The sequence below is a fragment of the Nelumbo lutea genome, chromosome 1 (assembly GCF_056320005.1).
Source record: "Nelumbo lutea isolate HS-2025 chromosome 1, American lotus-T2T, whole genome shotgun sequence".
Lineage (NCBI taxonomy): Eukaryota > Viridiplantae > Streptophyta > Magnoliopsida > Proteales > Nelumbonaceae > Nelumbo > Nelumbo lutea.
In genome coordinates, this window is record NC_142684.1 from 137583445 (window position 1) to 137655533 (window position 72089).

General features: G+C 36.9%; 1 protein-coding gene, 2 long non-coding RNA genes and 1 pseudogene across 6 annotated transcripts; 2 read left to right on the forward strand and 2 right to left on the reverse strand.

Annotated features, from left to right (window-relative positions):
* The first annotated feature begins 8823 nt into the window (after positions 1 to 8823).
* Positions 8824 to 22528, forward strand: LOC148877844 (ELMO/CED-12 family protein). 4 transcript variants are annotated; one of them, XM_088945098.1, is made up of 10 exons: positions 8824 to 9634; positions 10468 to 10570; positions 11874 to 11980; positions 13046 to 13114; positions 14592 to 14707; positions 16811 to 16865; positions 18802 to 18922; positions 21899 to 21946; positions 22057 to 22151; positions 22236 to 22528. In XM_088945098.1, the coding sequence occupies exons 1-10, from the start codon at positions 9584 to 9586 to the stop codon at positions 22335 to 22337; spliced, it is 867 nt and encodes a 288-aa protein (XP_088801224.1). In that variant the 5' UTR covers positions 8824 to 9583; the 3' UTR covers positions 22338 to 22528. The 4 variants fall into 4 exon arrangements, with proteins under 4 accessions (XP_088801224.1, XP_088801239.1, XP_088801248.1 ...); XM_088945113.1 differs by having other exon boundaries at positions 8824 to 9115; XM_088945122.1 differs by having other exon boundaries at positions 8830 to 9115; positions 10468 to 10574.
* An 8370-nt stretch (positions 22529 to 30898) lies between these two features.
* Positions 30899 to 31962, forward strand: LOC148877845 (putative 2' cyclic ADP-D-ribose synthase BdTIR pseudogene; annotated as a pseudogene).
* Positions 31963 to 35690: 3728 nt separating this feature from the next.
* On the reverse strand, positions 35691 to 37340 carry LOC148877846 (uncharacterized). The gene is made up of 2 exons (XR_016105267.1): positions 36615 to 37340; positions 35691 to 36418 (listed from the first exon to the last, which is right to left on the reverse strand). It is a non-coding gene; the product is annotated as an uncharacterized LOC148877846 (long non-coding RNA).
* A 23767-nt stretch (positions 37341 to 61107) lies between these two features.
* LOC148877847 (uncharacterized) lies at positions 61108 to 63926 on the reverse strand. The gene is made up of 2 exons (XR_016099318.1): positions 63613 to 63926; positions 61108 to 61853 (listed from the first exon to the last, which is right to left on the reverse strand). It is a non-coding gene; the product is annotated as an uncharacterized LOC148877847 (long non-coding RNA).
* Between the last annotated feature and the right edge of the window lie 8163 nt (positions 63927 to 72089).

Here is a 72089-nt window from a genome sequence, read left to right on the forward strand (position 1 = left end):
ATATATTTTACTGTATATATTTCTATTTGTACTCCTTTCAAACTGAGCCTATACAAATGCAAAAGTTAGAGTGCAAAACCTTGCTTTTTCGTATTACTTTGTATGTATTTGTATTTATACTCTTTCCAAACTGAACCTAATTAACATTATCATGCACTTCACTGGGCCAAAGAGCTATTACCCAGCCTGGACCTCATGCTTTGAGTTCAATCTAGGGCCCAAAAGGAAGCCCTTACACTGGACCCAAAATCCAGCCCAACTACATAGTATGGATTTCGGTAAAGCTTGGGGAAGCCCAAACAAAACATAATTGCTACGAAAATCCTTTTATTGACTCATTCTTTTGGCACAAGCGTCAGCCCACTTTATATACCATTGAACATAAAATGACACTTCCCAGTCATTCTCTCTTTATCTCATAAGTTGTCGTGTGATTTTCTAACAGCATGGAGAGAAAAGCAAACAAAAACACACTGCACATCTTCAGAGGCTGAAAACATGGACAATGGTGTATTCAACCCCATGGGCCCTTGGCCCAACTCAACCCATCACGTTTTATTTGATCCGATTAATGGGTGCATTTACCCATATTCAATCTGCAATACGAATGGATAGATTTGGAGTTTTTGGATGGGCACAGGTGAATTGGGTCAAGTAGTTTGGCTCAGAAATTGCCACCCGACACATTCTTAGTTTTATCTAATATTGGTGGGCTTATGTTGAGTGGTATTATAGTAAATATCATCAGTATGATTTTTAGGAGAAGTGATGTTTCCTATTAGTGGACCTCCAAAAGCTTAACGTATTCTTTGAGAAGGGGTGGCCAACTTCCTTGGGTGCCTAACCTTGGCACTCCTAGACCAACATCGCTTGCAAGGCGGCCCAGGTTAATGGTTAGCATAGCTACCAAGGTTCCCCATGGGCACACACGCTCATGGGGACAATGCACGGATCGGCACTGTGCCACACACATTGAAGGGAGGCTTGTAATATGAGTCAGGCCCAATGGTTGCCTTACATCATCAACACAACATGTGTCTCACATCATCAGTGCCATAGTCATCTTACATCATGGCCTTCCCCCCTTTGGCACATAAGCGACACCTCCCATAAACCGGAAAGAGCCACCCTAGCCATGTACAATGAGGTCATGATCTAGTGCCACTGACATTGGTGGAGCCATTCATTGGGCCGCACATGGCCCTTACACATCAAATTTGTCCTGGCCTTCCATGGCTCGAACGCCGCACAGGTTTCTTTTGTTGCAGGTCTCCCCCTGTGATAGTTGGTATTAGAGTGAGATCAGCCAACTACTGTTGTAGTTGATATCAGAGCCAATCAGCCAACTACTATCATAGTTGGTATCAAAGCCCAGAACCAATTGAAGCAACAATCTCGACAAGCAACTACATTGTGGGGTGCGGTCCCTCACCATGCCCACTCAAGAGAGTTGAGTAAGCATCAAGAGCATCAAGTCTAGAAAGAGGCCACTCCTCGTGTTCCCATTCCAATGACCCCGAAGCAGTGCTCATATGGGGGAAAACACATTGGCTATCCCTTGGAAGGCATATTGTGGTGATTTGAGTGGGGGAGTGCCATGCTTCCTCATTGACATCAATCTTATTCATTTTGGTGAGGTGTAAGTGGTGTGCCTAAATCTTGGTTTTGTAACGAATGAGCATTGTTCCATAGCTTGTCAAACGCACTACTAAGGTGAGAACGATAGTCCAAAATTTCTTGTGTCAATGGTTAATCAAGGAATACCATTGAAATGGCGGCATTAGCACAAAAAGGGTCCTTGGTTGAAGCCACAATATTGGAATGATAGGAATGCGAGTACATTAGCCATTGGAGCATGGTGGCCCAGCACCAACACGGAGGACATGCTTAGCTCAACAAGGCGAAACATTTGTAGCAACAACAACACATCATAAAGGCAAGTACATATTTGGCAACATCATGGGAAAAAGTTGCCATTATTCGCACAAAACACAGTCGGATCCTTGAGGCAGAACACATTGGGGCACCCTTGGAGTGAAGAGGTAGCCCAAACCGGTGAGGTGAAGTGTAGTTTTGAGGGACAAAAGAGCATAAACCATGGTTAGGTTTAAGTAACCCGAACACAACGAGGTGAAGTGCACAAGCCAGCATGGTGAAAGGGTTTCCCAGGACACTATGCCAATAGCAAGAGAAAACCTATCACATTGTGTTCGGTAGCATCACCAAAAAGCTACCAAGAAGATGGTCAAGCCTTAAGGTAAAGAGAACGTGGGGTGGACCTCCGCGAAACACACACACACATAACATCTTTGAAGTCCATACACACATATACAAAGGGTATAGCCATTGTGCGGTTTGAGTAACCCCAACACAATGGGTGAAGTCTAAGCAAGTTGTTATGGTGAAATGGTTTTGTCCCTACAAATGGACACTAACATAGGCGAGACTTGGGTTGAGCAGGCGACCCTAAACTGGAGCTCACGTAGATGGTGCGAGATACAGACACCCATTCACTAAGGAGTCGTTGTTGAGGACAACAACAGATTGAGTGGGGGAGCTTGTCATGGTTTGACATAGGCTTAGCCTTACCTACGCTTGGTGGGCTTATGTTGAGTGGCATTATCTTCAATATTGCCAGTATAATTTTTGGGAGAAGTGATGTTTCTTATTGGTGGACCTCCAAAAGTTTAACGTATTCTTTGAGGAGGGGTGGTAAACCTCCTTGGGTGCCTAACCTTGGCACTCTAAGACCAACATCCATTGTGGGGCAGCCCTTGTTATGGCTAGCATGGCTATCAGGCAAGGTTCAAAGTATTGACACAGAGTATCAACCTGTATTGGTGCTTTTTTTTATGTTTTATTTATTTTTTTAAACCAATTCAGAGGGGTCGGCTTAAGTCCCGGCTACCCTCTGAACCATGGTATGACCCGATACAACCCTTGGAGGGGTGTATTGGGAAGCCATCGGCATGGTACGTATCAGTTGATATAGGCCGATACGTGTTAATACTTTGAACCTTGCTACTAGCATTACTCATGGGCACACACACATTCATGGAGACAATGCATGGACCGGCACTACACCATGCACATTGAAGGGAGGCTTGGCATGTAGGTCTGGCCCAAGCATGACCCTTCACCACGCCAGCCTCGTGTTTAAGCTAATTGAGCTACCTATTGCCCACAATGCATAGGTGTGTTCACAGGCCCAACAGTTTCCTTACATCATTGGCACAACATGTGCCTCGCATCATTGGCATCACAGTCGCCTCACATCATGGCCTTCCCTCTTTGGCACATAAGCGACGCCTCACCACCCGTGGACCGGCAAGAGCCACAAATAGGTCCGGTCATGCGCAATGAGGTCATAATCTAGTCCCACTCACCTTGGTGGAGTCATTCATCAGGCTACACATGGCCCTTATACACACATCAGACTTGTTTTCGCCGCCCATGGCCTAGATGCTGCACGGGTTTCTTTCTTTGCAGATCTACCCCGTAACACTGTGCTGTGTCAAGAATCAAGACCGTTACTAACTGAATAGACCCTGTTTAGCATAATTGATCAAAAGTTAAAACTCAATCAATATATAATTATTCTTAAAAGTAGTAAATTTCTTGTATTTCCGTTGGATCTGTGATAGACATCCAGCTACACGTATTTAAGCACTTGTCACAAAGACACAAACTGAATGAAAAATATAGGAGATTGGCTTCTCCCTATGAAATAAAGCAGTAAATAGGGAGATATTCTCATGGCAAGTTTGTAAAGGCAAAGATCAAAGTATTGATATCGGGTATTGTATCGGATAAATCGGATACGGATAAAGATACGCTTTGGAAACACATGAATACGAATGAAAGATATTGAAACACTTAGATACGTTAGTGAAATGCATACAAATCACATAAATACATTAATCATACTAAACCAAAAGCTGAATTATCTATGAATAAGATATAAACACATGAGAAATGCATACTTCAATGGGTTATATGATGAGAAATATTACAATAAACAATACCGAGACTCTAAAACATTCAAACATTGTACAATTAATTATCACTCTTTCAATTTTATAATTATTATTTTCAAATTTTATTAATTTTTGGGAATATTTATTAATTTAGTATTTCATTTAAATAAAAACTATTTTTTAAATAATAAATATGTTTTCATTTTTAACATATAATGTTTTTATTTTACACATAATTGTAAAATAAAACAAATAATTCATTTAAGGTAGATAAAAAAATTATATTTAATTTTCAGTTTTTATTAAAATTTTGGGAAAATTTATTTATTTAGTATTTTTATACAATAACTCTATTTTTTCAAATAATAACTATGTTTTCATTTTTGACATATAATTATGTGTAAAATAAAATATATAAATCATCTAAGGTAGATGAAATATATTATTTGTATAATTTTTAGTTTTTATTAATTTTTTTGGAAAAATTAAATCTTAAATTATTTATTTCAGTTTTCATAATACTATTTTTTAACTTGTATTAAAGATGAAAAACAATTCAAAAGTACTCGATGTACAATTTTGTCAAACTAGACATGAATACATCTCCATATTAGTGTGTATTGAACTGTATTCATCGATACAGTGTAATACGACCCGATACGAAGGCGTATCATACTAATACACACAACTCGTAGGATATATATCCAATTGTAACGTCTGTATCCATAATCATGAATACAAATACAATATGTCTTATATTGAAAATATTGTATCGATACCTTAATCCTTGTATAAAAGCTGCTCGAACGAACTTTATAATTACCAAAGCCGAACTCAAAATATAGCACAATGGGATTTGAGAGAATTTACAAACCCGTTCGAATAGTGTTTACAGCCTTGAATTCACCCTATGTGTTTTATTTAACGGGGAGATATTTTTTTAATGCAAGGTTAGAAAAGGTGGTTGGAACTGTGTGGGCACGGACTTGCCCTGACGGAAGCCGATCTCCTCTATTTCTTTCTATCATTAGTATTTGAATTCTTTTTCTTTATTTTATGTTTTAAGGGATATAATAAGGATTCAACGTTATGTCCCATCTTGCGTAACAGCGTTTCCTGGCATCCTGCCACGTTCAAGCACACCTCTCTCCACATGGAAAATTGTCCCCTTTTAATGTCGTTTCAGAGACCATTCCTCTATCAGATTTTAGAATCCAGACTCCCAAGAGATGGGCCCTGACGAACCAATTGAGCAATCCCCATCACCGTCTATCATTTTGATATAATTTGATTAGCTATTTGTATGGTGGTGGTTCGGCTGGGCATACCCACACCTAATCCACGCATGCAGTGCAGAAGAACAGAAAAGCATTAATGGTGGTCACATAAGCTTCTCTGAGTCTGAGGGTAATTTAATGCGGGCTTCGAAGATCTCTTTAAAGCAAAAGCACCAAACTTGGAAATATTTATGGCCTTGCTTGCTCAATCCAAGTCAGTCAGAAAATTCACGTAAAAGAAACACTGGAATTGCATCCTCACCCCCTCTCTGTAAATCATCAAATGCGTGCATTTGCGTGAAGACAGAACTCGTCACCGAGCCCGCGCCCAAGCCTGTGAGAACTCTCCCTTCTCCCTCCTCTTCATGTGATCTCCTCCACTTCGTTGCATACAACGCCTGTGATTTGCTTCAATACCTTCCTTCTACCCTCTGCTTTTAAATACACCCTTCTACTTTCAACTCTCCAAACTTAAACTTTTTTGTAAGCCTACTCTACTCAGAACTCAGAAGGATGAGAGCCATGAGGAAGACCCCGCTTCTCGTCGCAGCATTTCTAGCCATTCTCCTCCTTGCTCCGACAGTCATCGTCTCTGCTAGGCAAATTGGCCGGACTCGCTCAAGTATGTCTTCATCCTTTGCATATTCATCAACTGTAGTTCAAACTAGGGATCAGAGACTGATCATTGGTTTCGAGAAACAAGCCTAACTGTGATTATGAGTGAGACCCAGTTGCACATCATTCACCAAGTAGAAATCTGTAGCAGAATTAGCTCATTACTGAGCTGGTTCCGTACTTCCATCTCATGCATGTAGACCCACCCACCTGCAATAATATTATATTTCAAACATATATATTAAGGCAATTACTTCGGTGTGGGGCTTTAGGTGATAATTTAGATGTCAGAACAGACAACTTCATGAGTCTCCTGCGTTAGCATTAGGTCCGACTTGTCACCAAGCCCTAAGCTCAACTTCTCAATAGCAGTAGGTCCATCGATTTCCTGTTAAATTTAATTAAGCTAGCGTTTACTTGATCTGATCATTAACTCAAATTAAGTAAGGTTGATTTTCTCTGTTTTATTCTCTTCTAACGCTATGGTTATTATATATGGTGTTTCACAGATCATCATGGCCATCATCATCGTCACACCCCACAACCCAGAAAAGGAGGTGGTGAAACGGTTAAACCCAACTTGTATGTAGAAAGAAGGCCATTGAAAGCAAGAGGGCCTGAGACAGTTCAAGTAGCAGGGTCAAGCTTACCAGATTGCTCGCATGCTTGTGGATCATGTACACCATGTAGATTAGTCATGGTGAGCTTTGTGTGTGCGTCCCTTGCAGAGGCAGAGACATGCCCCATGGCATATAAATGCATGTGTAATAGGAAATCTTATCCTGTTCCGTGATGATCAGAACTCAGTTAGCTAGTCCTAGCTATCTATCATCTCAGTGTACCATATATGTTTAGTCTATCTGGTTTCTTTGAGGCAGTTTTGTCTTAATTTGCCGCTGTAATTTCTTTAATTTGATTTTTATATATATAGTCAATCTTAATTTTTGGAGGAATGCATTTGTGTTTGCTTTTTACCTATTATTTAGGAATACGTTTTTTTTTTTATACAAATTGAATGGAAAATTGCAAAGAGAGAGAGAGAGATGAACTACACTACCTAATCAAATGGCTTGGAGTCATCTAATTAATCAAGCTAATTTTTGACATTGGATTGGTGCAAGTTATGTGGACCCCAGACCTATCTAGAGGTCCTGTGTCCCCAAAACCAATTATCAAAAATGAATAATGCCCAAATCAGTAACCCTTAGCATATTTTGATAAAATGGCTAGACCATCGATCAAAGAGATGAACTAATTCTTTTTTAAGCCATAGTTTTTAATTATTTTTATTAGGTAATTTTTTTTTTTCTGGGGCAATGATATAATGATGGTTATAATTTTTTTTTAATCCCTCCTGCCATCAATAATATTCCCATGCACATGGGGCGCCCCGCTAGTTTATATTCATTGTTTAGGATTTTTTTTTTGATAGATGCTACTTAGGATTGATAGCTAAAACATTTTCACAAATTTTTATTTGTCACTTGAAACAGTGTTTCTATGAAAAAATATGTTTTTTTTTTTCTTTCTCATATAAAGTATAAAAAATAAGCTTTGAATATTTTGGCATCAAAATGTAAGGATAGTCGAAATCGGAGTTTTACTAACAATGGCAATGATCTAATAGTACTTAACCTATCCATTGCTATTGGTTGTTGTATGCAAAACAGCCGAGTCATCATGATTAGTTCAAACTGACTAAACAACAACTGAACAGGCGGCCCAACTACAATAACTTACTATCCAATAAGCTGAGTTGGTTTCTTTTTTATTCCGATATGATTTTTTTTGTTAAGTTGCAGAAACTTGGATCCAACATCTGGTTTGAGAAAGGATTATTGAAATAAGCATTTCTTGTATTCAAAATTGGAAGTTAGAAGAAAAAAGAATTGAATTTATAAGCATTTTTTTGCTACTAAAAACACACTTTTCTTTCAGTGGTTTGATATTGTATTTTAATGAAATCATTCAAAGGAACCTATGAATGAAAGAGTTGATTAAGATGGTGTTGCCACCTGCATGTATAAGAGTCCATCAACAACATCCATAAGAAAAAATTGATACCTTGCAAGTTAAAGGGGCTAAAATGGTTAGGAATAAATCCAAATAAAAACATGGATAGAAATTGTAAGAAATGATTTAAGTGCCATTAATTTAACACAATAGAATAGAATAGAAAAAAAGATTCATGAAGCCGACCCTATATAATTAGGACAAGGCTTGAATGATGACTAAGGTTTGATATTATGTATATTATTTTAAACATATGGGGTTTGTTTATTTTATATATATATATATATATATTGATTTGAGAGGGGAGAACGTTTGTCAATAGGATTTTGATACCCATCGACATGTTCTTTTTTCAGATTTATATGGGGTCAAGTGATACCCATCTAGATGGATAAATAACTTTCTCACATTGGAAAAAATTACTAAGTAATAATCTTATTTAAATATTCGGATAGTCTTATAAATTTTTATGGATAAAATAGTAATAATCTTATTTAAAAGAATATAAATAATGCATTTATCCAAATAAATATTTTCTAAAAATACTTATCTAAATAAATACATTTAACCGGATAATTAACTTAATAAAAAGGGGCCATACTACTCTTATTTTTATTTCCAAAACTAATAAAAGCAAAAAAGCTATAGTTGAATTTCTGGTTTTGATATTATGTTTCATAAAACATACATCATTCAGATCGAGATATATGGTTAAATAGATATTAAGTCAAAAAAGTTCATTTACAAATGTAGTGATAACCAAATTATCGAGATATGGTCGCTTGAAAATTGAAATTAATACAAATTTGTATTCCGATTATGGTACCATCCTGAAAAACTGATACCGATCAATCGGTATCAAAGTTTGGCCGGAAAAAACAGCCTTGGGTACCTTGAAGCTACGCGTGGTTCATAAAAGAATACTATGTACGGTGGTGCTTGCCTTTGGCTCCCGACAGCTACGGCGTAGGGTGTAGCGTTTGGCTGGTTGTCTTAGCGCTCGAGAGCGAGACATTCTCTCTTCCTTCCCCTTCCTCTGCACGCAGCCTCCTCCCTGTTCCCCCCATTGTAGAGAAGTCGAGCTCAGATGTTCGTCCTCTCCCTCCTCCTCCCCCGCCTCCTTCCCCTCCGCTTTCAGGTTCGGTCCTACCGCCTTACCAATCAGAGCCGTCGCAAAGATGGTCATCCCTGTATCTTATCAACCACAAGCTCTCCTCTTGAATCCATTCCAAGGTGTTTCTCTCTTCCCTTCTCTGTATTTCCGTATGTATTTGTTTGTAGCGCTACCCTCAATCATTCTGTGCATGCCCTTTTCTCTCGTATTATGTTTGTTCCTGCTGCAAGCAATCAATTAAATTATGCACATTTGCGCCACAAAAGAAAGGAAATCATGGAGGGACCCGTTGATTGCGCTCTTTGTTTTCTCATCTTTTTACTCACTCTTTGCTCCTTTTCATTCCTGTCGGGGATTTCGGTGCTGGAGATTTATCTCTCTATTTATGCATCTAGCTGTAATGCCATTTCTCGACTCTTTCTATATACGTAATTAGTGCTGCATAGACAACTGAAATTATGAGTGATTGAATACGAAGCGGAGCATGGATTGCTGCAATTATTTTCTTCTCTTTTTTCCTTTCTTTTCCATTTCCTTCTTTCCTGGTTCGAAATGGAGAAGGAATCTTATCGTAGACATCTCCTGATATGAGATTAAGGCGTCGCCAATGTATTCCTTCCTGCTCTTCCCTTCAAAGGGTAAGACACAGTAGAACCTTACAAAAGAAGGCAATGAGGAAATAACAAAAACCTCGCCCTCCTTCTGATTATACCCTCTTCGCTTCGGCACCCTGACCTTACCGATAGGCGTTATGTTAACAGAAATGGAAGGAGAGACCCGCTTCTCTTGTGCTCAAAGTTCTATATTATAATGTCAGACCAAAATGTAGCATTGTAATATCTAGTCCTATGAAGCATCTAATCGTGCGCTCTGTTCTTCCTCCTTTTGATGCAACTCCAAACCGATTCCAATTGGTGGTGCAAGAAAGCCTAAAAAAGCGGGGTACTAGGGATCCACCCTGGAGTACAAAATCGAAGAATCAAAATTGGACATACTGACATAGCCCAACAGATTGAAAATGTAGAGAAGAAGGGTAGATATAGCGAACTTCATTGGGAGGATATTCCATGGAAACTTCTTATATTTTATTTTTTGATCTCTGTAGAGTCTGTAGACAGGCCTCATGTATCTTTCTGGTTTGGAAACTACTCCGACAATTTTTCCTCTAATTTATTTAATGCTGAAATTAATCAGAAAAAGGAAATAAAAGTCCTTCCACTGTTGACTGTTTTTTAGTTCTTTGAATTTCACTGAGTCAAGTCTGTGGAGGAGCAACTTAATTTTACACACAAGGTTTAGACAAGTTACTTGCCTACTAAAGACTTTTAATTTTAAGACACCAAATAAAACGGGAAAAACATATGATGCCTGCACTTGATACTGGCGGTTGCCAAATCATGCCAATTGGTTTGATTTATGAATTAGCAAGATTTTATAGTTACTGTGTGCTAATACTTGCTTCTAAATACAGGTTGATGAGGATGAGGGATATTGGAGGAAAAAGAGCAAGCATGAAGAGGTGGCATGGTCGCATAATTTTGCTCACGTAATATCACAGTCTGTTCAATGTTTTAGTGAGTATGAATATTCTTGTTACTCCCTTATAAGACCTAATCTGACTTTGTTATCCTTCTTTTTCTTTCTCTGTTTTGATTTAGTCAATTTTGTCCTATTATTGGGAGGATTGGTATATATTTGGTTATAGATGAGATTAATACAACTAGATTATAGAACCCCAACACAGGTGCTACCTTGTAACCCCTTGTTTAGCAAGGGAATCGGCTATCCCATTTGCACTTCTTCTTACCCACTTGAATTCAGCATTTATGTCCTTTGTAATCCTTTCCACTTCCCTAAAAGCATGTTAACATAGTTCTTTTTGCAGCCTATGTATTTCTTTCATAAATTCTTGTTACATCTCTTTTCCTTCTTTTTTCTTCTTTTATTTCCAGTAAATTCCATTCTCTGGATTTCTAGTTTCATTTCTTCATTCTTTTCTTTTCTTTTCCCTTTGTCCAATTTAAACTGGGGTCAATGTTTTCTATTAAGGCAACAGGTTCAGACCTGCTTCTACAAGATCAAATCACATAGAAACTGAATTGGCAGCCTAAAATAGGTAAATGTGTTCTCATAATACCTTTTTTCCATTTGGCAAACTTCATCCTGATACAGTTCTGCCAAGTGACAAAACAGGCTTATTTAATCTTTTTTATATTAAAAATTCAAGAAAATTTGGGGCTATTATTTATAGGAGAGTGCAATACATAGTGAGGAATAAGGAGGACATGGACATTTCTAGTATACATTTTGCTGATCCAGAGAGTCCCTCAGCAGATGGATGGTGTTTACCTGCCTGTCATCCACATGTTCAGACAACTATCCACTGCAGGTCTCTTAAGTCATAGCCACATAACAAACTATTTTTCCGTCTTGTTATTATATTGGTATTTTGTTGCTTCTTCTGTAAAGAAGTTTGGCTTTAGCTTCATCGTGGTGGGACCTTGTCCTTTTGAGGTTTAACTTCTAGAGGTTCTGCACTTTCTGATTTTTGTAATTCAGTTCTTTTACTTATTTCATATTTGAGGCATGATTTTCATGGTCAGTTACATCAAAATTGGATATGTGTTGCTGACTGATACAAAGCCTACAAGGTCAACTTATGGTGTTGGTTTGGTTACCATAACCTATAGGATCATTTCCCTAATTCTGCCAACACATGTAAAATGCATTTTCTTTATAACCTTTACTAGAACAATTTTTGCAACAATATTAATAAACCTTTGAACTCAAATTTATGGCCTAGCTTCTAACGCAGCTAATATCTGCATTTTTACTTTCCATCAAGGAGTTTCTTTTAACGACATGTGGTTGTTGTAGGTAATGCTATGGTTGGATCACGATCATGGATAGGAGCACTCCTGAGTCGCACAGGCAATAGGCGTCATGTAGACAAGATTCCTGACTATACTATGAGCCCTCTTCAGGTAGATTTGAGATCTTAATTCAGGGCCTGTTTGGCAAGTCTTTTTGAGAAGATCTTCTTGTAGCTCTGACAGTCAAAAGACGCATTGAGCTTTTGACATAAGATCTGGGCAGCCCAAAGACTGTTTGGCAGATGCGCATCTTTCTGTGCGTTGTTTCGGGTCTTTCTGTGCAAGATTAAAACGCAATAGATGCGGGAAGCTTCATTTGGAGCTTCCCGAAATCAGCCCAAAATGGGCTTTGCGCGTCTTTTCAGCGTCCCGTCTTTTGGTGGCTAGATCTTCCGCGAGCCAAACGGAAATAGACCGATTTTCAGTCTTCCCGGCTTGTAAACAGCCGAAAGACCACGTGGAAAGACGCGCCAAACAGGCCCTCAATAAGCTTTCTGCTTGCATTCATTGACATATGATTCATTGCATCTGCTTACAGTTTGTTGCAATCAAAAGACAGTTATAAATTTGGCTTTTTTTTTATATAAATCTGAATGTAATCTTTGAAATACATTAATAAAATTTCTTCTAATGATAAAAAAAATCAAAAGACAGTTATGATTATGTGAACATATGAATTTTTTTTTCCAATAACCCTTATATTACTTCTTTTAGTACATCCTAGCTGGAATTTGTATACATGCACTCTGGAGATTGGTTTCTTGTTTGGAACAATCTGAGGGAGAGCAAAGCTCTAAAATGGGAGCCGATCATAAATGTAAATTGGGTTCACAGATTGGCCAACAGGTTTGTAAATGCAATGGTTAAAAACAAGGAGTAAACAGAGAAAACTTTTTATGCGGTGTCTTGAACACTATTTTATGTAAGAAAAGTACAAAATCTATTAGAAAGGGTAGGATGGCTGAGCCATGGCCAGAAAGCTGGGATTGCTTGGCACTTGTTAATACATTATTCTTTTACACAATCAATGAAATTCATTGATCTGCAACTAATAAAAAAAGTAAAAAAGATTGGTTTCTTGTATATCTTGCAACTGTTGTTTTGATTTTGTAGCCATAGATTATTTACCATTTATCTGTCACATAGAAGTTATAGCTGTCTTTTACTGCTTAGCAGGAAGAGAGATTGCAAAGGCTTCAAGAAAGACTGCAAATACCTTTTGACGAGACTCGCCCAGATCATCAAGTATTAACTTCTTCCCCTTGGGCTTGTGAGAGTAAGCTAGAAAAAACTTGTGATAGTTACCTTAACATCTGGTGTGGTTACTTATATTTAATTTGTTTTGTTAGGAAAGACCTACCCTAGCTTTGAGTGGCTGTCCTATTCTTCTGTTCATTACACTGACACGCATTTGTACATGCATATATATCTTCTTGTTTTATCATGATTCCCCATTGGAAGTCATAAAAGAAAACTACTTACTTTTTTGTGCTCTGGCTTTCTTCTCCTTGTATGAAAAAAAAGAATAATGACTTACAATCTCATTTGAAGGAGCCTAGGAGTAGCTCTAATAGGTGATAAAATGAAGGGAAGTAGACTAAGATGGTTTGGTCATGTGCAGAGAAGACCATCTACAGCACCCTGTAAGAAGAAGCCATCTATTTCAAGTTGAAGAGGATAGAAGAGCTAGGGGCAGACCAAAAAAGACATGAATTGAGATTGTAAGAAATGACTAAAGGGCTTATCATTTAACAATGGATATGGCACTGAAGAGAACGGAATGGTAAAAAACAGGATTCATGTAGCTGACCCCATATAGTTGGAACAAGGCTTAGATGATGATGATGATGATGATGATGATGAACTGGCAAAACTGTAAACAGATGGGGTATTTGTCAATAAGGTTTTATTAATCATTTTGATGTTTGAGTGACAAATTTTTATCCTTAATGAATACTTGTTCTTGGTGACACATTGTCTCTTTATCATGTTTGTGTGTAAATTGCGTATATAATGTTGATCAATTGCATTATGCAAAGCTGATATTGCTTTTTATGTTTAAAGAAAATTTAGTAGAACTCTTTTGTAGATTAATTGATGATTAGAGCCTTCAGGTTGAAAATTTCACTTTGTGAAATTCAGGTAGGAGTCCAGATTTTGACATTTCTGGTAAACTTGTTGGTACAAAAAAAAAAAAAAGAAAATTCAAGTGATTTGTGGTCATGCATCATTGCTAGAATTCACTATTTTTGCATGCACATTGTTTCATAGATTTTCTTTCTTCAGAATGAGATTTCTTCAATGGAACTACATGATTGTAACCAATGTTCTGAAAACTGGAGCAGATGTTGAAAAAGAAGGCCTTGTTTAACTGTTTCGCTGGTCCGCCTGAGGTTCAAGCAGTTTGACTGCTAACATCATAAATATGTTCATTTAAAACATAAATGCTAAAATGAGAAAATCCTGATTCAATTCTGTTTCAATTTGGGTCCAACCTCAGCTGAACCATGGTTTAATCATGTTTTGATTAGCCAATAGTTTCTTACCATGTTCCAAGCAGTTCACTTTTGGGAATCAGAGGACAGTCTGGTTCCAGTTGAACCAGGTTCAACCAGTTGTCCCACTGTCTGGTTTTCAAGACATTGGTTGTAATTTTCTACATGTTTTCTCCTTCAAGTTCTTATTGTTGGGTTCTACATTAACATCTTTATCTCATTGGCAGGAGGCTCTTAGAGCATTGTGGCATGCTGCTTTTCCAGATGTTGATCTTAAAGGCATGATCTCTGAGCAATGGAAAGATATGGGTTGGCAAGGTACTAATCCATCCACTGACTTCAGGTAAATTTCATAATTTGCAATACTTGTTTGTGTCTAGATTCCTACTATTTGATTTTTGACCTATAACCAGTATCCAGTTTTGCATGTACCAAATGAATGAAATGTCCATGTCAAAAATGCATTGGATTCTAAGAAGCTACTGTAAATGACATATGCCATTCTTTTTAATCATTGTATGCATTTTTTATATGTGATGTTACAAGGATATACTTTTGCACCTTTTCTATATATACAAGATTAAAGGGTAAAAGCAAACAAACTTATATGTATGTATGTGTCCATGCAACACTGCCTATAATTATGACAGAAATTAAAACAAAAGTAACCATTGCAACTTTTTTATCAATTTCATTAAGATGAAACAGTGAGGAGACACAAGGGAGAATGAAAGAAGACAGATTAGGGCTTTGGGTTTTAAAATGAAAAGAAAACATGTGACAGATTAGGGCCGGTCACCGTTTAGGTTTGAAAATATGTGGTTGGAAGATCCTACCTTTGTAGACATGGTTAAATGTTGGTGGCAAGAGGTAGTGAGCAGAGGCTTGAAGAAAGGGGTAGTTTCTTGAGGAAGTAAGGGTTTAAAAGAGAAATTAAAGGCGTGGAACAAGGATACTTATGGTAAAGTGGAGGAGATCAAAGAAAATATTATTTCAAGGATTGGGGAGCTAGATAAAAAAGAAGCTCTTAGAACCATAGTTTTCAAGGCGCCAAGGCAAGGCTAGGCGACCACAGGGCGCCCAGGCATCTTCTAGGCGTTGGAATTTTAAAATATTAATTTTCTTGAGTTTTTTACTTTATCTATTTTTTGTAAGCTATTTTATTGGTTTTGTGTGCTAACTAGCAAGCATGTACACTAACTATTAACTCTATGAATCATTCAAATTAGTATAAAACTATAAATTTCATATAACTAGCAAGCATGTACACAGTACACCAACTATACACTAACTAGCAAGCATGTGCACTAACTATTAACTGAAAAAAAATAAATAAGTGCAGGAACTAGGAAGGGAGGAGAGGAGTATAGGGGTGGAAGAAGAAGAAGTAAGGAGGATTAAGGGCAGGGAGGAGTATAGACCCCTGTTTTTTCAAAAAAAAAGGGACTGAGACTAGGACTAGCGACTGAGAACAATCAGGGGCGGAAGAAGAAGAAGAAGAAGAAGAAGAAGAAGAAGAAGAATGACAGAAATTATGTAATAGTGTGGGAGCTTTAATCCCATACACAAAGTTGTAAAACTTTTTTAACTCTATTTTCAAATAAAATTCTCCTTTGCTGATAAAAAAAATTACACTAAGTCAAAACTTCTTGATCAAATAATGACAGAAATTATTCCAGATTATAAAAAGTGGTGGGTTTCTGTTGGAAAAGGTCAAAGTGGTTTTTTGAAACACTCATTAGAACACACATCAATACAGAAAAGATTGAAAGTTTTGATTTGATGGATCTAATTTTCTTGGCAGCATATTTTCATTATTCAGTTTAATCACTATTTTGTTGTCTGTAGTAACCTACTTGCAGCATCTAAACCTATATTTCTTTTTTGTATTTGTATGGAAGAAGAAAAACCTGCAAGAATATTTTTCTACCTGAATGAGAATCTATCTGGTTTATATAATTTATTTGTTATACATTTGTTATGGCTAGAATATCATTCTGTTTAGCAGTGTAATTAGTATTTCGTTTAGTATGAGAACTGAAAGGCATGAGTTTTGTCTTATTACATCTATCCTAGTTGTTCTGTAACTGAAGTCTTGACTCCTGACCTGGTTTTAACTTATCCCAACCCCATATTTGAATTGGAAAAGTTGTCTGAGTTTGGTTCAGAATAATTGTCTCAGTTTTATTCTTGGATTGGGTCAGGTAATGATTTGACTGTTAAGTTCTTCAGGCTGGGCTTGTATTAACCCTATAAGCTGATATCATTGGGTTGAATTGCAGTCCCTAATGATAGGTCATCTAATTATGATATGTAAAAATAGAAGTAAATGAATAATTAATAGAGTTTCTTATCATGTTTGTATGCTTGAACCTGTTGTATTACCTTTAACAGTTCAAAACAAATGTTTTTGTGTGACATTATTTAGTTTTTTTCTTTCTTGTAGGGGTTGTGGATTCATTTCACTTGAGAACTTATTGTTTTTTGCCAGGACATATCCGGTATGCTTTCAGTTTTGTTATTCACTTTCCTAAACTTAAACAGCAGTGTAGTCATCAAGGCATTTAGGCAATATGTAGGTGTTTCTGTCTGTGAGGCATTGTGTCAACAAGTTGTCATGGAAGCAACTACACACACAGAGAGACACTTAAATTTAAGTAGTAAGATATTGAGTTGCTGACCATATTGGTCAGAATTGAGATGTAGGTGGTGTTTGGAGGCAGTGGTTTGGTGGGGCTGTGGCAAAACATGTTACTCAGCCAGATGTGGGTCCCGGCATTCTTTTAGCATGCTTTTAAACTATATTTCATGTAATCAAAGTACAATGATAATGAGAAGTGCTTCTATTTCACAATGAATTTAATAACCATCACTATCAGTGGAGATCAACTTTTCATCTAGAGCATCCTCAATAACATTTGTGTTGGTGGGAGGAGGCTGGGGTAGAAGACAAGCCATAATGTGGCCATGATAAGCAGTGAGATCCACCACATTAAAGATGGGATTGATTCCATTGTAATCCAGAAGTTCTTGAACATATACAATACACCTAATATTCATAATGATCTTGTTGTGTACAGTTTCTGGACTTCTTTTGAGGTCCTTCTGTTTTGTTGTGTACAGTTTCTTATTGTACAAAGGACCTTTTCATCAATACATTGATACTTTACTTTTGCTCAAAAAAATAATGATCTTGAAAGGAACCTACACTTATGGAACAGCAAGTGTCCTTAGTAAAACATTCTGGCCTAATTTGCACCATAATGATGTCATCTGAGCAACTAAATGGCAATGTAAATCAGCTTTAGCTTTATAGGTATCATTGCTTAAAGAAATCCTTATATGCTCATTTTCATGTATTTCATGGATATATCAAACAAAAACCCTCTACTTTGATGCTGCTTCATGCATTTGTTATAGAGGTTAATGGGTTTTTCCTGGACTGCAGTCCTGTAACCAACTTGATATGAATTCTATCGGTAGGTATATTGGCTTAACTATTATTGAAGGGCTTTAGAATTGGGAGTTATGGATTAAAGGTGCTACTTTATGATTTATAGCCTAGGAATTTGGTTAGGGACTGAAAAGTGCTGAAAATTCTATGGTGAAAATTTGCAAGAGGTTAAGAAAATAAAGGGAATATAATCAAATGGAAGAAAAGCAGTTGAGGTTAGGATATGTACTTGGGGGCAGCTAGGGTAGAATGTATTCGGGTTTTGGGGGTTAATTAGAAAGTGTGACTTCTATTTCCCAAGGGCAAGAAAGAAAGTAGGTTTTGGGGAAAAATTGAACAATTACCAAAACATGCTTGTCTGGTGAATATTATTATTCCAAACTGAACTTTTTTTTATCACTTTTCATGCACCAATTTGATTCAAATAAAGTAGGAACAAGAAATTGAAGAGAAGGAAGCAAAGACTCAAAGAAACCCTAAAAGCACTCTAGGAATTCTGGGGATATAACTGTAGCTAAACCGATCAATCTTCATTCATCAGAAATATGGTATTATTGGTGGACACCCAACCTTAATGAGCAAAATTACAGTGGTGCCCCTGCACATAAAAGTAAAAGAAAATTGTTAACTACTCTAACTGCTAACCCAGTCAATAGCTATGAAACTTCAGACGAACTAAATAAAACCCATAGTAAATAGCAAATCATAATGGGTGAATTCCTACAAGGAATATTAGAAATAAGAAAATATCCCTAAGGATCCCCATGGAGCATACAACCTTTTCCATTCTAAAATAGTTCTTCAATCATTGCCTTGGATCCCCATCGATGGGTCAATTTTCATAGCACCTCCTGTAATGCTTTAACTACACTACTAAGCTGGACGTTAATATTTTTTAACCTCTCATTTTCCATTTTTCTTTATTATTTACGTTTATTTGATGTCATAAATTTATACTAATTTTACTCAAAATCAAAATGAAGGCTGCTTTTCATAGGTTATTGTTCAAGCAAGATGGTGAGAGATCCACTTGGGAATATCCATTTGCTGTTGCAGGCATTAATGTGTCATTTATGTTGATTCAAATGTTGGATCTGTATTCAGGTCAGTAAGATAGCAAGTAAAGTCTTTTCGACAGTTCTGCATATTTTGTTAATTAGCAATCTGTATTATTATTCTTACTTGTGAATTTAGGTGCCAAAGGGCTTTTCCTTTTTCCTTTTTCTGTTGGCTCTATACATTTTGAGACAAAAGAAAAAGAAATACATTAAGACATTTAGTAGCCTGTCCATGCATAATTGCATATGCAGTTTTGCCAAAATGCCTAGGTCAAAGGCCTAGCTAGTAAATTGGGCTGCTTAGGAATCTCAGGCTACATTACACTAGGTGATGTTCTGACTGTTGTTAGCTATTAGGAGTATGAAAAAAATATATTGTGGAATAAGTTAGTGAATGGTGGTGGCTAATTTTCAAGAGAAGTAGCCTTAAGTTCAGTAAAATAAAACACAGTGAGATAAGAGATTGGCTGGATATAAAGTGGCCATAGTTTCTATCAGCATAGGGAATTCCCTGAGGGGATGAATGAAATAATATGATTTATGAAATAGATTAAATGTTTGTGATCAGTGATACCCAGAAATCCTCATATTTTCTGTCAACCTGTTAACCATTCATTATTATATTAAGCTTGCTACTGATAAAATATCAGATAAAGATTATGAAGATATATGAATGGGGATAGGATCATAGGATTATGATTCGCTGACTCCCTGTGTCCAAGGAAGTTGTTCCATAGTCAAAACACCAAGGCAAAACTAGGCAACAGGGGATGACCTTGTCACCTACGCATTTAAGCAGCTGTCTAGGTGTCACCTAGATGCTATGGCACCTGGATACCTGTACATGCCTAGCGTTCTGATTTTGTATATGATACTTATTGGATACAATATCAAAAACTTCACGAATACTTCTATATGTATTTTATAGCACTAAAACTTTTAAAGTATACAAGTTGGTATTTTTTTATCAGTAACAGAATTTATTAATAAAAAAGAGAGGATTACAGCTTTTAGGTAGCCTCAGCGACCCACGCAAACTCAACCAAAGGACATCAGTTACTAGAAATCTTATACTTCTCACTTTACATATTAACCCAAAAGCACTGTTCCCTGTTTACCCCCTGCTTTCCTAACTGATCTACTAAACCATTGGCTGATCTTGGGGGGTGGGGTCCATTGAAGAACCAGCTGCATATCCTTTGAAATTCTCCTGAACTTCTGATTTCATTTTTGAAGCACCAGGGAGTCTGCTCCATTCGTTTCAGCCAGTTTAGGTCAACTTTAGACTCTCCTTCAATTATCAGTTTCCTTACCCCCAACTCCATAGCTTTTCCAATCCCAAATATCACTGCCTTCAACTCAGCTTTTGTTGAATCCCCTACTCCAAGTGGTCCGGAGAACAAACCCAGGATTACTCCATTTTTATCCCTTAATACCCCTCCAATTCCTGAAGGGCCCAGGTTGCCAAAGCTACTACTGTTTAAATTCAGTTTGAGGAATCCATTTTCAGGTGGGACCCAACCTCTTAGGATTTTTTTTTTCGAGGATAACAAAGCTGCTACTCTTCCCCATGATCTGATTATTCAACAATAGTAAAGTCTGAGAATAAACTCAATGATTTCACCCAATGTGCAACCTTTACCATGATGCTTTCAATCAGTGACTCTTTGCTTCATTTCTTCCCCTAAAAAATTCTTAAATTTCTTTCCTCTCAAACTGTCCATAGGATAGCAGCCCTCGTACATTTCTACATTATTCTCCCCCTTCGTTTTGACACCCTAAAAGTAGTAAAATCAAACAATTTGTCCAGACTATTTGGAGAGTACCACCTGCAACCCAAAAGAGGAAGAACCAATCCCAAATATAACAAGAAAAAGGGCAGGAAATTAAAAGATGATATGCAGTTTCACCATTAGATTTGCACAAAATACACCAATTTGGGGATAGACACCAGCCAGGTCTCTTTCTTTGCAACAAGTCGCAAGTATTAATAGCACCATGAAAGACCTCCCAGCAAAAGGCACCCACTTTGGGAGGGACAGGATGGCACCAAACTTCTTTGACTGAAATGCAAAGGGTTAGAAATTTTTTAACAAATTATATTTCAAAAAGGTTGCACAAGTTAGAAATTTAATTAAATTTGGCAAAACATAAGTATTGGGAAATGATATTTAGCATAAAAAACGATATATAAATGCTTGACATAAGCATATTACATTGGATTGGATATTCATATCCATGCTGAGAATATTAGGGAATGGAGTCATATATCCCCATTTCCCATATCCATATCCATATCTGGGCGTCATTGCCTAGATGGTGATTTTTTGAAAAAAAAAGAGTTAAATATTTATTTCCTGCAGAAGTAAATCAGTCCTCTACAACTCATATAAACTTGATTAAAGTAGAGAAAAAAGTAGAAGGTAGAAGACAGCAGAACAAAAGAAGAAGATGGAGAAAAGAAGAGGAAGGAGTATTCGATAATCTCTTCTCTCCCCTCACTAATCCTTTTGTTAATCTTCATTTTCTAAATTAATTACAAGCATGCCCTTAAGTGGGTGGCCAGCTAAGCAAGAACTTGAAATAAACTTATAAAAAGAAGTAACAGGCCCATTGACTAACAAATAAATAACACACTACATAAATAAAAGAATAGATACTAGGGCCCATTTGGCCCAGTCTCTCTACACCTGCATTAATATATTAATGAAAGGAGTGGAAATAAACACATATTCCCATGTATGGTTTCAGATGCCAAAGGAAACAAGCTCATGACTTTCTCCTGAATTGTATATAGAAATTCAAAAAGAAGCATATAGTTTGCTCAATGTTGTGATGCAAATAATTTTACGAGTGTTACAATTTTGGGTGTTTTACTCTTTTATTGCATCCAGTTGAAGCCGTAAGCCTGTGAATCTGCCATCTGCTAAATTAATTTTCTTATGTTCTGTGCTACATGCATTGAGGATCTTCTACCTGCCATTTATTATACTTGTCTGATTCTCTCTCCATTCATTTGCAGCAAAGCCAAAATGCATCCCAGGAGCAAACTTCATAAAAATTTTATCAGGTAGTGTTACCAGTTTTCATACTACGACAGATAAAAGGTCCTTTAGTATTCTAAGGTCCCACTTTATCATGTTGCTTTTTTAATAGCACATTTTTTTTTTCTAATTGCAGAAGATGAAGAGGCATTTGATGTATTGTATTGTATAGCATTTGAAATGATGGATGCTCAGTGGCTTGCTATGCATGCTTCATACATGGAATTTAACGTGATCTCTCTCTCTCTCTCTCTCTCGTGCATGTCATGCTTTTTGGTGCACCATATTGTTTTAATATTTATTTTGTTCATTCAGGAGGTCTTGAAAGCGACACGGACCCAACTGGAGAGAGAACTTTCTTTAGATGATGTTCGTCGGATTCAAGATTTACCAGCTTATAATCTCTTGTATCAGTAGCTTCAAATTTTGGCTAACCCATCAAAATCCTCACCATTTTTACTCCCAAGGCTTCATATCCCCTGATGAATATGCCTGCTAAATAATTTAACATGTATTATGCCGTTTGGATAGGCCTTTGGCCAGTGGAATTTCTGTGTAACCAAAATAGATTCTTTAATATACTACTTTAGATAATGCTTCATGAGTCATGACTCTTCCGATCACCTGCTCCACTGTTCCTTTATCACCTGATCAAGCAAACCAGGGGTCTTCATATTGGTAGCAAGCTTTTTCTGCTACAGCCCATCGAGTAGATTCCTTGTCAATTCACTCGTAGGAGCATCGGTTAAACACCACCTCACCCAAAACAATTGAAAAAAAAGAGCCTGCTCTTATCCATTGCATTACCATTAATTAAGCTAAAAACGATCAAAATGTTGTATATTATACGAGCTAAACATGACTGTTCTTGTTGGATCGAATTGATTGGGTTAACGATTATGTATATTCATTTCAATTATAAATTGGATGATTTGAGATCACCTTAATCACAATGGATACCGTCTGTAGTTCTATCTTCATATATCTAACATCTGGGTTCGACTAATTTGGCATCATTTGTCTGGGCCAAGGTACAAAATTTTGATACGTATTGGGCTGTATTGGCCAATACGTATTGTATTGGGGGTTTCCCAATATTCTTCTACAAGGGGTGTTTCGGGGTTTAATTTGATTTGGGGGTAGACAGGCCTTAAACTGATCCCATCTGAACTAGGCTTAAAAAAATAACTAAAAAAAAAAATAGGGGAACGAGCCTCAATACAGTTTGATACGCCCGGGCTGTATTGATATTTTGAAACTTGGTATAGGTCTAAGCCCTAAGGCACTGTTATTTAACGTGGATGCTACTTTTGTACTCTTCATAATGTAGTATATTTTTAGGGTAAATTAAAGATAGGTACCCTGTACTTTGGGGTAATGACAGATAGGTATGAACTTTCAATTCAACACTTAAATACCCTGAACTTTCAAAAATAGACACTTGGGTCTATCTGTTAGTATTCCATCAGTTAAACATTATATAATGTAAAAAATACCCTTCTCATGTATTTCTGAGATCATTCTCAAGTAACCGACGATGTCAATCTCACATAGACAGCAAATAACAGGTTCAAATTTTTCGACAATAACATTCTGTAGTGATGATTTTACTCCGTAGAATGATCTCAAAATCACACGAGAAGGGTATTTTTGAGATTATGTAATATTTAACTGATGGAACACTAATGGATGGACCTAAGTGTCTATTTTTGAGAGTTCAGGGTATTCAAGTGTTGCAATTGAAAATTCAATCCCAAGTATCTATAATTTACCCTTTTTATACTGAAGATATAACTGAAATAATCTCAAAAGTGTATCAGCATAGTATTAGTACAATTAGGTCCTGTGTGGTGATGCTAAAGCATTAAATAAACTTGGACATTGACATCGTTCTTTTGAGTCAAAGGCTAATGGAACCGAGCACAAAGTTATTTTAATTTCACCATTCATCGAACACCCTACATACGTGATACGCGTTCAACTGTTAACATGAATCCTGGACTAGGTCTATCTGGAGAAGAGTCGACTACGGGATTAGACTCTTCAAGTCACAATTCCCCCACTGTTTTTTACACCAAGTCGGATGTCTAACTGAAGATCTGCCCATGTCTCGAGTTGAACTGTTCAACCAGGTGAATCGTGTCAAAATAACCCGGCACCCAATAACCTGTTTCGATGACCGATTCTTGGGAAACGCTGTAGTGGTGGTAGCTGGTAAATTGAATTGTCTCTACAGTCCGGAGGGGTGCTTACGGTTGGATTAACCGAACCGTAGGCATATTGGATAGTGCTGCATCAGTTTTCACGGTCCGACCAATATATCGGAATCGATTCAGACTCGATTCTTGTCATATATTAAATGTATAATATTTTCAGCAGATTTATTATAATCGATTACATTGGGTCAGACCTGATTGTACTGTCTAAAATTACAGACCTTATTGGGTCTGGTTGGGTTCCAGTTTCTTAATATTTCTTGTCAGATCAGTTCTGATTCTACCCAAACCCAATCTGTTGATAGTCCTATCGTCAGTTAACTTTTTGGCCAGTTTTGATTTTAAACTAATTTGGTTCTTTGATTTTTATATCTATAATATATATTATACATTATAAATAAATAATCCATTCAATTATATTTATAATATATATTGGTCGATTTGATTAATCACATTTTTGGTTCGATTCAGTTTTATGGTTTTTCGGTTTTTATGAGCACCCCAGATAGTGGAACCAATGCCTCTTGCTTAATTTTTTTTGTATGAAAATTAAAACAAAGTTAGATAACTCTTAAGGTTGGCTCTTTTTCTTAAATCGCAACTTTAGCAAGACCCACCTGAACAAATTGTTTAGACTTCAAGTTAAGCACCATTGATGGCAGAAGCAAGCAAGAAGCCTGCAGGTTGGCCTCATGTCCAAGAAGAATTGAATGTTATTCTCAGCCATGATTTTCTGTGTCATTTGGTTCTTTTTTCTCTGTACAATTTAAACTTTATTCTGTACTAGTAATTTGGCACGTGAGAAAGTTTTCTTCATATTAATTATTTGAATTTTAGATATATCATAATTAAGATAGAAATTAAAAATTAATAAAAGTAACAATATGATTAAAAATAAACTTAAGTGCTTGTAATAAATGTGTACATATATTGCTGTAAAAATTTTAAATTACAATAACAATTATTATTATTATTATTAAAATTTATTTTTCATTGCTATCATAATTAAAAATAATTTTATTTTAACAAGTGTTTTTATTTAATATGATGGATATATAACATTAGAAATGTTCCAAAATGTTTTATTTCAATTATGATATCTTCAGTTTCTTTGAAAAGTTGGATCGTTGACCCACCATGTAGATAAGAAAATAGATTAATTTGCTTTGGGATTAGTTTTAAATTATATATTTCATCTACATTATATAAATAATTTTTATTTATTACACTTAATTTTTGTTTGACATAATTAATTATTTTTCTGTATCATATATTTTATTTATTTTAAATTTTTATTATTTAATTATGCCATTATTTATTAACTATTTTGACCCTAAATGGTTAAATTGCTTACCCACCACCAGGAGAGAAGAAAATATTTTTATTTTCAAACTAATTTTCAAAATATTTATATTTATACTATTAAAATTAATGTTGTGGATTTAATTAATAGAATTTAATGATGAGAAAAATATATCTTAAATATAGGATTTAATGAGAGAATACTTAGATATGAGATTTAATGAGAGAATAGGAAAATACTTTTATTTCCAATTGGTCTTAAATTTTACATTTCATTTTTATCATTAATAAAAATATTTCTTATTTATCACACTTATTATTGTTTAATATGTCGAATATATGATGTTAAAAATGTTATCTTTTTTTTTAATTTCTATATTTTTTTATTTTATCTATTTTTGAATTTTATTATTTAATTGCGGCAACATGGATTGACCCATTTGACCCAAAATGGTTTAATTTCTTACCACCGCCTAGATGAAAACACTATTTTTTCTAGGTAGATTTTAAAAGTATAAGTTTTATGTTATTGGAATTATTAATTTATTATGTATGGATTTAATTAATAGAATTTAATGATGAAAAGAAACAAAAATGTCTTAAATATATGATTCAATGAAGATGAATGCAAGTTAATACCTTAAATGTTGAGATTTGATGAGAGAGAATTGAATACATTGATTATATTCAAATTACTTATTTTCAACTCATTTAATATCAATAACTGATTACCCAATTTGCCCTCATTTTTGTCAATAAATTTAAATATAGAGGATAAATTTTGTCCTTCGAAAATTCCAGAAATATTTTTGAGACTATTCGTGCTTTTTAAAGTAGTATAGATTATTATCATTAAACAATTATAGTTTTGTGTAGTTAATTAAAAAACTACTAATTAAGGGAGATAAATTGGCAAATCCTTTTTTGATAATTCAAGCAATCTGTTAGGTTTCTTGAGTTGTTCTTTCCTAGTGCTCATGGTTATATATCCCTTATTTCTCAGCAAGATTGGTCTATTTGTTGACATTGTATTTTTTTTTTTGCTTGTCTTAATACTATTTGTACTTCATGTGTTGTGATCTAAGCATTTAGGCTCAGTTTAGGAATACAAATACATAGTGTAAAACCTTGTATTTTGTTTTGTTTTGTATGTATTTGCATTGTATATATTTATATTTGTATTCTTTCCGAAATAAGCCCTAATTTAAGAATTAATTATGCTTTTAAGACTTAAAAAAAACCTGATTAACAGCTAAAAGTTGTTGCATTAAGAGGAACAAGTAACTGCTGCATATTAAGCTTTGCATTTTATAAAATAAATTAACTAGGCCCAGTGGTATTCGACTATGATATGGAAAAGATATGATATCTGAAAAACTTATGACCAGTCAACTGGAATCATAAACGTGATAACCAATCAGGTGTTATTTATCAAAATTTATGAGTGGGCTTTGATTGGTCAAAACTCTTCCAATACCATATATTTTCCACATCATAGATTTTCCTAATTATGTTTATTCAATTATTGATATCAGGCATATCAATATTTTGATCCTTGCATGTTACATGACACCCAAACTTTTTTTTTTTCCGTATTAGATACACAAACCAGCGAGAGGGGGTGAAAATGTAGCCCATTCTCCGTATCCATAACCCCCAAACCCTAATGGCAACAGGATCCCAAGTCTCTCCTACATCTATCCAGAAAACTTACCAACTAAGGGGCAGTTCGATAACATTTGAAATTGTTTGAACAGAATTACTTATTGTTTTATCTTTTAATAAAAAATAATTAAATAATAGAATATACAATTTACCTACCAAACTTCAGTTTCAGCCCTTAAGGAGCCCCGCCTCCTTAAAATCTTACTCAGTTTCTGTGCCTCTTATTTGGAGAGGTGAGACCATCAGTTACTATACAAAGATATAGTAACTGCTCCAGCTGTTACCAAAGGGCCCTAAACCACCATCAGATGGTCCATGACAATCAATTTATAAACTACTGGGTCCCCATCTAACAAAAGAAAACCAAAAAGAACATTGGGTCATCGGCACATGGCACCCAAATAATCAGTTTATAACTCACCCCTTTCACCAAGGTTTTTAGAATCGGATCGGATAGGGAATCGTTCTGGGTCTGGTTCATGGGTCAAATGGTCCGATTGTCTGGTCCAAATGGATGGTCTGTTCTAACAAAAAATATAAAAAAGTTAAAAAGTAAAAAACAACCAAAAACCGTTGTTCAGATTGACATTTCGACAATTCGGCTATTCGGGTTAACGGTTTACTAACCAAATCAATGATTTTTAGCTAAAAAATGGTTTTAGGGTAAAACAGAACCAATCATGTGACCGGATCCCAGTTTTTCCAATACGGTCAGATTTTAAAAACACTGCCTTTCACATGTTTTATTTCCCAACATTCCTTTTTCCATGCACATGCTGGGCCTGATTTTCATCATCATCTAAGCCTTATTCTGGTTATGTGAGGTCTGCTTCATGAATCATTGAATCCTATTTTGAAAATATGGGTTAATCTATGATGCGGAAAAAATATGGTATGGGAAGAGTTTTGACCATTCAAAATCTACCCATGATTTTTGATAAATAACACCTGATTGGTTGAATGAATGCTGATAAAAAATATGGGATGGTAAAACTGAAAAGAGAATATAGATGTTGAAAGTAAAATGCTGATCCAAAGATTTTGAAGTTAAAAATGACTTTAATTCATGAAAAAATCTATGGTGCATCTGATGCACCCTGCAGTAAAAGACATGATTGGTTGAATGCGGTGGTAAGTAGATTTTGTAAAATGTGAAAGTATATTTTATGAGAAGTGAATCAATGAAAAATAAGCAGATTGTAGGGAAATTAATTGAGGTATAAGGTTAACATGCAACCAATTAGGAATAATGAATGCACAATAATTGAACTCTAAATTAAGGAGTAACATTGTTATTTGATAAGATTTTTTAGGCATAGAATAATCACTGAAATACATTCACTTTCTCATTCAGCAATTAAGTAGTCTAAAATTGCGGTGGAAATTCTGAATGACAGATTTTAAACTTAAAATCTTTTCAGTTCAGCATTTAGATCTCAATTTCTGGTTTGAAATTTATCAATGTACACCAAAAAGTACTTTCCAAAGAAAGATTTAGCATAGGTTACAAATTATGATATTGGATGAATTTACCCTTCATTGAGACACCTGGCTATTCAGCGGTTCAGCTAGTGATGATATGCAGGTGTTGAAAGTGGAATGTAAAAAAAAAAAAAAAGAGAAAAGCGATCCAAATTTAAGAACCCAATTCAGCATTTCAGCAATTCGTCATACACTTCTTTGTTCAGTGGAGAATCATATATGAGGCATTCTTTTTTCTCATTATGTTGATCATTTTACCCTGTGGGGTTGTGGGGTTATCGGTAGGGGTGCAAGTTGGGTCACACGATTTAAAGTAGGGCTGAAGTCAAGCCGGGTTAGGTTGGGTTGAGGCCAACCCTAGTCCTACCCTAAGTTTTAAACCCCAAATCTAATCCTAACCAACCCTAACCGTAATCTTAACTAAATTCCTTCAACCCCAACCCAACCCAACCCAAAGTCAACTTTGGGTTGGGCTAGGCTCGGGTTAGGCCCAATCCAACTTTCTTCCCACCCCTTAAAATCTTGTAGAACTTCTTAATCTTAGATCTTAATTCAACTTTCACTACATATATTAATCCTATGTTTTATTAGTATTTGTTTGTTAATGTTTTTATTGGTTTTTTAAGTACAAAATTTAGGAAAAAAAGTGTTTAAAATGATTATAATTTATAATAAATATTTTATGGGTAGTAAGCCATGGGTGACAAACAACAAAAAGGAGATAAAGAAAAAAATATTCAAAAAACAGAAAAATGTTAATAAAATTTTGGTATTTCTAATTATGATTAAGTGAAGTGATTATTTTAAAAGAAATAAATGATAGTATGTGGTATGGGCTATACAACTACCATGCATCTAAACAAATCAATGTATGATATCATTATATATAACATATATATGATATGTACTATAGAGTTGAATTCAGGTTGAATCGAATTGTTGAGGGGTAAATCCCAACCCAACCTGACTTTTTCAATTGGTTTAGAATTGATTTCGGGTAAACCTGAACCAAATTGCAGCCTTAATTTAAAGGTTTTACATTACGTCAGGCGCAGATATCTAGGCCGGATTCATTCCAATTTTAGCAAATCCCAACCCGAGCCCGCTCAAATATAGGTTTCAATTAGCCAAATTCTAATATAGCGTGTATGAAAACTGAAAAGTTCCTATGATTTAAATACACAATTCTAACTATATGGTTGATGAACACTACTACCTTCATCTTCATGGCACATGTTAGTGCAAAAAACTTTGGCTGTTTATATTTGACAGCCTGTGCTGTCCACACAACTCCGTTTCATCAAAGGAAAAGTTATACCATATTCAGGAGATCTGGGCTTATTTGACGGCATGGTAAAATGGGTTACGTGTAATAGAAGAGTGTGTAGATAGCACAGGATGTTGAATGTGGAGTTCACATCGGCGCCCTACAGGGCGTGTGCTCCACAGCATATCTCAATTTGTGTATTGAAAATATCTCTTAATGACAAGGGAGATATTCTCAATACACGCTGAGATATAGAGTTTATATCAGCGCCCCATTGTGGGGCGTCCCACAATGTCCCACAGCACATTTTGACCTTGTATTGAAAATATCGGATATGGCAGATGTTCCCAAAACAAGGTCGGGATGTGCTGTTGGGCATTGTGGGGCGCTGATGTGAATTCTGAAATGTGCATATAGGGCGTTGATGTGATCTTTTGAATGTAGACAGTCAAGGTTTTCTTGTTAATAAGTTAATAGGGGTGGTGCAACTTGTACGGGTTGGGTTGGATTGAAAATCAACCAGGCTCAACCGTAAAAGGTGAAATTTTGGATCTAGGATTGGCTCAGGCTAGCTGAGGCCTTAATCCAGTCTCAATCTAAGTTTAAGTCAGTCTCGATTCTTTTTTTTGTCCAAGCCCAACTTGCAGCCCAAAACTCCAGGCCCAACCTGTAAAAAGAAAATACATAGGGTTGGGCCTGCCCAAGTTGTAGCCCTAATGACTAAGCGATAATTGGGACGTGTTTGAAGGATTCCACAGTAAAACGTTCCCACATGGTCAAGAAATTCAAAGATGTTTCTTGCTGGTTTTATCTTGTCAAATCGAATGCAGTAATGCACGCGACAGTCCGAGGTCCAATCTTGAAAATCAAACATTTCACGGTCTTTGTCTGAATCTGAAACTTTATTTATGTTATAAAAACCCCTAAATATAAATCCCCATCACCAGACACTGAAAGTACAAGAAATCGCAGATTGTACAGTCTGTTCCTCAGAAAAGAAAGAAGAATTTTATCTAATTATCTACGTTCCTTCAACAAATTAATCCATGCAGCGTTCATTAGCCAAGAGCCTCCGCCACCAACTCGTTGGCTACGGGAAAGGGAACCAGCAGATGGTTGCTCAGCCCTGCGACGTCTTCATTAACCACAGAGGTGTCGACACAAAGCGTACCGTCGCTGGGTTGCTCTACCACCACCTCAAGTTGCTCAAATTCAATCCTTTCTTGGACAACAAAAACATGAAACCAGGAGACAAGTTGTTTGAGAACATCGATTCCGCCATACGCAGTTGTAAGGTTGGGGTTGCTGTCTTTTCTCCCAACTACTGCAACTCTTACTTCTGCCTTCACGAACTGGCTCTGATGATGGAGTCCCACAAGAAGATTATCCCCATCTTCTGCGACATCAAACCCTCTGAACTACAGGTCTTAAAAAGTGGAGCTTGCCCGTCCAATGAACTCCAGCGCTTTACGTGGGCTCTTCAAGAAGCCAAGTACACGGTGGGACTAAGCTTCAACTCTAATAATGGGTAAGCTCCTGCTTATCTTCCTTCCTCTGATCTTCTGGTGGCTAACCCAAAACATGTTATCCAATGTTTTGATTCCATCGCCACTCTCAGACTATAATTCCATGTTTCTTATACTATCATCAGCTTAAGATTTTACCAGCAAAGCCCTCAAAGAGGAGTGTTTCTCCTTCAAGCACAAGCCTTAGAGTAGTTCCTACCCAGAAAAGGAGTTAGATGAATTTTGATTCTAAATTAGACTACAGTCCCACAGTGATATTCTGAAATAAATACCCAGAAAAATCTAAAATGTCTACATTAGGAAGTAGGGTTAAATCCTTTAAATCAAAAATCTAATTCAGTTTCTAACTCGAATAAAAATGGGCAGCATAAAGACTTAAATTTATTTATGTATTAGATAAAGTGTGTTGTTTTGGTTCTTCAAAGAGTTTCTAATCTTATTGGGTTGTCTTTCTATTTTTTTTGTTTTTTTGAAGGAATTGGTCGAAGCTCGTTTCAGATGCATGCAACATAGTGGTGAAGACCTTGATTGAATTACAAGAAGAACAAGGAGGCCAGGTCTATCATGGTCCTATAATTCATTAATCCTTTTCTGGTAAAGAAAAACCAGAGACCTAACACTATAACTGCTGAGTGATTCTTTATCGTGGGTTTGGCGGCATACATGTCCAAATATCAAATGGATACGGATGTAATAATCTTGATTTCTTCTTTTTTCCTGACCAAGCGATTGATTTAATTAAGGCCACGTCTAGTGAAACAAGTGTATCACATAGTTATTATGATTAGTTATACAATTGTCAATGTGCATTCGATTAGAACCAACATGATATTCTAATTAGATCAAGTTCTGAGGTACATGATGTAACCAACATGAAAATTAATGTATATTAATATTTGGGCACCTTTTCTTTTCTTAAATTCAATGCAAACAAATTAAAATGGTTGGTAGGTACCCTTCAATTCTTTATTTCTCTTTATCTTAAATGTACTCAGAAATGGTAAATGGTGATTTGAATTCTATTCATTTCCGTCATCAGATTTTTCAATGTTTTATTAGTTTGGGGTTTTTATAGCTCAGTCCACCTTCAGCCCAGCCCTACGGTGAAGTTAAGATTTATAGGGGAGGACTGAATTATAACCGTGGATTGATGATGCGGGCAGGATGCAGTTTATAGAGGACTATTAATAGACTAAAAGGGGCTGCAATTTCAGATTTCTGAGGTGGATTACAGTCCACTTATCCCTACGAGTTTTGGGTAAATTCTAAAACCATCCCTATTCTATGAGGTTAATGATTATCACTTACTATCTAAATTATCAAAACTTACATACACCCCCCAACTTTTACAAGTTAATCAGCATTAATGGTGGAAAGTAAAATGACCAAATCGAATTCATTATCCTGTTTGTTTCACACATGTGGTGGGGATTATGTTTTCATCAAACCCAACAAATTAAAATGAAAGAACTTGGGGTTTCTTTAGAACAAAAGCCTCTTACCACCAAGGTTCAAAATATCGATGCCACCAATATGCTGGTAGGGGCATATCCGCCTATATCGAACCTTATTTCTTTTATTTGTGTAGTTTTTTTAAACCTGGTTCAGAGGGATTGGTTTAAGGCCTGTCTATGTACCCTCTGAACCGGGTTAAACCCCGAAATATCCTTTATAGGAGCATATCAGAAAGCCCCCGATACAATACGTATTCGCTGATATGACTAGATATGTATCCAAATTCTGAATCTTGCTTACCACAGAAGCAAAATAGAAAAGAAGCCATTTCCTCCTCTTGAAATGTCAAATGAAGAAGATAAAGGACAAATGAATCTATAAAGCTAATTTGGAAAAATTGAAAATTTTAATATAGGTTGCATAATGCACATGTGACCATTTTTATTCATTTTCTTGACAAAAAGGCTGATGGAGGATTTTTTAAACACTCATAAATGGAAGTTAAATAAAGGCTTTAACCATAATGAAGTTGGATATAAAAATTACAAATTAACGAAAAATCTACCATGCCAAAAAGAAATAATACCAGAAAGGCTTTGACGAATTAAAATCACATGATTGGCTACCACTTTTATGATGCCAATCAGTCGGTCGGTTATAAGTTTTTACTGCATCATGTCTTTCCCATATCATTGTCGAATCCAACAGTTAATTAAAGTGTTATATAATACTAGTGAGGCCCCGAAAACCAAATAATAAGATCGAAGGAAAGTAATTCATAGTAAATGATAAATGCATAATTATTGTTAATTTAAGGTTAATTAAACCAGAATTATTGTTAATAAATTATTATTACTTTATAATTAAATTTAAATAATTATTGTTAGTTAATAGTAAAGTAAGTAAATTACTGTTTATGATAAGTAATTGAATGGTGACGGAGTGGGTTTGGGGCAGAGACCATATTCCCTATCTCCAACCCTGATCATTACTAGGGATAAAAGTTTCCTTTCATCCCCAATCCTTGACAAAGACAGGTTTCCCGTGGGGGACCCGAATCACCAAAATTTTTAATTAAAAGTATTTTTTGGAAAAATGAATTTACTTAAAATAAAGAATAATTTAAAATATAAGTAATATCTTAAATATATTTTGATATATATAATGTAAATAATTTATACTGTATATATAAAGTAAAACAGTCAATGTCAGCTATCCTCTCCTTTCTCCAAATCCCCTTCATCCTTAACTCTCTCTCCTTTCCCCTTCCTACCGCTCCCATTTTACTAATTCAACACCCTTTCTCTTCATTCCTTAATTAAGATAATGAAATTAACCACTTTACTGTTAATTATGTAATTAAAGTTAATTAAAATTTTTAATTAAAGGTATTTTTGGAAAATAGTTTCACTTAAAATAGAGGAAATTTTAAAATATAAATAATATTTTTAATACATTTTGATTTATATATAATGTAAATAATATTTTATATACATATAATTGGGGTCGGGGCAGGGCAAGGACTTCACTTTCCATCCCCATCCCCAATTAGGGATCCCTATTATTCCCCATCCCCTCCCTTGCCCTATTAATCCCATTGGGTCGAGGAGGTCAAGCACCCAACGAGGATGGGCAAAATTGCCATCTCTAAGTAATTTTGTTAATTAAACAATATAACTAAGTTTTGTTAAGTAACCTAATAAATTAAAGGTTTAAAGTGTTAAAAATTCAATAAATTAATTAGTGTAAATTAAGTAATTATTATGGAAAATTATAATTAACTATTTTACCGTTAATTATGTAAATAAAGTTAATTAAATTAATTAGTGTTAATTATGTGAATCGTTGGTGTTATAGATGTTTGTAGTTGTGGGGAGAGAGAGGGGAAGATATTATTGGTAACATATTGAGTTAATTAAGGAATTGAGAGAAAGGATATTGAATTGGCAAAATGGGAATGGTGGGAAGGGGAGAGGAAAGAGAGTCAAGGAGAATGAAGGATGTGGGTAATGAAGCAAGGAGAGGTATGGTGATGTGGATCGTCTTATATATATATACAATGTGGATAATTATTGATCATCAACTTAAAGAAAAAAGAAAATAGAAGAAAGATAAATAAAATGGAGAAATAATAGGGATATTATGATCTTGGGGAAACAGAATCGATCAATCTGAGAGTGAGGGCCAAGTAATGTGGTCAAGTGAGAGGGCCCCTTGTCTTTTGGTTCTCTCCAGATTTTTTTTTGATGCTTGTATTGGGCTGCAAATGAAATGGATTAAGTATTTGAAACAATGGGCTTTGCATTTATTCACTAAAACATTTGTACTTGATTTGTTTGCAAAACTGAGAAAAGCAATAAATAGATAAAACTGACTTCAGATTTGGATTGGTTTCATTACTATAAAGAGGATACAGAGTACACTGATCATCCCCAACATCTGCGGTATCTGCTGTTAAAAGATTGCATGAATTCAGGACTTGGGAGGAACAACACCTAGACAGATTTCAGAATAGTAGCAGCTCACTAGCGAAGTAATCCGTGCTGAACACGGGACTAGAGAATAAAATAGAATGTCAAGTAAAAATTTGAGTACGGATATTGCAAGTGATAGGATTATTATATATTAATTATTTATTATTTATCAATTTTATAGAATTGTTTTACCTTTTTTTCTTTTTCTTTTTATAAATTTGTCTCTGCAAGCCGTAGCAACTGGTTGATTTTAATTGCTCTCAAGAAAGAAGAAGATCCTAGAAAAATTAAAAAAAAAAAGAAAAAGAATTAGGCTTAATTAATGGTGGGGAGGATTGAGAAGTAGGAGGAGGAGAAAGAAGAACAACACACATCCAAACAAATGGAAGAAGATGTTTTATCATTTAGTAATCCTTTTGTGGTACCGCCTGAAATTTGTAGTTAATTTTAAAAGCAATAAAAAATCATTGAATGGTTCAACGACTGTGTCAATTCAACAATTTTTAGTCAGAAATTATATTTAGAGTAAAATGGAATTGGTTGCCTAAACAATTTTCAAATTAAACGGTCCGACCGTTCAGATCAACGGCGGTTTAAAAACCATAATTTTTACACAACACCAAGAAGAAGTGGCAAGATCTATATTTCCGATCGAAGATGTCATCAAAGCGGATGAGGTGACGGGGCTCAACCTACAAGCGGGCAATCAACAGCAGGCGGCATACGAAACCTAGGAACACGTTCGGAGGCATTGAGGCATTGAGGCATTGAGACAGAAAACGTGCAATGGAGGGAGGACGAGAGAAGGCAAGGCAGATGATGATGAAACGCGGGGAAGGAGGCGGAGGTGGGTGGTGGCAGGAGCATAACAGAGCTGCGCGGTAACAAGGGCATCATGGAGAAAAATTGAATGCTCCATGTTTCGAATTCAAATTATCCAACCAAAAATTAAACAAATTTCCCACGAACTGAAAACACAACGGAGGAGAGACGATTCTGGGTTCCATGCTTGGTGCTGGATGACGCTGCATCTCTCTCGTCTCCATCTTGCTCTGAAGTCTAAACCTCTTCCTTGTCGCCAAAGTCAAAGATGAGTTGCAGTAAGATTATTCTGCTCCTTCATGCAACACAACAAGAAACAAGTGAAAATCTGTCTACACTGATAAATTTTAGGGTAAATTTTTTAAATTACCCTCTATCCTTACTATTTGAAAATTGACTGTGCAATTTACCGTTATGGACGGAAAAGTAAAATGCCCATTAACCTTTATGCGAAATTACATTTTTATCCTATTTTTAACTTTAACCTGCCAGCGCCGTCGGTGGCGGTCGCTGCAAATACCGAACGGCGGAGGTCCGGCGGAAGTCGATTCCGGCCAACGATGAACGACGTTGGAACCACCACGGACTTCCGCCGGAGGTCGGTGAGTTTTTTTCTCCTTTGTTCTTCTACCAAAGGCTTCAACGCTAGATTCAAAGTCGCTTCTTCCTCTTCGTATATGCGCATGGGTTTGATGCGTCGGCACCAATTCCTTATTTCCAGTTGTTCTTCTTCGTCCGCCTTTCCCCTTGGAGAATAAGTAGAGCCTAAATGCAATTTTCTATCTAGCGTATAAGACTCTGGTAGGACTTTGAGTGCTCTCCAACGATCCAATCCATCTCTCTCTCTCTCGCCTCTTTTTTCCCCTTTCCCCTTAAGCCGAAGTGCTCCAGAGAAGCTTATGTTATAAAGAAATAAAGGTAGCTGAGGTGGATGACCCTTTAAATGAGTGACCACTGATCAACATCCAATCAGAGAGTTCGGATGGCCCCCCCACAGAGCGTGCCCCACAGGACATCATGGGGAAAGGAGATGTTCCTATAAAGATAACTTATAGGCTGTTCATGTGGGGCTTATTATCAAAAGTCAGAAGCCGCTGTAGCTTCAACCCAAGCTTTTAAAAATGAACCGGAAATAGAACCGGTTTGGGACCGATTTCTGGTTAAGCGGTTCAACCGTTCAGGTTGAACGATTCAACTTATGATGTCATAAATAAATTAAAATAAAAATATATTTATAAATAATAAAAATAGTATAAAATTAAATAAAAACAAAAAAAGTACAGAAAATTAAAAAAAAAAACAAAAAATAAAATCTAAATGCAAAAATAACAAAGTATATAACAAATAGAAAATAAAAAAAGTACAAAATTGTCCGGTGCGGTTTTGAAAACTATGCTTCAACCTTGCCAAACGGGTGCTTGATATGGGTAGAAGCAGAACCATAAGCATATGTACATTGAGATTCAGAAGTTGAAAGCCAAGGTTTTTGAAATCGAACCAGACAATGAACCGGTTAGGTGTCCGGTTCCTAGGTTGAATGGTCTAATTGTCGAAACCGAACGAATGGCCCATTCTGACAAAAAAATAAAAACCAGCCAAACCATCGAACAGTTCAACTACCTAAATCAACGGTTTTCTAACCAAATTAATGGTTTTGGGGGAAATAACGATTATAGGGTAAAACAGAACCAATCACCTAACCAGTCCCCTATTTTTTTGGTCTGACTGTCCAATCCAATCCGATTTTGAAAACCATGACTATGGGGGCTAACTTATAGAGTACCATATAGACTCCGATGGCTTAGGACTAATGGCGGGCAGTTGATTCTTTGGTCATCAACATAAAACTGAAGATATATAGAGCCTGCGAGGAAAGCGCCAGGAAAGAAGGTACTGCATGTCCTCTTGATCATCAATACGATAAACTAAGCTGACTCTTTTGAGTTCAATATATCTTTATTTATCCATTATGCTGGGAAGGTTTTCTTTCTGGTGGTCGGCCATGGCTGCAGGTGCAGTATCAAAGATGGACCTAGGCCCATCACTCTGACCTTGAAACATTTCTCTTCATTTCTTCCCTTCTAGTGAGTCTTTTGACTTCAGAATGTTTTAATTTTCTTCAAGTCTTAAACCGTCTTCTTCAATAAAACAGAGACTACTTATATATATATATATATATATATATACTCTGACCTTGGAACATTTCTCTTCATTTCTTCTCTTCTAGTGAGTCTTTTGACTTCAGAATGTTTTAATTTTCTTCAAGTCTTAAACCGTCTTCTTCAATAAAACAGATACTACTTTTATATATATAATCAAATGTGGGATAGACCAAGTTCTACTTCCTTAATTATACAATACTAGCATATTTATACGGTAGGACTGTAAATGAATTCCATTTTAATCCAATTTGAATTTGAATCTTAACGTTTAAGTCGGATTTCGATATCCGTTTAGCCATATCGGATCTGGAAGTATGACCCGTTTAATTGGATTAATTTAGATGTTAATCAGAATTTAGTTTGATTTGGGTTTTGGATAAACTTTTTTTCTAATTATAATACATATTTTTTCTTTTATATTTAATTTCATAAATTTATGTTGATTTTCTACTGATGTACTGATGCTTTAGTTGAACTATATATATTCGTTCATTCATTACTTATTAGATTGAATTTGGATATATTCTTATGAGATCAGATTTGAATATACCTTTTGAATCAATTTGGAATTTCAATATACAACAGACAGAATACAGACTATACATTCCATTATGCTAGTTTTTTGTTCAAAAATTCTTTCAACTAGAATCCATTTGATGGTGGGTCAAGAAATCTTCTTAGACACTTGCTGGCAGCTTGGGTGGATTTCAAATCTTCTATACAGTTATATAACAGTTTAGCCGAATTCCTCTATATTTATTAAGGTTGTGCTTGGTTTGAGAGAAGATTTATTGGGATGGGTGGAAAATTTTCACATTCCATTGTTTGGTTGAAGTAAGAAAATAGTGGAAAAATAAGCCCCAATAACAATTAATAATTAATTCATTAAGTAATTAAGAATGTTTCTTATTGTTTTATATTTTACTAAAAATAATAATAATAATTAAATAGCTATTTAAAATATCATTTTAATTATTAATTAATTAATTTTAGTCATTTATTAATTAATTACTATTTTAAGAGTTGATATTTTATTACCTCTTACAAAATATTATAATTATGGTGTTTTTTGAATGTTTAAACAAGTTTGCCCCTCCTTTCCCACTTGTTTTACACTAAAATGGTGTTATTCCACTTACCAAGAATTGAGAATTGTAATCTCACTTATTTTCTCATCCCATCTCATGACATCCTATAAATCAAACATAGCCTGAGGGAAACCACAACATAGGAGAAGAAGATTTTCTAGTAACAAAGAGCGCTGGACACATCACAATTTTATACCATCTGTCCTCTATACTTGAAAAGTTTCAAGAATATATAAATGTTGTGGACATGTGCATGGCATAAACCTCTAATGTGCCTAGCATTGTTTGTAACTAAAAGGTCAATCCAGGCCCAATCCTAGGCCTAAGGCCTGAGACCAAGGTCAACTCTGATCTGTCCTACATTGAAATTTGATATACATGCATGCATATATGCATATATCAATATATGTATTCATGCGTTTATAGTTGGATAGGGTTAAAGGTCTGGCTAGACTCAGGTTACCTTAGGGCTAGGCTCAGGTTCAATCCGGAAAAAAAAAAAGAACAAATCCAAAGTTTTGAACCCAAGACCAGACCGATGACCCAAAAACCAAGCCTAACCCATATAAAATGGCTGGCTGGATTGATCGGGGCTTGAATTGGGCCCACCCAAATTACACCCCTGACATATACCGTAGAAGAAACATTGTTCGGGAGGCCCACAAATCACACCTTACGTCTTACCCACCTTGACTGCACGATGTTTTAACTAAGTGCATGATTTGTGGAAAAAAAAAAAAAGTTTTGCGGTTAGAATTGATCTGTTTATAAGAGTTTATTGTGTTTCAAAGATAGAATCGCTAAGAAATTTTGGTGGTTAGTTGACATCGCTTCCCTTTGGAAAGGTGTGAAATTCAACCACTGAGGTTCTCAAGATCGTTTAAGATATGTTTCTACATCCATGAATCTCTGCTTATCTTAATCCCACTAAACCTGATAACAAGGTTTACTAGGGTGTGGCACCTTCCCCTCTCTCAAGCAAAGGAAATAAAAAGGAAAGAAAAAAAAAGTTTGATTAAATTATATCATATTCGGATTCATCCAATTTTATTTGAATTCCAATAAACTTATAAAAAGTGAACGTAAAACATCATATATATGGCAATGATTTGATCTGATATCTTCAATAAACATACTCGTACATTTATATCAGACCATCCAAATTAATTCAATTTGTTTCAGAGATTGGATATCTTTATCTTAGAGCGGCGAATGAATCAGATTGAAATTGGATATTGAATAACTTTAATGAATGGGTTGAAATCTGATAACCCTTGACCAGGTTAATTTAAATCTCAATTCAAAATTATACAAACAGATCGCTTTTGTCTGTGGATTTTGTGGAGACCTGAATGAAAAGTTTTGGATTTAACTTTCTTTACGTAACTTTTTAATATTGGACTCTTTCAAGCCCAAATGCAAAAACCCATAATGGCTCAAAACAGGTGTTTAGTGGCTTATTTATTTATTTTTTTCTCTCCCTGGGGCTACACAATGAGCAATAGCTCATCATCCCTGGGGCTACACAATGGGATATTTTTTTTTTTTTACAATTAATTGTCGGATATAAAAGCATGATGGTGTAGGTTTGAGTACAACTCGGTATCTCTCTTTTGCAAGTTACTCAGCAAGTCGGCAAGCATAATGGAGTCTTTGCTTTTTAATGTTTCTAAAACCCTCAATATTTCATTTTTATTCAATGCCTGTTGAATCTCTATCCTCTTAATACTCTCCCAATTTTTTGTCCTATGAAAACTGTTTGTGAAGGCTGTGATTTATTTGATGTTTTGTTAGACTAACATTTATATTTTTGTACTTCCCTCTTGTGTTCTCTTGTACAGATTTGAGTATGTATTAATTTTTCCCTCGCTTCCCTGTATATACGATCTGTTCTCACCCATTTATTGTATTAGTATTTATTTGAGAATCAGAAAAATTTATAAAACTGGTATTCCGAAGTGGTTAATGACACGCTCTGGATCACACCAAGTTTTTGGCACCATTGCCGAGGAAATATGGAGAAAATTTTTTATTTGCTTTGTCTGGATCTGTTTCATTATCGTTCTTATTTTCATTTTATTACTCGATCTGCTATCTCAGTTTAATTCTTGTTTCTCTTTGATTCTGTAGGATGGAATAGTGAAAGGTGGGGTACCAAAGAGTTGCGGGACTATAGGAGAGAAGAGAATAGAAGAAAAATTGGATTGCATTTCAGGTGTAGTCGTTCCATTTTATTTTTAATTTTTTGTTTTATTTTTTGAATTTTTTTGGTTGAATAGTGATTTTTGAAATTTTAATTAATTTTTAGATCCAATTTCTTTTTTTAGTATTATTTCTCTTCCATTTTGTTTCTAGATCTATTTCTCTTTCTTTATTTTAATTTCTTGTTTGAATTTTTCTCTTATTCGGTTTATGTTTTTTTTATTTTAAAAAAAACTGATTTTTTTCGTTTATTTTATTTTATTTATTGCTACATGGTGTATTCGGAAGTGTGTCATTAAACACTTCGAAACACCAGTTTAAACATTTACAATTTTATTCCATTTTACACAACAACTATAAATGTAATAAATGGTGAGAACGGGTCATATCCATAGGGAAGCAAGGGAAAATTTATTACAAACCTTAATCCAGGTAAAAGAATGCAAAGGGAAATTACAAAATCACAAAACTTTCATTAATTCAATTGGAATTAAATAAAAATGGAGTTCGAACACTGATGAAAATTAAATAAATAAACAATAGAAATTAAAAAGAAGAAATCTGCAATTCGATCAGAGGTAGCAGTCTCCGGATCTCGTCATTGGCCCTCGAACTTCTCGAGCTAGGCCTTCTGTCTTACCTAGCTGAATTTTAGATCTACAGAAAAGAAATAAAGTACAAATTAAATCTAATAAAAGTAAAATTTGTAAGAAGAAAAAATGAACTAGAAATTAAAGAATAAAAAGTAATTCTAAAACTGAAAAAAAAATGGTTGGGATTCAAATCCAGTGGTGGCAGTAGTGGTGTTGGTGAACTACAAGTAGGAACCCCTCCTCTTGCCTGGGCGTCCTTCTTTTCCTCTACCCATGAACTTCTCAAGATCAACCTTCTTACCTGGGTGAATTGACCAACCCTTTCTACAAGGCCCTTGGGAGCCTTTTTATAAAGAACGGTGGACACAACTGAAAATAGGGAGAAAGATGGGGGGCGACAGCTAAGATTTAGCAAAGTTAGGGATGACCTAGGGTTTCTAATGGATATTTAAGATCGTTTTGGGGTGATCCTATGACTAAGAATGGAAGGAGAGGGCATCCAATATTATGTAGGGCTGAGGTTTGGGTGCCCAAAAATGGAGGGTGTAGATTAGAACATCTAGGGTTGAAGGGTTAAGATAAAAAGAATAGGTGGTGCCATAGATTGATTGGCTGGGATATAAGATGGAGGGAGTGGCTAAATTTAATGGTAGGGGAGCTGAATGGTGAAGGTTAGAAGTTAGGTGGCTAATAGGGTTAGAATGCTGAAAAGAGAGTGCCCTATAATAGATGGTGGAGATTAGAAGGGATGGAAGGTGAGGATTTAGTAGTTAGGGCGGCTAGGGTTTGTTTAGAGTGAAAAGATTGGATTAAAAGGCACCCTAGGGTTTGCTAAGGCGTGTGGAGAAAGCTAATACAATAGGAGGGGCGCCAAATTGGTTTAGCAACTAGGAGGCACCCTATTGTTTTCATTTTTTCACAAAAACACCCCCTCTCTTACTTGGACTTCACACTAACTTTCCAAAAACTATATTTCAGCAATGAAAACTTTCTAGTTTTCCCCAAAACTTGCATAGAGACCCTCAGGGGCGTCAAATTGGGTTTAGCAGCTAGGAGGCACCCTACTGTTTTCATTTTTTCACAAAAACACCCCCTCTCTTACCTGGACTTCACACTAACTTTCCAAAAACTACATTTCAGCAATTAAAACTTCCCAGTTTTCCCCAGAACTTGCATAAAGACCCTCAGAGGTCACAACAATGAATTTAATTGGGAAGAGGGCACACTTTGACTATTCTAAGGCTGAAAATAGCTCTAAAATGATGCCCTTAAAGCGTCAAAATGCAAAGTTATCACACTCCCCAACTTTAAACATTGCTAGTCCCTTAGCAATGCAGCCTTAAAATTACGCTGATCATAGAGATCTTTCCCATCTCAAGATCCTCCCTGACATAATTAGTCAAGCATCCTGATTTCAGCATTCTCAAACTCTATATAGATCGATATTAGGCTTTAGGGGTAAAACTATATTGTTTTGAATATTACAGTTCATTTACAAACTATCTTGATAAAATGAGATTGATTTTAAAATCAGACACGTATTATTCTTATTATTTCTGATAGAGGATTTCTACCCCTGATCTTATTTTTATTGTTACCTTTCACTATTTTACGTGAATCTTGACACTTGCCTTAGGTGAAGAGACCCGGTTACCAAGTGTTAGGTAAGTGTCTTTGGCATTCCCTTTTCCATTTGACGTGAATCTCGACACTTGGCTTAGGTGAAGAGACCCGATTACTAAGTTTAGGGTATCCATTGACCTTTTATCCCCCTTTTTTTTTGCAGCACTGTTCAGGGTAGTCCATTGTCTCTTAACAATTTGAAGAATTTTGTCTAATTTCTCAATATTTCTTTTCTTATATTTCCAGGGGAAAACTTGGAAGTATTTTCAAATTTCTAAATGGTTTCGACAATATTTAAATAAGACAAATTTTGACTCCTATCACTTGCTACCAATTTCTACAAAATTCAATATTCCTTCATCAGCTTCCTCAACTTTTTCTATTTGGGAATCTTTTTTAATGGAAAATTTTAAAATTTTCAATGAAATTTTAATTCTACATATTTAAAGGCTTTGCTTTTCAAATTGTTTTTTTTTTAATTTTTAATTTTTTTCTCTCTTTCCTCACCCTGCAACTTAAATGCCATTGTCCCCAATGGCATTACTTTGAATATTGCAAAATCTTGGCTTACAAAATCTTATTTACCCTTTCATTTGCAAACTATCTTGGTAAGATGAGATTGATTTTAAAATCAGACAGGTATTCTTCTTATTACTTATGACAGTGAATTTCTACTCCTGAACTTATTTTTATTGTTACGTTTCACCATTTTACGCGAATCTCAACACTTGCCTTAGGTGAAGAGACCTGGTTACTAAGTGTTAGGTAAGTGTCTTTGGCATTCCCTCTTCCATTTGACATGAATCTTAACACTTGGCTTAGGTGAAGAAACCTGGTTATTAAGTCTAGGGTATCCATTGACGTTTTATCCCCCCCTTTTTTTTGCAACATTGTTCAGGGGTAGTCCACTATCTCTTAACAATTTCAAGAATTTTGTCTAATTTCTCAATCTTTCTCTTCTTATCTTGCTAGGGGCAAACCTGGGAGTATTTTCAAATTTCCAAACGGTTTCGACAATATTCAAATAGGACAAACTTTGACTCCTATCACTTGCTACCAATTTCTACAAAATTCAATGTTCCTTCAACAGTTTCCTTAACTTTTTCTGTTTGGTAATCTCTTTTAATGAAAAAATTTAAAATTTTGAATGAAATTTTAATTCTACATATTTAAAGGCTTAGCTTTTGAAATTGTTTTTTTTTTTTAATTTTCAATTTTTTTCTCTCTTTCCTCACCCTACAACTTAAATGCCATTGTCTCCAATGGCATAACTAGACTGATGTAAAAAGGGCTTGGGCCAAAGGGAACAATTAATAGGTTTTCCTGAGGGGTTCAAGGTCTGCCACCAAGTCTTAAATCAAGAAATGAAAAAGCTCAAACCTTAAAAGAATAAAAACTAAAAATTACGTTGGGTTGTCTCCCAACCAGCGCTAAGTTTAACATCTTTAGCTGGACACATTAACACACTTCTTCCTTCTACACTCTCCAACTCACTTCCATCACTATTCTACAAAAAAAAAAAGAGTTTGAAAATAAAAATAAGAAAATTAAGAATAAAATGGAACGACTACACCTGAAATGCAATCCAATTTCTCTTCTCTTCTTTTCCGTTCCGCAGTCCCGCAGTGCTCCGATACCCCACCTTTCGCTATTCCGTCCTGCAGAATCAAAGAGAAACAAGAATTAAACTGAGATAACAAATCAAGTAATCAAACAAAAAAGAAAAATAGTGAAACAAATCCGAAAAAAGTGAATAGAACGGTGCCAAAAACTTGGTGTGTCAGGAAGTGCGTCGTTAAACACTTCGGAACACCAGTTTAAATATTTATAATTTTATGACGATTCTTAAAAACTACTAATGCAGTAAAGTGATGAGAACAGGTCGTATCCACGGGGAAGCAAGGGAAAAATAATTATGTACTTAGATCCGGGAGAGAGAACACAAAGGGGAGTTTCAGAAATATAAAATTAATTAATTAAAAAGAAAAAATAGAATTCATTAAAACCAAATTCGAGCAGTGCTGAGAATAACAAGTGCATAAAAATAAATAACAGAAACAAATAAATAAAAGGAACAAAAGAAAAATGTCTAAGAATCTGATTAGAGGTAGCAGTCTCCGGATCTCTCCTTTGACCATCGAACTTCTCGAGCTAGGCCTTCTGTCTTACCTGGCTGAATTTCAGATATGTAGAAAAGAAATAAAACACAAATTAAATCTAATAAAAATGAATTTGTAGGAAGGAAAAAAATTAAACTAGAAATTAAAGAACTGAGGGTCTGTTTAGTTCACAGGAATAAGAGTTTGGAATCGAAATCGGAATGGGTCATTCCGATTCCAGATGTTTGGTTGAGCAGAATCGGAATCTGATTCCCATTCCAAGTAGAATGACAATCCCCCATTTGAGGTAATGCCCATTCTCGACCCATCTCCCAGGAATCGGATGCCCATTCTAGCTCGTTAAATCATTTAAAAGTAAAATGATGGAAAAACCCCTCAAATCCTCGATTCCCTCTTTTTCCTCTCTCTCGGCACTCCCTCCTTCAAACCTTCTATAATTCGGCAGTTGGACTCTGATGATCCGACTTGTATTACTCCAACCAGGTCATGATGGATCTCTCTCATTTCCTCTTCTTCTTCTTCTTCTTTGAATCCACCGCCCATGCTCTGCTTTCTTGCCTCCTCTTCCTTCTATTTTTTTTTCACTAACTAAATATGGTTTTATGTTTTGTAGATATGCTCCTATTCTATTGGGATCAATCTACTTCTTCACATATTTTGATTATTCTAACAAATGTCTTCAGTAAGTTCATGTTGTGACACTTTCGCTGAAACATGTTTTCTAATTTCCAAAAAATGAAATTGCCGTGCTTCATACAAAACATACATAGGATGAAGATGAAATTTGTATTTCTAATAAAACCATATTGAATGGTGGGAAGATCAAGCTTTCTATGCTTCAGCTATCTTGGGACTTACAACATGTTCCTATTCTTTTTGCTGATTATATAATGGATCAATTTTGTATTCTTCTTGTTTTTTTGGGTAATACCCACTTTTTGTTCAATTGGGAAATACCCATGTTAATTAGTTCAATTATCAGAATTTTATCTGTTAAATATGAATAATTAGTTCCATGCAGCAGTGATGTTGGCAATAGTGGTGTTGGTGAACTACAAGTAGGAACCCCTCCTCTTGCCTAGGCATCCTCTTCCTCTACCCTTGAACATTTCAAGATCAGCCTTCCTTCTTAGCTAGGTGAATTGACCAACCCCTTCTATAGGGCCCCTAGGACCCTTTTTATAGAGAATCGTGGACACAACTGGGAATAGGGAGAAAGATGAAGGCAACAACTGGGTTTTAGCAAAGTTAGGAACTCCCTAGGATTTCTAATGGATGGTTAGGATTTCCGCTGCATTCTTAGACCTCCTCTTCTTGCCATGCTTGCCTGCTTCCATAAGCATGGCAACGGGCTCACCCTTACGAATCAGTTCCTCGGCTTGTTTTAACATATTGCTGAGCTATTGTAAGCTGACGTTCAGCTTATTCATGTTATTATTCATGACAAACTGATTATAGGACGGAGGTAAAGAATTCAGAATGGCGTATACCTTGGTGATGTGGTCTAGTCCGGACCCTAGGGCTTCCTGCTCATTTATGTTTCCCATCATCCGAAGACAGTGGTCATGCACTTGCTGTCCCTTGGTCATTTGAGCGGTCATGAACTGCTTCAAGACCTTCTGCCGAGTAGAACGATTCTGCTCTTCGTACATAGTTTTCAGATTGTCCAATATGTCATTGGCCAGTTCGATCTGATCGAACTGCCTCTATATTGGATTGTCTAGAGAAGCATGATATAGCAGCGGGCCAGGGAGTTCTTTTCCTCCCACTCCAGGTAGTCCCTTCTGCGGGCCTCAGAAGCCTGATCACCTGGATGCTCCGGGGCGGGGTTTTTTGGCAAATTTATCCAATTTTTCAGAAGTCAATGCCAACATGAGGTTACAATACCAGTCAGTGTAATTAGGGCCTTTAAGTTTGTTGTCATCAAGAAGCTTGGCAAATTGTTCGTTAGACATTTTTGGTAAATAGTAAGACATCAGTCCACAACCTGATTTGATTCATGTTGTCTACATAGATATGGCTTTTAATCTATGTTCCATTTCCATTTGTTCATCATCGGGTTTTCCCTCCTATCTCAATGATGGAGACAACGACAATTATGTCTCTTGGAAATGTGGGAAACCACATAGGGTGCATGGAGCCAACTGTTTCAGCTGCATAACCCACCACCTTTCTATGAAGGATCATATCCACTTATCACATGAGCTTTCCCTTTGGCCTCTATCAGATAAGGTTCATAGCCATTTACGGGTAAACCTTTTTGTCTAGTGAGTGCTCACCCATCATATTCGAGCATGCCAAGGTACCGTGAGAGAGTTCCCATTTTCTGGTGAAGCCCCTCCCACATCGGTCTATGACGTCCCTATCATCATATGAAACAATCCAACAGATCCAGTAGCAAATCGGTTGGCCCATTTTTTTGTGCTTCCCCTCATCACTTGAAGGACCCGTCTTCATGCTAATGATAGAAGGCCTTTAGAGAGTCCATCATATGGATCTCCCTATCACATGCACTCATATTTCAGGAGGGAACAAGTTATGCCCTAGTTTTAGATTAAACCGGAGTGGCTCCCACTAGCTTTCATAAAGCCAGATTTCTGGTGGCCCAATTCGGCTAGGGTTTCTGCACGTGTCCTTTTCAGGGGAGTGGGGCCTACCACGATGGGAAGGTCATCCAATGACCATAAGGGTCACCATGGCAACAATGTGCATTTAACCATGGTGCGCGCAAGAGCCACTATCGTATCTGCATGGGCCAAGTGCTTATGGCCCATGAACGCAACACATCACACATCCATACATCATATGCAGGAAGAATTGATCCAATCAGTTAAATATCTGTAAAGCCCATTTTAAAGCCCATAATATTAACTTCCAATATCAACTAGGTATATGGGCTGAATAGCAGTTAGTAGTTCAGCCCATATAGCTTTCATGCGAATGGTGGGCTTTTGCAGTTTTAACAATTTAAAACTGGGCCTTATAGGTTGGGCCGAATTAAAACCTACAATTAAATATCAATCCCTAACCCAAAAGTGGGAGAAATCAAGACTGAAATCAGCCCCCATCGAACCCTAGATTCAGTCCAACTGATTTGGTCCAAATCTGGTTCGAATTGGTCTGGGTTTGATTTTTAATTCCTGAATTAATTCAAGATTAATGATCTGAAATTAAATACTAATAAATAAAAACACAAATCAGTCAAGTAGGGCTGTTTGCACACTCCATCCTGCAAAATAGAGGTTAGAACACAGTTCACAGTTTCTCAAACTGCAAATTGTAGATAACGATTTTCATATCTGCGAATTCTCCTTCCAGCGTTGCCAACTTTGATCCAAAAATAATACAGAAATAGAAAAAACCTAATTTTCTTTTAATTATTACATCAGATCGAATCCTATACATTCAGTCTAAAAATTAAAAAAAAATATTAACAGACCAAATGTAAAGAAAATCAAGAATATGCTTTTCGTAGATATCCATGCGCCAAGAACAGAGATTTCGATCTCCATTGTACGAGAAGCCCATAAATCAAGAAAAAATAAAGAACCATTCCATATAAAATACAAATTTATGTAAAATTTAATTCCAGATTATTCGCCCATATTTATAGGAACAATTTCCCCCCCAAAAAAAATCACAATCTGTGCAAATTAGGTAGAATGCCTTCTGCCTATTTGCGCAGGTTCAGATCTTAACAATTTTGATTCAATATTTGAACCTGGCTCTGATACAACTGAAGGAATGGAAAGATCCATCGTATGGACACCAGGATAAAGAGGAATAGAATGGGCGAATTTCAAAAATTTCTTTCCTTCCTACAATTGGGAATCACATTCCCTATTTTAGAAAACTAATTTTCAATGATCAATCTTGAATCAAGGACCGAACCAGATCTGAACAAAATAGTAGGAGAGGGAAACACCTGATATGCAGAATTAGTATCCCCCAACAAAGGTGTTCACGCCCAGAAAAGTCACCAAAGACTACTCCCACTGAAAATGGCGCAGTGTAGGACGGAGTAGAATCAGCAACGTTCTTCACAAGAACTAGATCCTTTGCAAGAACCCACTAGATGGCAGGTGAGCACAACTTCTTTTCAGTTCTTTCACAAAGAACTGATATCAAGAACACTTCTTGATGACTCTCACATGAGGCAGGGAGAAATTGGCATAGTCTCACTGTATGCTGATTTCTCTCTTCACCCCCTCCTCCTTATATAATCCTAAAGGGATCAGCTCCTAATCCTATTAGGAGAGGTTGATCCCTTTAAGTGATAAGGTAGAGTCTTTATCAAATCTGTAGATCATGATCAGCCCTCCTAGTTTGATTAGGAGTTTCCAATTTTGAATCATATTCAAATTTGGACTCTTATTGAGTGGATAGGGACTTTCCCTTATCCTTTAAGGCTGGTCTATATCTCAGATTCGCCCCATTCAAGCCAATCTAATTAGCCTAGCTCGTATTGGGCTTTTGGCCCATTAAGTGTATGTGCGCCTTCCAAATTGTTGCCCAATTGGGCTTTCTCTGTATGGCGTGGGACCCAAACATTGATCTACACATCAGCCACAAGGGTTGGGCCCAACCTCTGTCACAAGGCCTAGTGGAATTCACTAAAAGCCCAGGGAACCCCTTGAGCCCATCATATGGACTCTATGGGCCCAATACTTACACTAAGTGGTCATTGTGCCAAGCCACCTTGTAACACCCAAGGACTGTGGGCAGATGTAAGATTAGCCCATCAGATTTAACCCTCAATGGCTTTACACTTAACCTCTCAGTCCATAATGATCAAACATTGCCCGACAAGAGATGATCTCTCCCCCGACTGCAAGGTACAGTGCTACACTCTCCTCTTACATGGACCTCAGGTATTAAAACATTTTGCAAACAATTTTGGAAACCTATAATATATATTATATCGCATAAATATATTTTGCAAAACAAAATTTCAACGATTGAAATCAACTACCGGCAGTTTTGGTTTCCATTAGAGAGAGTGCATTTCCCTGATCATTATCTTTGTCCGACAAAGGGGCTGATCCTGTCACTATGATCACCCACTCAGATGGGTTCATAAACCATCTCAACATACCTAGGTTTTGACCCCTTCTAAGGGTCTCACTGATTAGCATATCAAAGATGGCCCAATCCGCCACCTAAAGCGGTACCATAATCGAGTCTAGGGGTCAGGTGTAACATTCCAGTTTTGCCCACTTATTGCCAAGGTCTAGGGCAATACTGAAATTCTGGTCCGGTTCAAGGTCTCAAGCTTATCCACCTCGGGTCTCACCCTAGTGGTAGAGATAGGCCACCCCAACCGACTTGGCAGCACATTAGTGTTAGCCTTATCAGGATAGGTCTCCCCAAACCGACCCATTGGCTGTGAATGTTCTAAACCAACACAAGTCTCATAAGTGTCCGGTTTTAAGGGTATTACACAAAAACACACCATATAACATGAATCAAATATGCACTTTATTCATTTACAATAAATGTCATAAGTATATCAAACTAGTTGGAGCTAAGGGCATACAAAACTATCTAACATTAAAACCATTTGCAAACATTTTGAAACCATAAATATCTATATATCTTATATAAATTTTGCAAAACAAAATTCCAATGATTGAAATCAACTATCGGCAGTTTGGTTTCCATCAAAGAGAGTGCATCCCCGATCATTACCTTTGCCCGACAAAGGGGCTGATCCTATAACTATGATCACCCACTCAGATGAATTCTTAGACTGTCCCAACATACCCAGGTTTTGACCCCCGCTAAGGATCTCAGTGATGGCATGTCAAAGACAACCCAATCCGACACTTAGTGCAGTATCATAATCGAGTATAGGGGTCAAATGTAACTTTTCAGTTTTGCCCTTCAATCTCCAAGGTCTAGGGCAATACTGAAAATTTGGTCTAATTCAAAGATTCAAGTAATCCTACACTACATGTGCCTTGGGTCTCACCCTGGCGGTTGAGATAGGCCACCCCAACATTTGACAGCACACCACTATCAGCCTTGGTAGGATAAATCTCCCCAGACTTATCTAGTGGCTGCGAACATTCTAAACTAACACGAGTCTCATTAAGTGTCTAGTTTAAGGGTCTTACACAGAAACATACCACACAACATGAATCAAACATTTACTTTATTCATTTACACTAAATATCAAAAGTACATCAAAACTAATTGGAGCAAAGGGCATACAAAACTGTCTAACTTTTTGATAGTAGAGTCAAACCGGATGTTCCAATTTCTTGAAGCTTGCTTAAGTCCATATATGGATATATTTAATTTACATACCATGTGTTCCTGACCTGCAACTATGAAACCTTGCGGTTGCTGCATGTAGATATCTTCACTAAGATCTCCATTCAGGAACATAGTTTTGACATCCATTTGGCAAATCTCGTAATCAAGGTATACTATTACAGATAGCAAGATCCAAATGGATTTAAGCGTGGCCACCAACAAAAAGGTTTCCTCATAATCGATTCCCTCTTTTTGAGTGTACCCTTTCGCCACAAGATGAGCCTTGTAGGTCTCAACCTTACCATCAGGGCCCTTCTTCCTCTTGTAGATCCATTTGCAACCAATTGCTTTCACCCCAAGGAGCAGATCTACTAGAGTCCAAACTCCATTGGTCTCCATTGAGTCCATCTCAGCTCTCATGGAATCTACCCACTTCAAGGAATCTATGTCCAACATAGCTTCCATATAAGTCACGGGATCCTCCTCACTGGTCGTAGCTTCCACCAAGTATCTATCTTGGTCATAGCCAAAACGATCTGGAAGCCTCGAAACCTGGGTAGATCTCTAGGTTGGTCATTACCTGGAACTTGTGGGACACCTCCCACTACCCCTGAGCTCTCCTCATCAAGAACAACTTCCTAACGGTGAATGTTCAGGATGTAATCATCTTCCAAGAAATTGGCATTTCGACTATAGAAGACCTTCTGTTCTCCTGGGTCATAGAATAGGTAACCCACAAAGCCTTTGGGGTAGCCTACAAATAGGCAACGATTGGTCTTTTATTCCAATTTGACCGCATTCGTTCTTTTAACATGTCCTGAACAACCCCAAATCTTCAAGTGTCTCATACTTAGTTTCTTTTCGGTCTAAAGCTCATTGGGAGTCTTCGGAGCTGATTTGGTTGGAACTCGGTTCAACATGTATATCACATTCTTTAATGCGTAACCCCAAAAGGATGTGGGTAACACTGAGTGTACAAGAAGTGATAAGCTCATATCCAATAAAGTCTGGTTCCTCCTCTCTGACACACAATTTAGTTGTGGTGTAGGAGGATCTAGCTGTGACAGTATCCCATTGACCTTTAAGTAGTCCCTGAATTCGTCAGAGAGATACTCGCCACCTCGATTCGATCGAAGGGTCTTAATTTCTCTCCCTAACTATTTCTCGACCTCTTGTCTGAACTCTTTGAACTTTCCAAATGATTCAGACTTATGTCTCATTAGGTACACTTAACCATACCGAGAGTAATCATCGGTAAATGTTATAAAATAAGCGTGCTGGTTACATGTCCTAACACTCATGGGACCACATACATTAGAATGTATAAGGTCAAGCATGCCTGTACATTTTTCAGGCTTACCGTTAAATGGCCATTTCGTCATCTTACCCTGAAGGCAAGGTTCACAGGTTGGAAGATCTTCTACAGTTAGAAAATCCAAAGGACCATCCTTTACCAACCTTGTGATGCGACCTATGTTAATATGGCCAAGTCGGTAATGCCACAGGCACGTGGGATTAACTATATCAGGGGTTTTTTTCTTGGGGATGTCACCCAACGTAGTTTTGGTTATGTTATTTTCTAGAGAAGGATGGAGAACATAGAGACCATTCACAAGTTCTCCGTATGCGAGGAATTTGCTATTTCTTTTAATAGTAACCATATTACTAAAGAAAACAGAATATCCATCCGCACACAGTTTTGAAACAGATATCAAATTTCTTCTCAAATTTTGTACATAAAGACAATCTTTCAGTACAATAGTTCATTCTCTAAAAATTAACTCTACAGTTCCTATAGCTGTAGCTGCAACACTTGCAGAAGTCCCCAAGTAAAGAGACACCTCTCCATCACTCAGTTTTCTGTTTATCCAGAACCCCTGCAGTGAGTTACACGCATGAGTCGAAGCCCCGAAGTCAATACACCAAGAAATAGAAGTTACCAACAAATTGGTTTCTATACATAGGATTCAAAATTACCTTGTCTCTTGGATTCCAGGTGTTGAGGATAGTTCCTCTTCTAGTGGTCAGCCTGCTCGTAGAAGTGACAAGCATTTGATGCTCTATCTTTCTTCTGCTTCTTGGACTTTGTAGCTTTCTTTTGAGGCTTTCTCTTTGCCTTCCTCTTCTTTTAGCCCAATTTTCCGGCTTCAACAAGCATTGAAATGGGTTCATCCTTATTAATCAATTCCTCGGTCCTTTTCAACATATTGCTAAGTTCTTGGATGCTAACATTTAGCTTGTTCATGTTGTAGTTCATGATGAACTGATTGAAGGAAAGAGGCAGAGAACTTAGGATGGCATCTACCTTGGTCACATGGTCCAACCTGGATCCAAGAGCCTCAAGTTCATTAATATAACCCATCATCTTTAGACAATGGTCATGAACCTGCTGTTCTTGGACATCTGCGCGGTCATGAACTATTTCAAGATCTTCTGTCGAGTAGAATGATTATGCTCTTCATACATCGTCCTTAGACTATCCAAGATATCCTTAGACAATTCGATTTGATCGAACTATCACTGTATTAGATTATCCAAGGAGGCTATGATGTAGCATCGGGCTAGGGAATTCTTCTCTTCCCATTCTTGGTAGTCCCTCCTATGGGTCTCAGAAACCCTATCACCCGGACGTTCCATTGCAGGATTCTTAGCTACTTTGTCCAATTTCTCTGAAGTAAGGACCAACATAAGATTATGATACCAGTCAACATAGTTTGGGCCCTTTAGTTTGTTGTCATCCAACAATTTTGTGAATTGTTCGTTTGCCATTTCTGATAAAAAGCAAATATTAGTCCACAACCTAATTTGATTCATGTTATCTACATACATATTGTTAGACAATGTATACCCTTAGCTCCAATCAGAATGATGTACATTATGACATTTATTGTAAATAAATAAAGTACAATTTTGATTCATGTTATTATGCTATGTTTCTGTGTAATACCCTTAAACTGGACACAAATGAGACTTGTGTTAGTTTAGAATCTTCACAGCCGTTGGATAGATCTGGGGAGATTTATCCTACCAAGGCTGACACTGATGTGCCGCCAAGTTGCTTCGGATGGCTTGTCTCAGCTGCCAGGATGAGACCTGAGGTACATGAAGTGTGGGTTTTCTTGAAACCTTGAGCCAAACCAGAATTCCAGTATTGCCCTGGACCTTGGAGATTGATGGACAAAACTAGAATGTTACACCTGACCCCTAGACTCGATTATGATTCTGCACTAGGTGTTAGATTGGGCTATCTTTGATATGCCAATCAGTGAGATCCTTAGAGGGGGTCAAAACCTTGGTATGTTGGGATAGTCCGAGAATTCACCTGAGTGGGAGATCATAGTGACAGGATCAGCCCCTTTGTCAGACAAAGTGAATGATCGAGGATGCACTCTCTCTGATGGAAACCAAAGCTGCTGGCAGCTAATTTCAACCGTTGAAATTTGTTTTGCAAAATATATTTATATAAAGATATACATATATATATTATGGTTTCAAAATGTTTGCAAAAGGTTTTAATTCCTGGGATCCATATGAGTAGAGAGTGCAACACTATTCCTTGTAGTCGAGGGAGAGGTCCTCTTTTATCAGGCAGTGTTTAATCATTATGGACTGAGAGGTAAAGTGTAAGATCATTGAGAGTAATGCCTGATGGGCTAATCTTGCATCTGCCCATAGTCCTTGGGTTTTTATACGGTGGCTTGACCCAAGGACCACTTAGTGTAAGTGTTGGGCCCATTAAGAGCCCATGGTGATGGGCTCAGGGGTTCACTATCCCTTACAGTGAATTCGGTCAGGCCTTGTAATAGAGGCTAGGCTAAACCCATGTGGCTGATGCGTAGATCAATGTTTGGGTCCCACACCATACAAAGATACCCAACTAGGTAGTAGTTTGGAGGCTGAATGAGCACATGGACTTAATGGGCCTAAAGCCCAATTCAAACTGGTTTAATATGATTAATTAAAGAGGGGCAGTTCTGGGATTTAGATCAGCAGATAGGATAGGGAGTTATCCCTATTGATTCAGAGAGTCCAGATCCAAATAAAGATTTGGATTAGGAAACTTCTAATAAGATTAGGAGGGCTGATCCAAATACAAGATTTGGATTAGGAAACTCATAATGGGATTATGAGAACCACTCTTTAAGGCTATAAAAGGAGGAGGAGGGCGAACCCCGGTTCACTCAATTCTGAGTTCAGATACAAGAAAGAAGACAGGCCCAGTGAGACTGATGCCATTTTCTGCTCTTGCCTTCTCTTCCTACTACCGCCATTGCCAGTTCGTTCTCCACCTGTAGGAATGATCAAAAAGTGTTCTTTATATCAGTTTTTGGTGAAAAACTGATCTAAAGTCGTGCTCACTCACCCTCCATCGAATTCTTGCTGAAGAGTTCGGTTCTTACTGAAAAACCACTTGCTGATTTTGCCCCACCCTACGTTGTTTCATCTTCAGTGGGAGCAGTCTTTGCCATTTTCCTTGGAAGTGAACACCTATGTTGGGAGTTACTGTTACTCTGTATCAGGTATATCCCTCTCCTACCTTTCATTTCAGATCTGGTCCGGTTTAGGTTCAATATTGATCATTGAAAATGCAAATTTTCTAAAACAGGGAATGTGATTCCCACATGGGAGATAGAGAAATTTTTGAAATTTCACCCTACCTACCTGTAGAGTTCGGCTATCTATATGATGAATCTCCAATCTCCTCAGATATGCCTTTTAATATATGTTCCATTCCCATTTATTCTTATCTGAGATTTCCCTCCCATCTCAGTGATGGAGACTGCGAATTATGTCTTTAGAAATGTGGGAAATCACATGGGGTGCATGGAGGCAACTATTTCAGCTGCATAACCCCACCACCTTTCTGTGAAGGATCATATCCACTCATCGTATGAGCTTTCCCTTTGGCCTCTATCAGACAAGGTTCATTGCCATTTTATGCAGTTAATGGGCTGAATTGCAAAGAGCAGTTCGACCCATATAGCTTTTATGCAGTTAATGGGCTTAAGCAGTTTTAACACATTAAAACAAGGTTTTACAGGTGTGGACTGAATTAGATCTTTAATTAAACATCAATTCCTGGACCCAAGAATGAAAAATTAGGGATAAGAACTGCCCCCATCGATCCATAGATTCGGTCCAACCAGTTTGGTCCAATCTGTTTCAAATGGGTCTAGGGTTTGATTTTTAATTCAAGAATTAATTCAATATTATGATCTGAAATTAAATTACTGATAAAAGATAATCAAGAATCAATACGAGGGCTGTTCGTAGATCTGCTACCCTGCAAAACAAAGGTTAGTTTGCAGCTTGCACTTTCTCAAAATGCAAATTGCAGATGGGCAAACCCTAATCTGCTAAAATCCTTCCTTCTATGCATCATCTTCGATCTTGATTGAAATAAAATAGAAAAAACCCTAATTTTCTATTAATATTACATCAAATCGAATTCCTATACATTTAGTCTAAAAATTAAAAAAAAATTAATTACAGACCAGAATGTAAAAGAACTGGAAAGCACAGATTTACGAACAACCCATAAATCAAGAAAAATATAAAGAACCATTCTAAATATAATTCAGATTTATAAAGATTTAATTTCAGATCAATAAACCTTAATCTGGGAACCGATTTCCCAAAAAATCTCTTATCTGTGCAAATCGGGTAGAACGCCTTCTGCCCATTTGCGCAGTTTCAAATCTGATCAATTTTGGTTCAAGATTTGAACCTGGCTCTAATACCACTGAAGGGATGAGAGATCCATCATGTGGATGGCCGAACCCTACAGGTAGGTTGGGCAAATTTTCAAAAAATTTCTCTCTCCCATATGGGAATCACATTCTCTGTTTTAGAAAACTGCATTTTTAAGGATCAATCTTGAACCCTAAACCAGACTAGATCTGAAACCAAAAGGTAGGAGAGGGATGTACTCGATACAGAATAGCAATAACTCCCAATGAAGGTGTTCATGCCCAAGGAAAATGCCAAAGACTGCTCCCACTAAAGATGACACAGCGTAGGGTGGAGCAGAATCAGTAGGTGGTTCTTTAGCAAGAACCTAACTCTTCAGCAAGAATTCGATGGAGGGTGAGTGAGCCCGACTTTAGATTAGTTTTTCACCAAAAACTGATATCAAGAACCTTTCTTGATCGCTCCTATAGGTGGAGATCGAACTGGCAATGGCGGCAGCAACAGGAGGAAGCAAGAGCAGAAGATGGCGTCGGTCCAACTACAGCTGTCTTATCTCTTGTATCAGTAAGACTGAGGATTAACTGGGGTTTGCCCTCCTCCTCTATTTATTTCCTTAAAGAGAGGTTCTCTTAATCCCATTAGGAGTTTATTTGGATCCGGACTCTCTTTAAGAGATAAGGATAATCCCTTATCTTATATGCAGATAAAGATCAACCCTCCTAATCTTATTAGGAGTTTCCTAATCCAAATCTTTATTTGGATCTAGACTCTCTGAGTGGATAGGGATAACTCCTTATCCTATCTATTGATTTAAATCCTAGAACTGCCCCTCTTTAATTAATCATATTAAACAAGTTCAAATTGGGCTTTAGGCCCATTAAGTCCATTTGCTCATTCATCTTCCAAACTGCTGCCCAGCTGGATATCCTTGTATGGCATGAGACCCAAACATTGATCTACACATCAGCCACATGGGTTCAGCCTAACCTCTATTACAAGGCTTGGCCGAATTCACTGTAAGAGACAGTGAACCCCTAAGCCCATCACCATGGGCTCTTAATGAGCCCAACACTTACACTAAGTGGTCCTTGGGTCAAGCCACCTTATAAAAACCCAAGGACTGTGGGTAGATGCAAGATTAGCCCATCAGGTATTACTCTCAATGGTCTTATACTTAACCTCTTAGCCCATAATGATCAAACACTGCCCGACAAGAGAGAACCTCTCCCTCGGCTACAAGGAACAATACTACACTCTCTACTCACATGGATCCCGGGAATTAAAACCTTTTGCAAACATTTTGAAACCTTAATATATATGTACATCTCTATATACATATATTTTGCAAAACAAATTTCAACAGTTGAAATCAGCTGCCGGCAACTTTAGTTTCCATTAGAAAGAGTGCATCCCCGATCATTCACTTTGTTCGACAAAGGGGCTTATCCTGTCACTATGATCACCCACTCAGATGCATTCTCGGACTGTCCCAACATACCCAGGTTTTGACCCCCTCTAAGGATCTCACTGATTGGCATATCAAAGACAGCCCAATCTAACACCTATTGCAATATCATAATCGAGTCTAGGAGTCAGGTGTAACATTCCAGTTTTGCCCATCAATCTTCAAGGTCCAGGGAAATACTGAAATTCTAGTCCGATTCAGGGTTTTAAGAAAACCCACACTGCATGTACCTCAGGTCTCACCCTGACAACTGAGACATGCCACCCCAACCAACTTGGTGGCACATCAGTGTCAGCCTTGCTAAGATAAATCTCCCTAGATCTATCCAATGGCTGTAAAGATTCTAAACTAACATGAGTCTCATATGTGTCTAGTTTAAGGGTATTACACAGAAACACACCATAATAACACGAATCAAATATGTACTTTATTTATTTACAATAAATGTCATAATGTACATCATTCTGATTGGAGTTATGGGTATACACTGTCTAACACTAGAATGTTCAAATTACATTACCAAAAGCAAGCTATCTAGGCATTTAATTAGGATTTTGGTTAGAAAGTTGTTTCCTTTGATTTGTCATGTGTGGGTTGAGGGGAGTTGTATTTTTGTTAAGGTTCATTGTCTTTCCTTACATATTTGTTTTTGTTGTTTGGCAGCCTTATCTCTCTTTATGTTGCATTCTAATAGGTAATAGCTTTAGCCATAGGAGTGTATTTGGATTTCCTTTGGAAATAAGTGGTTTGATGGCAATACTGAGATGAAATGGTAACATCCCATAGCTACTCATCACTCCTCCATAATAGAATATTCTTTAACATATTTCTTGCCAAACATTTTCTGTTTATTCATTTTAATTTGTTTTTTTTTATTGGCAAGCAGAGGAAAATAGTAGGTCTTTCTGTCCTCTTTGGGTGGAACCTACGGCCGTTAAAACTTAAAAGTTCAATGGAGTTAATTCAGTCAACTTCCCATTCCATTACTAGTGCCTTAACTGCTTCAGCAGATTTAGTTGCACTATCCATTGGTCAACATTCAACAACTTTGCTCTCAACTGATTAAGAGAGGATTTGAGATTAACACTGACAGGTTTGTTGAAGCCCTCAAAATTAGTACTAGTCCCACAATAAAATATTTGTAGTAAAAGTGGTACTAGGTCGAATCCAACAGGGAGCAATTCAGTAACCTCTTAGCCGAATGGATAAAGTAATTGTGTGGGAAAATTTAATAACTAAAATTAAAAGAATAACAAACTAAGCAAACAAGAGAAAAATCAGTCTTATCGAATTCAGGTTCAAGGGTTCGGGTTGAATCGATTGGCCATCGATCCTAGGTACAATTCAACATTCTTGCAATTCAAGCATTTAACCTTAGATTTACTAGGATAACCATAATAAACCTTGTGTTTTCCTAATTCAGTTGACCAAACCCAGCATTCGATCAACACTTATCACCACTCAACTGGGTACGATAGCGTTCCATGTTAAACAATGATAGCATTAAGATTTGTGAAAACAATTAAACCAAAATAACAATAATTGAGATAGCTACAATTATTGAATTTTGTTCCATTGATTCCTTTAGGTCGAACCATGATAAAACGTTGGTCAAAGGCTGTCATAAACAATTGACCCAAAAAGATATCAACCTAATTGCTACTTGTACCATTATTCATGACAATTACGGATCACCGAAATCATGGATAGCAATAGGAAAATCAACATTAATTCAGTTTGTCAAACTAATTAACATCAACATCTAATAAAAATATGTAGAAGAATCAATGAATACTTGAATTAGAAAGTAAGAAAATAAAGTAACTACAGAACCTCACAATGACACAATCGAACCTCCCCCCTTGAACCAGAAAAAGAATCTTAGCTACTCATGATCTGCGCAATCTCCATGCCTTTCTTCTCCATAGCCAGACTGCTTCCTTGAGCTTCTTGGCCTCTTGATGATCTCTTAGATCTTGGAATGAGTGATGCTAGAGCTGGTTCGCCCCCCTCTTTATATAGCCAAAGGAGAGGATTTTTTTCCAACTCCTTCTAGGAGATCATCTTATCTTTAGGGAGTCTTGATCCTATCCTATCTCTTATCTAATCCCCAACCTTCTTATCCTTATAGGATTACATTCAAAGTTTAGATCTAATAAGATTCTCTCCCTCTTGGGATATTACATTCGAATTAGGACTCTAGACTCTTGCATCCGAATTGGGCTTCTCTACTACTTGGGCTGCTTCCAGGTTCTTCTGCGAGTTGGGCTTCAATTGTTAAATGGGCATGGCTGCGAACTTGCTCTGACTTCGGGCCCGGTTTCGTACTCGATGCGGACCGAATCAGTCAAAACCCAAAACACAAAAGTTGTGGGCTTTTTTTTTTCTTTTTTCTAATGCTTCTTGAATTGCCCAATTTGGAGTCCGGAATTGTGAGTTAGGCCTAGATCACTGGCTGTCGCCGAAATTGTGCAAAATCACCCAAATTTGCCTGTTTCCTTCCAATTGCCTTCTTTATTGCCCTGAATCGAAATACATGAGTAATGAGTGCATTTAAGTGCTAAGGTGGTATAAAAGGATGAAAATTAGGGGACAAAAATAGGGTTCTTTTCAGTCTTATCAAATACCTATATTGGAATTGCAGCCATCTCTATGTTTATAAAATCTTGTAGTTTTTATGATGTTAAGCGCATTATAAAAGAAGCACTTGATATGATTTTGAAAATTCCCTTTGAACCTGTAGTTACATTTTGGAAAACACTTCTGAATGGTTGTAGGATTTGGGGAGATTTAAAATTAATTGTATTTGCAGCCGATAAGATTTTAAAGTTTGAATGCTTAATGGTGATTAAGCTGTATGCATCAATTAACACGCGTAGTGAATTTTCATGGATACTGGGGTAAAATGCAGTGGTGGTATATGTGAGTTTGTGACTTCCAGCAGTCCCACTGAACTGGTAGTGGATGTTAGGGAGGGCAGCACAGTGGCGCCATGTGGTTTTTCAGTGAGGGCCTTACACAGACAACCTATAAACCATGTTTGACGAATTCAAATGGGCTCTCAGTCATTTTTCAAAGGGTCATGTTAAAAATTTTCAGCTACTATACATTAGATTAAGGTGGTGTTTAGAATCGATACTGTTTCTTGAAAAAATGATTCTGCATGTTAGTGCCTATGTGTGACATAGGGTATTGTTTGACAATGTTGCTTTACAATTTTCCTAAGCTTTAGTTTCCATGTTAACCCAATGGAGTAAGCATTGCAAATCTTGTTATTTTAAATTATTTTGTTTTAGAGAATACATTTTACTGTTGAAACCAAAACATTTGGATTAAATCTTGATTTCATCTTTAAAATTTCAATATTTTTTATATTAATGAGGACGAGTTATTTTTCACTTCAAATATGTTGGCTTTAAATTTTAATTCTTGGTTTTATTTTTCACTATTAAATATGCTATTCACTATTAGAGTCAAGATTTATTTCACATTTCCCATTATCTACATTAGCAAGTGCATTAAATAAGGGCGCGCTTGGATCAAAATTGTAGGATCCAAATCAATTACAACTTATAAATCAATTACACATATGCTCTACCACCCTATCTTTATGCTTGTGTTTATTATGGGTCCATATTTTTTTTGAAAATTATATCTATAAATTCACATTTTTTTAATTTTTTATAAAAATATGTCATACACTTTGATTAGTTATAATGGATAGTATACCAATTGACAATCTTTTGGCCGTGCTAGGTACGGGCCCCCCTTCCGCTAGTATCCTCAGCTAATAGGCTATGGGCCCGTTTAGGAGGGATGAGATGAAAGAAGCACTCAATAATAAGCTATTTAATTTTGCAGGCAGCCTTTGAAATAGCAGATTTTGTCATTTTAAGATTTTTCACCAAAATAGTTTAAAGGCTGTCCTGACCCACCTCCCAAACGAATGGAAAGGAAACAAGTATTACAATCAACATGAATCAGCTAATTAATATTTAATCCATCATCTTATATATAGGAGATATCAAAGAGTAGAGACTACAACTCAATCCATCCGGCATTACTGAAGCATACATAAAGCAATTAGCAAATAAAACAGGCTTTGTGGAGCAAAGGGCGCTTTGTGGATAACCCCCAATTCCCCAGCTCCAAAATGGTAAAATGTAAAGGGCCGGTGCTCCTTGTGTTTATTAGGAGAGAGAAAATTGTTCAGTAGTTGTACAAGAAAGAAGCGGAGTAGGGAAGGTAGGTGGATAGAGCAAAAGAGGGGCGGCCTCTCACCAGTCGATGCATCGCGTATCCCATAACCTCAGCCATCTCACTTGCGTATCTCATCAGCAACGGGCGTAGGAAAAGACCCCAAAGCCCCACCACGGCAATCAGTATCGCCCCTCCCAAGCTCATCATCCCTCTCCCTCTCTCTCTCTCTCTCTCGCTCATCTCTGTATTTCCCTTCTACGATTAACAGACTCGACTTCGCTGCAGCCTTTTAATAGAATTCTCGATTACACTTTTTCTTCAACAGATTTCTTTGTTACTCGACGGAAGAAGAAAGAAACAACAGCAGCAGCAGTATTTCCTTTTCAACGGTACCCAGAACCCACAACAACCAAACCTACCTAAATTTAACCTGCCATTCAAAAACTTACGGTCTTCGCCGGTCCGAAGCTTGAAACTCGTCCTAACCCCCTTTCAACCTGAAATTACAACTCCAGCGACCTCCAACGGAGACCGGATCACAGGGCGCCTCACTCGCGCCCCACATGCACATCGTACCATGCATTAGGAAAATCTCCCTTATTTATAAGTTATTATTGATGGGAGATGTTCTCAATACATGGTGGATGTGCATGTGAGCCACCCGTGTGAGTCGGGGAATGTCTCCCTTGTCATACATGCGGAGATGTTCTCAATGTGTGGCTGCAATGACTTGTTGAGACAGCCTTGAAAGCACCATATTGGTAGCAGATCTGATCTCTTCCCAACCTTCATACCATCTTTTTTAATTTTTAAACAAAAAAATTATGGTGGGTATTTGGTTACTCCATATGGTAGGTACATGTTAACATATGTTGCAAAGGTATGTACATATCAGCACCAGAAAACATGTACATATACCTTCGTGTCCTACATCTCTTGAGAATGCATTAAAAAATAAGGAAACTAAAGAAAAAAATAATTGCCTAATAGAATTGTTAGAGCCTATTCATTTGCACGGTAAATGCCTCTAAAATTGTATTAATTACTTTTAGAGGTGTATTGGAGTTGGTGAACTTTTCTTGGTTCTAAAGTTTGAATGTAAACAATGTTATGAAATCTAAATGTTGTATTTTGAAAAATAAGAACCAACCATTTTAACCCATGATATGAAAAAGTTGTTTAACTATTTAACAAACTAATTAATAATTAATTAAATAATTAATAAATAGTGGAAATGATAACAATAATAAATTAATAAAGAATTTTAAAGAATTGAACATTAATTAATTAATTAATAAGTATTTAACATAAATAATTACATAGTTATAATTTGGGTATTTAACTAATAATTTATAATCTATAATTATTATAAATTATTCTTATAATTAATTAAAATTATTATCAATAAAGAATAATTAAAATAATAATAAATTTTTAATAACAAATTAATATTATTTATTAAAATCATAATTAGTAATTAATAATTATGTATTAATTAATAAATTAAAATAATTTGTTATTAAATATTTGAACAAATAATAAAATAGTCATTACTATATAATAAAATAATTAAATAGGTAATTAAATAATACATATAATTAATAAAATAATAATTTCTAAATATTACTTCTGATGATTTACAATCTAGACACTCCCTCGTGTCTTGTGATCTGACTCGAACAGGGGTCCAACCTAGCAGTGACGAGCTGTATGGCCGAGTTGGTATCTATGTGACCGAGCTGAGTGCGAGTTGTAAAAGGAAATGAGGTGAGAGTGCCCGGGTTGTTTTTACCCGGGGAGGGGGCACTCTGATGCTTAAGTCAATGAGTGTGTAGGAGTAATCTCTGAGAACATAAGGAAGCTTTGAAGGTATTAGTGTGCATACCTTTCTGGGTGGATCTAGACATCTTATATAGGCCCTTGGACTCTGGGGGCTTAGGGTAACAGTCTTGAGCTCTTTGTGGAGTTGTTTCCTTATTTTCAAGCGCATTAAGGGGTCAACTGAGAGATTTTCGTAAGAGTTACGATTCGTTCACATAGAATCTGGCATGTGATATGATGAGCCGTTCTAATGGTGAGCCGTTCTAACGGTCGTGCTATCAACACCTTTGGTAGCGAGCTGCTGGGGACGGTTAGCGAGCTCTTCGTCGCAGGTCGCCTTAGGTCCTCTCAGCTCGTCCGACTCCTAGGACAACTCGCCGTAATCCTATGAGGTTGCCAGCTCGGCCTTGCCAAGATGAACTAGGAGTTGTAGGGGGTGGTTACCGAGCTCTCCTTAGTAGGTTGCCTTAAGTACCTATAGCTCGACCGACTCCTAGGACAACTCGTTGTAATCCTATAGGGTCAACTAGTTTGGTCTTGCCAAGGTAGAGGTCAGCCTGTGTGAGATGCTCCGAGCTAATTTTATTGAGCTAACTCGTTGACTAGGCACCGAGGTGTAATTTGGATGCCATGTGTCTCCGAAGGTAAGTCCCCGGGTCTCTAGTAGGTCTTTGGAGGTAGGTCTCAAGGTCTCCAGCATGTCTCTGGAGGTAGGTCTTTAGGTCTCCATTAGGTCTCTGGAGGTAAGTCTTCAGGTCTCCATCATTTTGGCTAAGGAAGGTCATCACCTACGTGGTGTTGAGTGTCACCCAGTTGTTTTTGAGATGCCACGTGTCATGATGTTAGTGGAGGGCCAAATCTACCCTCATCAATTGCCTCCACTCCCAAGCTGAGGTCAGCTTAGCGAAGGGAGTAGTTTGTTGTAGGTCCTTTGGCCCAGAGTGACTAGTTTGTTAAGCTCATAAGTATTGGCCCAGGTCGTCTGGTTAGTGGTTGCAGGTCGTAGGTCTACGGAAGGACCTTTTGTAAAGCAGGGTGGAAGAACTTCTATAAAGCAGGGTGAAGGACCTTCTGTAGAGCAGCTCACCCACTGTCATGTAGCGAGCTGATTGTCATTCTATCCGTCGAGTTGCGTTTCTTTTTTTCGGCATTGTGTCATGTTTTAGGTAGTTGAAGATCGGGTCTATCCAGCTTGGCTCTGTAATACATGAAATATCTTCTGTAGAGCTACTCTCCTACTATCACATAGCTAGTTGCTTGTCGTTCTATGAGCTGAGCTGCATTTCGATCTTTTGGCAATACGCTTTGTCGAAGGTTGGATCTATCCAACTCGACTCTATAGTACGTGAAAAATCTTCTATAAAGCTTCTCACCTACTATCATGTAGCGAGTTGATTGTCGTTCTATGAGCCGATCTACATTTTGTTCTTTTTGTCTAGTCAATCGTGCTCGCATGTCTATAAAGGGCATTAGCCTCTATATTTTCCGATCTCAGAATTTGTTGGAGATACCAAGAGTCGAAATTGGAGAGGTATTCTTTCACCTTGGCCAAGTAAGCTGCCATGGAGGGTTCTCGTGCTTTATATTCCCCATTCACTTAATTTACAACGAGCTATGAGTCACTGCACACTACAAGGTGTTTAGCTCCCACTTCCTTTGCCAATGCCAAGCCAGCCAACAGTGCCCCATATTCAACCTTGTTATTTGAAGCTTGGAATTTAAACCAGAGCACATATTCCAACTTCACGCTACTAGGTCTGTAGAGCATCAACCCAGCTCCGCTCCCACTCTGGATGGATGAGTCGTCCGCATGAAGTATCCAAGGCTCCTCGTCCCAACCTATTACCTCGTGAGCTGGGGGTGGTGCCGCATTGGACGAAGCTTCTACTTTTAGCTCAGTTGCTTCAGGGGGCGGCAAGTTGAAAGTACACTCAACAATGAAATCTGCTACGACCTATGCTTTTATTGCTAGTCACGACTCATACTGGATATCGCACTCACTTAGCTCTATTAACCATTTTGTTAGCCTACCCAAGACCTCAGGTTTCTAAAGGACTTGCTTTAGAGGTCGATCGGTTGAAATTATAATGGTGTGGGCTTGAAAATATGGACTTAGCTACCGGGCGGTTAGCACCAATGCAAAGGCAAGCTTCTCTACGTTGAGATATCTCGTTTCTACTGCATGTAGGACATTGTTGACATAGTAGACAAGTTGTTGTGTCTTATTTACTTCTCTTACTAGGACTGAGCTAACCACCAAGTCACTTGCGGAGAGGTAGAGTTTAAGTTCTTCATTGGTCTCAAGTTTGGTTAACAGCAGAGGCAAACTAAGTTTGGTCTCAAGTTTGGCACGCGACACAGTGAGCCGTTCTAGCAGTCGTGCTATTGGCGCATTTGGTAGAAAACTGCTGGGAAAGGTTAGCGAACTCTTCCTTGCACGTTGCCTTAGGTCCTCTTAGCTTGGCCAGCTCCTAGGACGACTCACCGTAATCCTACAAGGCTGCCAGCTCACCCATGTCAAGCTGTACTAGGAAATGTAGGGGGTGGTTAGCGAGCTCTCCTTAGCAGGTCGCCTTAAGTCCCTACAACTCGACCAACTCCTAGGACAACTCACCGTAATCCTACAGGGTTAGCTAGTTCGGTTTCGCCAAGGTAGAGGTTGGCTTGGGTGAGATGCTCCGAGCTAATTTTACTAAGCTACCTTGTTAAATGAGCACTAAGGTGTAATTTGGATGCCATGTGTCTTTGAAGGCAAGTCACCAGGTCTCCAGTAGGTCTTTGGAGGTAGGTCTCTAGGTCTCCAGCAGGTCTCTAGAGGTAGATCTTCAGGCATCCATCAAGTCTTTGGAGGTAGGTTTTCAGGTCTCCATCATTTTGGCTAAGGCAGGTGATAACTCTGTATTTTGATGCCTTAAGGGCATCATTTCAGGGGTATTTTCCACCTTAGAATAGTCAAAGTGTGTCATTTTCCTAGTTAAATTCAATGTTGTGACCTCTAAGGGTCTCTGTGCAACTTCTATGGAAAACTAGGGAAGTTATATGGCTGAAATACTGTTTTTGGGAAGTTCATGTGAAGTACAACTGAGAGATGGGGTGTTTTTATGAAAAACTGAGAATAGGAGGGCACCTCCTATCTGCTAAACTTAGAATGGCGCCCCTCCTATTGTATTTGCATGCTTCCCTCTCATTAGCAAACCCTATGGTGCCTTCTAGCTCATTCTTTTCATCCTTAGCAAACCCTAGCTGCCCGTAGCTGCTCAATCTCCATCTTCCATCCATTCTAATCTCCACCATTCATTTTAGGGCACTCTCTTTTTAGTTTTTTAACCCTAGGGCCTTCTAATCCTCACCATTCAACCTCTAGTCATTAGATCCCAGCCCTCCATTCCATTTTCTATCTCAGCCATCCACTCTAAGGCGCCATCCACTCCTTTTAATCTTTAACTTTCAACCCTAGGTGCCTTAATATCCACCCTCCATTTCTTCGCACCCAAATCTCAGCCCTACATAATATTGGGTGCCCTCTGCTTCTCTTCTCAGCCTTAGGATCAACCCAAAACCATCCTAACCCTTCATTAGAAATCATAGGGCACACATATCTTTGCTAAAACCCAATTGTCACCCCCTCTTTCTCTCTAATCCCAGTTGTGTCCATCCTTCTCTTTAAAAAGGACCCAAGGGCTCCTAAGAAGGGGTTGGATTCTGCCCCCAGGTAAGACAGAAGGCTGATCTTGAGAAGTTCAAGGGTAGAGGAAGAGGAGGACGCCCAGGCAAGAGGAGGGGTTCCTGCTTGCAGTTCGCCTAAGCCACTACTGCCACCTCTGGATTCAGATCCCAACTATTAGTCTTAGATTTAATTCCTATTCTTTCATTTCCATTTCCGTTTTTTTCTTTCTACAATTTACTTTCATTCAGTTTGATTTTTGTTTTCTTTTCTACAGATTTGGAATTTGGCCAGGTAAGACAGAAGGCCTAGCTCGAGAAGTTCAAGGGTCAAAGGAGAAATCCAGAGACTACTACCTCTGATCGGATTATAGACTTTTTATTTTATCCCTTTTATTTATTTATTTCTGTTTTTTTTTTTTGCAATTTTCACTTCCAACACTATTCAAATTTTATTTTAATGAATTTCAGTTTAATTAATAAAATTCAGTGTTTCTATAACTCTCAATTGTGTTCTCTTTCCTGGATTTAAGTAAATAACAATTTTCCCTTGCTTCCCTGTGGATACGACCCGTTCTCACCATTTACTGCATTTGTAATTGTTTGAGAATCAGAAATAAATTTATAAATATTAAAATTGGTGTTCCAAAGTGGTTAGCGACACGCTTCCGCCAACACCAAGATTTTGGTGCCGTTGCTGGGGAAGCAACGGAGGAAATTTTTTATTTGCTTTATCCGGGTATATTTCATTATTTTTTTATTTTCATTTTATTACTTGATCTGTTGTCTCATTTTAATTCTTATTTCTCTTTGATTTTGCAGGACAAAATACCGAAAGGTGGGGTACCAGAGCATTGAGGGACTACGAGAGAGAAGAGAAGATTAATTGGATTGCGTTTCAGGTGTAGTCATCCTGTTTTATTTTTTATTTTTTTTATTTTTATTTTCGAACTCTTTTTTTGGTAGAATAATGATTTTTGAATTTTTAATTAATTTTTTTCTACATCCGATTTATTTTTTTAGTATTAATTTTCTTTTGTTTTGTTTCTAGATGTATTTTCTTCTTTATTTTAATTTCTTGTTCGAATTTATGTTTTAGTAGGTTTGTTTTCTTATTTTCAGATAAAAAAATGTTTATTTTAATTTTTTATTGCCGCATAATCATTATTTTATTTTATTTTTGGTTTCACCTTTTGAGTAGCTATTTTTCTCTTGTTAAAATTTATCTTTGGTAGTTGTTAATTCTTTTTAGCATAATTAATTTTTTATTTTCTATTTGCAATAATTATTTGTTGCTAGATTTTATTTTCTTTTTTATTTATTTAATTGAATAATTAATTGTTAAATAGGAAATTATTTAAATTTTTGAATTTTAGTTTAAACTTCAAATTTGAATTTAAATTTGAATTTTAATTCAAATCTGAATTTGAATTTGAATTTGAATTTAAAATTTAAATATCGAATTTCAAAAAATTAATAAATAAAAATATTTTAATTAATATTTTAAGATTTTTTTTATTTGCATTCCAACATTTAGTGTGTGATATTCCAGAGCATGCATCATATAGTTTTATTCAGTTGCTGAAATTATCTTGTTAGTTGTGATTGTGTTAGGTTTTCTTTTTTTATTATTATTCTAATTGCTTCTTTTGCTTAGTTTATTTTATTATTTTATGTTAAATTGCTGAATTTGCATATAAGAAATAATTGTACATGCATTATAATTAGTTGCATTTATTTTGTTTATTTTGTTTTTTTTTTTCGTTAATCCATTTAAGGGTAATCCAACTTAAATAAGATAAGGTGGGGATTTGATTACCCTTCCTTGGCCCAAGTCCAAGAAACCACCCTACCAGATATGCACTCTTAGTGGTCTGAATCCCAAACTCACTAGGAGTACAATGATTACTCTGAAACTCAACTGGCTCAACCATGTCAAACTTACACATAGTCCCAACAACAGTATCATCCATCTAACCTTGCAATTTCAGTGGCCACGAGTGTAGAACCAATTCCAATAGATGTACCCTAGGAATCAACTAGCTCAATCTTATCAGGCCTACCCACAACCTCCTTAGACCTGTACAGTAGATGACCAATTCATGCAACTTCAACAACTAATTATAAATCAACAACATTTCATTGCTAGATTAGAAAGCCAAATAGGACAGTTAGCCGAAGTGAATGCGAGGAGAGAAGTAGGGCAATTACCAAGTCAATTAGTTGCAAACTCTAGGAATCAGCTACCGGGTCTTCCTCCACAACAAATTCAACCACCTCCTAAGAACGCTCAGTTCAAAAATGTCAAAGTTGTTACAACCTTAAGGAGTGAGAGAATTTTAAAGACCTGTATCTGAAGGGATGGGAGATCCATCATATGGATGGCCAAACCCTGTAGGTAGGTTGGGCGAAATTTCAAAAATTTCTCTCTCTCCCATCTAGGAATCGCATTCCCTGTTTTAGAAAAACTGTATTTTTCAATGATCAATCTTGAACCAAGAACCAAACTAGATCTAAACCAAAATAGTAGGAGAGGGATATACCTGATACAAAGAAATAATATCTTCCAATGGAGGTGTTTACGCCCAAGGAAGGATCTAAAGACTACTCCCACTGAAAATGACACAGTGTAGGGTGGAGCAGAATCAACAGTGTTCTTCCTGAGAACCAAATTCTTCACCAAGAAATTGCTGGATGGTAGGTGAGCACAACTCCCAATCAAATTTTCACCAAAGACTGATATCAAGAACACTTCTTGATCGCTCCTACGACAATGGAGATCGAATTGGCTATGGCGGTAACTGGAGGAGAATACAGGGAGAAGATGGCGTAGTCACACTGTTGTTGTCTTCTCTCTGGGTGATCTGAGATTTTTGGGATGGGATGAATGGTTCGCCCCCTCCTCCTTTTATATCCTTAAAGAGATCAGCTCCTAATTTCATTAGGAGTTTCCTTATTCAAATCCTTATTTGAATCTGGACTCTCTTTAAGTGATAAGGATAAATCCTTATCTTATTTGTAGATTAGATCAGTTCTCTCCTAATCTCATTAGGAGGTTTCTAGATCCAAATTCA

Excerpts from the sequence above, each read along its gene's own strand:
- LOC148877844 (XM_088945098.1), top strand. The coding sequence starts at position 9,584 with ATGAGATTAAGGCGTCGCCAATGTATTCCTTCCTGCTCTTCCCTTCAA. Across the intron at positions 21,947-22,056 it reads CTTCATAAAAATTTTATCAG|AAGATGAAGAGGCATTTGAT; the intron begins GTAGTGTTACCA and ends TTCTAATTGCAG. Across the intron at positions 22,152-22,235 it reads CTTCATACATGGAATTTAAC|GAGGTCTTGAAAGCGACACG; the intron begins GTGATCTCTCTC and ends TTGTTCATTCAG.